The sequence below is a fragment of the Pezoporus wallicus genome, unplaced genomic scaffold (genome assembly GCF_028554395.1).
Source record: "Pezoporus wallicus isolate ANWC-B61680 ecotype Strahan unplaced genomic scaffold, APGP_CSIRO_Pwel_v1 contig_4830, whole genome shotgun sequence".
Taxonomy (NCBI): Eukaryota; Metazoa; Chordata; class Aves; order Psittaciformes; family Psittacidae; genus Pezoporus; species Pezoporus wallicus.
In genome coordinates this window covers 213,794-276,467 of record NW_026639339.1, presented here as the reverse complement: position 1 = coordinate 276,467, position 62,674 = coordinate 213,794, and the positions used below count along the sequence as shown (strand labels likewise).

At 39.9% G+C, this 62,674-nt stretch overlaps 1 protein-coding gene across 6 annotated transcripts; it reads left to right on the top strand.

Annotated features, from left to right (window-relative positions):
- The first annotated feature begins 13,804 nt into the window (after positions 1-13,804).
- LNPEP (leucyl and cystinyl aminopeptidase) lies at positions 13,805-57,164 on the top strand. 6 transcript variants are annotated; one of them, XM_057414270.1, is made up of 20 exons: positions 13,819-13,917; positions 19,114-19,201; positions 25,181-25,281; positions 28,475-29,315; positions 30,165-30,303; positions 33,907-34,038; positions 37,029-37,149; positions 37,736-37,890; positions 38,222-38,335; positions 40,444-40,575; positions 41,976-42,107; positions 45,537-45,697; positions 47,734-47,822; positions 48,951-49,131; positions 49,860-50,016; positions 50,633-50,817; positions 51,443-51,604; positions 52,479-52,619; positions 53,607-53,688; positions 54,666-57,164. In XM_057414270.1, exons 4-20 carry the CDS (start codon positions 28,498-28,500, stop codon positions 54,795-54,797), a joined length of 3,033 nt encoding a protein of 1,010 aa, XP_057270253.1. In that variant the 5' UTR covers positions 13,819-13,917; positions 19,114-19,201; positions 25,181-25,281; positions 28,475-28,497; the 3' UTR covers positions 54,798-57,164. The 6 variants fall into 6 exon arrangements, with proteins under 6 accessions (XP_057270252.1, XP_057270257.1, XP_057270258.1 ...); XM_057414272.1 differs by having other exon boundaries at positions 13,830-13,917; positions 19,117-19,201; XM_057414271.1 differs by lacking the exon at positions 19,114-19,201 and having other exon boundaries at positions 13,813-13,917.
- The last annotated feature ends 5,510 nt before the right edge of the window (positions 57,165-62,674 follow it).

Below are 62,674 nucleotides of genomic sequence, written 5' to 3'. Positions count from 1 at the left end.
AGGTGGAATTCCGCTTCAAATAAATGATGGAGAAGGCCTCACAATTACATCTTTTGAAGACTTTCTTCATTCAAAATTCAAACTCATCCATACAGGCAATAAAAAATTATTTTCCATTTTGAATCATCTTTTTCATCCCTTTAATTCACAATGTTCCAGCTTATGACAGGGTTTTCCAGATCCCTTTTGCTTTATCAAGCCCATGAATGCAGAGACATGAGTAATCTGGGGACTTGCAACACAGGAGTTATTTTCGTACGGTCAAAGCTCTGCACAAGGACATTCCAGTTTCATTAGAAGCCATGGACATGTTCTTAACAGCAAAAGTCCTAACATGGTTTCTGCACAGAAGGATGGCCTGACACTAGAACTGAGATGTAAACCCATTTTGAAGAAGGGATAGGAAATGTTTGCAGTGTTTGGAGAGTGATGTGAAGATGTCAGGAGCTAGTCACATTTGCACTGCTGCTTTTCATCATCTGGGAGATGGATTTCTTATCTTCCTTTTTTTTATATTTAGAATAGGGGAGGGGAGGGAAGAGAAAAGGAACCCTTTATCTGCTTCTGTTTACTGGTCACCAGTGCCCTGTTGCATTTTGGCAAGATCCTATTTAGTTCGCTGTTGACACTGCTGAAGCCAATCATCAGTATTGCCTGTAGCATATTTTATACACCCACCCCCTGTCATGGGTTCTGAGGCCAGAATGGAGTGAATTTTCTTCATGAAGTAAAGACAGATTGGATTTTCACATGACGTTTTTATCTGGTTTTATGGACCATTTTAACCTTCCACTTGGCTGCACATTCTTTCTAAGAAGCTTCATTCTCTCTTTTGAATTATAGAATCATAGAACGGTTTGGGTTGGAAAGGACCTTAAAATCATACAGTTCCAATCCCCTGCCATAGGCAAGGATGCCTCATGCTAAACCGTGTCACCCAAGGCCCTGTCCAACCTGACCTTGAACACTGCCAGGGATGGAGCATTCACCACTTCTTTGGGCAACCTGTTCCAGTGCCTCACCACCCTTACAGTAAAGAACTTTTTCCATATATCTAATCTAAATGTAAGGGAATTCCTTGAGTTTGGTCATTAATATGCAACTTGTTCATGATAAGGGTGTCTGTATGTTTTAGTGACCTCCTGAGAACAGAGCTCTTCCACTATGAACACAGGGTTCAATTATAATTCTTTCCTGGTAGGAAAGCATTCCTACAGCATTGCTATAAGTTTGTGTGGGAAGAAAAGCATGCTCCCTTTACTGGCTTGGGCAACCATTTCCGTTGCCCAAAAGAAAAAGCATTTCTGTTTTTAGACCCTCAGTTTTGTTCTCACACCTCTGACTGGCACATTCATCCTGTCAAACTTCAGGGTTTTATTTCAGATCAGTTTCTCAGCCTGAGCCTGAGAAGTGTCCTCTTTCTTGTCTGGCTAGTACTGGGGTCTTTCAGGGGGTTGCAAGACTCCCAACAGTTTTTTCTAGGAATGGCATGTTCTAGGATCTTTATACAGGGGTGAGTTTTTTCCTTGAAGCAAGCTGAGTTTCAATTTCTTTGGAAATCAAAGGATCTCATTACCCAGAAGTCTAGCAGCTCCCTAATTCCTGTTCTGCCAGTCTTTCCACCAACAACTTGGCTCCAGTGTGGGAGGGGGAAGAAGGGTCCAGGAATACCTCAAACTCAGTACTGTGCCTTGTGGCTTAATGCGGAACTACATTTTGTCATCTGAATTGGCAGCTTGGAGTGACAGAATGATAATAGTTCAGGGAAGCTTCTCTAATATTTCAGACGTTCCCTTAATTTACCTACCATTAGATCTCAGCAATGGTGAGGATAGGAAAGATGGGATACTGGATAACCCCAGGAAAAGCCAAACCTGGATAATATCTATGAATGAAAATAGAAGAATCTGCAAGACAGGCATAGCAGAGAAATGAACTTAATATTTCTATTACGTGTGAAGTATGCCAATCTCAGAGGTTGTTTCAGCTTGAGTCTTCAAGAACCACAGCGCTCTCGGATGTGCACAGGGTGCTTTCCAACCTCAGTCTGTTAATGCAGGGTATATCTGCACCTGCAGAACTCTTAGTCTGTCTCCAAATGATTTTCACACAGCTTTTTAGAGGAAACACGCTTTATCTTTTCTGAGTTTTGAATGGAGTTATGAGTTATGGTTGGTTTGTTTCTGAAATGTTTCTTTACTAACTATAGTTTTGGAGGGGTAGTGGTGAAAGAGAACTTTCTTAAAACTTCTCTGTGAAATTACAGAATAAAGTGTTATGATCCAAGTTGAACATCTGCTTCTGCTTGGCTCTGCATCTCTTGTAGTAGAAGTACCAGGAAAGGCTTTGCAATTTGTTCCAGCTTAGAGAGTGAGTAATAAAGAGATGCTTACCTCTGCTGAGACCAGATGAAGAGCTGGCATTTGATACATGTCTGTTATTGCACACAAGTAATTAATTTGTGTTGACAAAGTAGCCACAGTCCTAATCATACTAATTTAAATAAATAATGAAGTTAAGTAGCAACTACACTGAAATTCAAGACATTTATTTCCACTCATTCTTCTGGTTTTCATGTGTAATAAGTGTTGCAGTACATGCAGTGCATTTCAAATTAAAATAAAAAGGAAAAAGTAGCAGGTAACATAGAGAGGAAAGAACTTTCTGGATTAATAAACACCCAAATGGTGCTGCCATATCTAACTTCAGAGTTATCCTACAAGAAAACAAGTCCAACATTTTCAGTATTGATCAGTTCTTCATATTGAAATATTTACAACAAAACTGGAAAGGAGGAAAATCCTTTTGTTAGTATGGCTTGGGCTAAGCAAAAGATCACAAGCATTCAGCATGTTAAGAATGTCATCACAAAATATAGGAATGTTCTCTTGTTTGATACACTTCCTTTTTGCTGACTTCTGTTGAGTAGTTCAGGAAGAGTGTAGCATTCATAGTGCACTTGTATTCCTCCTATTTGTGCATATTGCATCATATTCAGGTAATGACTACAGATAAGTTTGCCACCCACAGGCTATCATAAAATGGCATTAGTTATGTTAACCACATTACCAGCTGTCAGGAACAGGGGTACCAGTCACACTACTTTATAGTATTCATTATGTATTGCTTTGTAGTTGACTGTGTCAGTGCTTCTCAATCTACCTAGTTTTCCTAGGCCCTCTTGAAGACCTCGAACTTTTGCCTACATGTAAGGTAATCTACACAAATGTAAATCACCATCATACTTTGCCAGCTCAGTGTTCAGACTGTCTTCCAAGTAACAAGTTAATGACCCTTAGCAATCCTAGCATGGATCCCACAGGCTTGCTGCTGTTAGCTTCTCACAGAGGTGAGAATTGGCTGTTTATGACAGCCAGTTATGTTTGGTCTTGCAGTGTCTGTGCCCAGGTCAAGAGAAAGCCACAGGACACTTAACAACTCCTGAGTGGCTATGTGAAATTATTGCAATGTATATTATTGTGAACATGCCTGCATCTTAGGGGTATACAATGATGCTCATGATGGTGGACTTATTTGTCAAGGTGGCTATTTTTATTCCACTGAATAAGCTGCCTGCAGCTTCTCAGACCTCATATTTGTTGCTGCAGCATATGTCTCACTGCCATTGCCTGCAGGACAGCATTGTGACGAACTGTGGGATCCAGTTTTCTGCCACCCTCTGGAGGTGCAACTCTCTGTTTCCACTCCATATCACCCACACCCCCCCCGAGTCATAGGAAGCAGGTGAACCAAACCCTGAAGCAGTATTTCCATTGTATTAGTTAACATGAGGGTGACTGAGTCTTAGTTCCTGTTGGCAGAATTTCCCTGAAGCTGTAGTGACCACTCTCCCATGCAGCAGACCTTTTTGTATGTACAGTGCCCATCCAGATACTCCAGCATTTGTTCAGGGACTTTCTTCTGTGGACTCCCTTGAGTACTTGCTGTGTGTGCATTTGTTTCTTCAAGAGCAGATAGGAAAAGCAAAGATTGATTAGCAAGGGAATGCTGACAGATGTTGGTGAGTGGCACCAAACTTTGCAGTTGCGTGAACATGTTTGTCCAATGAACATGTTTGTTCATTCCCCACCAGCCCCTCTCTGTTGGTGAGAACAAGGTACAGCATAGCCTGTCTCCTCATTGGTTCCTATATTGTTTGGAGAAGGAAGTTATCATCAGTGCATTCCAGGAATCTCCTGGATTTCTTGTGCCCTGCTGTGTTGTACCTCCAACAGATATCAGTGTGGCTGCAGCCCACATGAGGACCAGGGTTTGTGAATGTGAGGCCCCACCTACCTGTCTATAGAGGGTCTTATCTGCTTGGTCTTCTTGGTCAGATGGCCTGTAGCAGATCCCACTGTAATGTCTCCTGTCCCTGCCCTCCCTTTAATCCTGACCCACAAGCTCTCAGTTGGCTCCTCATCCATCCTCAGGCAGAGCTGTATGCACTCCAGTGACATAGAGGGTGACATCCCCTCTTTGTCTCCCCAGCCTGTCTTTCCTGAAGAGCCTGTATCTTTCTATTCCAACACTCCAGTCATAGGCTGCATCCCACCATGTCTCCATGATGCCAATGAGTTCACAGCCCTTCAGGTGTGGCACATCTCTACTCCTCTTGTTTGCTCCCCAAGCTACATGCATTGGCATAGGGGCATTTCAGTTGCACCCAGATTAAACCCAATTTACTGGCTGAAGTGGCTGAAAGTCCTTTGTGCTACTTTTCCTTTTGATCACAGGCAGTTGTTGAATATGCAGTCAGCTACCCCTGGAATTGTTACATGGTGATTCCTAATGATGTATCACCTCAAGCATAATGCTTCTAAAAACATAGTCTACGTTTCAGCCAGATAATCCTGCAAACATTACTTTGTGTGCATCTGGTGGTATGTGTTAAGCATTGTGTAAGATTCCCCCCTAGACATAAAAAGTATTTTGAAGGTTTCAGCTACAGCACTTCTATCAGCCTTTTTTTTAGAATATACTCTATTCTTTTCCTTCAAGACAGTGTCATTCTTCAATGCCCAGCCAAGGTAGCACTGGTGAGAGCTAAATATCTTGTAACTGTGAGTACAAGCAGGCTCACAACCAAAGTCATGTGAATTCCTCAGAAACAGAAGCATAAGACTTCTAGATATTATTCATAATCTTATATTTTATTTTCAGTAGATATGCACTTCCTAAGAATGTTGAAGTGACTATAACACTCTTGGTGTCATGCTATTTGGTCACTGCTGTTACTGATGTTCACTGAAGAAGACTTAGAGGTTAATGTGGAAATTTCAAAGCCGTATACTTCTGTTTCCATTCCCCATTCTCAAGACCTTGGTCAACAGTTTCTGAACTATCCCTTATGTTCTCTGCCTATTCTGTTTACACTAATGAGGTTAGTGTGACTATAGAGAGTAGGATAGAAAGAATGGCAGTTTCAGTATGATGGGGTCTGGTAAGTACCAGACATGTTTGGGGTACTGTGGGAAGCTAGCTACAATGTTGCAAACAGCAGGCTAGTAATTGCATATTCATGGTTGCAGTTGGCTATTCTAGAAAATTAATTTCTTTTCCTTTTTTCTTTTCTTTCTGGAAACTGAGTTGAAAATGTACTGTTGCAGTGAGGTAGCCCACTTCACCAGACCATGACAATTAAAATCACTTTGGAATGCAGAGCTCTATTTCTCCTCTAACTAGCTGACAACTGTCATATGTATTGGAAAGATTTTAGTGGATCATAATGGTGATGATTGTACACTTGGATAGAAATCACCAGCGTGAGAACTGAACATATTATTGAAATTAATGTGCAGGTATGTGTGTTTGCATAGTTTAATTTCTAGGAAAGATAACAATATTTGATTTCTCTAAATCAGTCTATGGGGAAACTAGTCTTCAGTCTAGAAACTATGCAATTAAATCCTTTGCTTTTGTAACTCATTGTAAAAGTGCTCAAGTCCAATAGAGCTGTGTCAGTGTACCCATTCATATCAGCTGTATGTCTGATTAATACGATATATAGTCCCACATGACATCCTTGTCTCTAAATTGGAGAGACATCAATTTGATAGAGGGTAAATAACTGGCTGGATGGCAGCACGCAAAGAGTTGTAGTCAACAGCTCAATGTCCAGCTGGAGACCTGTAATGACTGGTGTTCCTCAGGGATTGGTGTTGGGACTGGTCTTGTTCAACATCTTCGTTGGTGACATGGACAGTGGGATTGAGTGCACCCTCAGCAAGTTTGCCGATGACACCAAGCTGTGTGGTTCGGTTGATATGCTGGAGGGAAGGAATGCCATCCAGAGGGACCTCGACATGCTTGTGAGGTGGGCTGATGCCAGCCTCATGAAGTTTAATCATGACAAGTGTAAGGTCCTACACCTGGGTCAGAGCAATCCCACACAGCTACAGGTTGGGCAGAGAAGAGATTCAGAGCAGCCCTGCGGAGAAGGACTTGGGGGTGTTGGTTGATGAGAAAATGAACATGAGCCAGCTTCAGTGTGCGCTCGCAGCCCAGAAAGCCAATTGTATCCTGGGCTGCATCAAAAGGAGCATGACCAGCAGGTCGAAGGAGGTGATCCTGCCCCTCTACTTTGCTCTCATGAGACCTCACCTGGAGTATTGTGTGCAGTTCTGGTGTCCTCAACATAAAAAGGACATGGAGCTGCTGGAACAAGTCCAGAGGAGGCCCACGAGGATGATCAGGGGACTGGAGCACCTCCCTTATGAAGACAGGCTGAGAAAGTTGGGGCTGTTCAGCCTGGAGAAGAGAAGGCTGCATGGAGACCTCATAGCAGCCTTCCAGTATCTGAAGGGGGCCTATAGGGATGCTGGGGAGGGACTCTTCATGCGGGACTATAGTGATAGGACAAGGAGTAATGGGTTCAAACTTAAACAGGGAAAGTTTAGATTGGATATAAGGAAGAAGTTCTTTAATGTGAGGATGGTGAGGCACTGGAATAGATTGCCCAGGGAGGTTGTGAATGCTCCACCCCTGGCGGTATTCAAGACCAGGTTGGACAGAGGCTTGTGTGACATGGCTTAGTGCGAGGTGTCCCTGCAGAGGACAGGGCAGGAGGGCTGGAACTAGATGATCTTAAAGTCCTTTCCAACCCTAACTATTCTAAGATTCTATGATTCTGTGAAAATTGGGCGTTATCTAAAAAGTTCTTGAAAACTGGTACATTTAAAATATTCCATAAAGGTTTAAAAATAGGCAGAACTGGTTAACTCTGAGCTCTTGGGACTGAACTTTAATGTTTTTTAATTCTCAAATAAGCTATATGTTATTTCTGTATCTTTGAGTCCTGTGACAATATCTTGTTTCACTATATTACTCAAACTTGAAGAAACTACTAACGTGAAAGGTGGCAGGACAAAAAAAAGGAGCATCGGCCTTTTAATAGGAGCATAAGGTATTCAGATTAAATTTCATTATTCTGTACTATGTCTTATATTCACAAACATTTCTTGTGCATTAATGCTGTTTTTGTAACTGGCAATTATCCTGTGCCTTTGGAGCCAGAGGTGCAGTAATGTATTTCTAATCCATACCAACTTTTGCTGTCTGACAGTGGTATCTATCTGGTAAGCCATACCACTTTTTAGCTGTTTGGATTGTCTGACTCTTCTCGCCTATACCATCCAAGAAGTTATCCTAACCAAGTGGCATGCTAATTTTTTTCATCAACATTTTTGTTCATCACCTAGACCTATCTTTTCCAATTGCCACCAGTTGCAAAGTTCACAAACCTGTGTGTATGAACATTTGTTTTAGCTATGCTTATTTACTGTACTATTCTCTGACTGCATTGACTTTCTCTGTAGAAATCTTGTAATATACTGCTAGTCTAATAACAAGAATCACATGAAATAAGTGTTTCTTAAATGTGGTTGTGGAACAATTGCCTGTACAGAGACTTTCCAATGGACAGGATGTACACTATAATTTTAATGCCAGTAACAATTATATAACTAATTTCTCATAATACAAACATAACTAGTATCAAGCAGTAGCACACAAGCCCTATGAAGGCCAATCTATTGGTTAGAATGGATACCTAAAAGCATTAGTTATTGCTTAAAATAGATAATATAAGAGAGATTTTGTTAATATCTGAAATTATTTTAATGTTTTAATTAAAAATAAAGCAGAATAATTATAGTGTTTGATTAAGAACAATTATATGTCTCTTCAACATAGTGTTATCAGGTTATTTGTTACCTGCCTTTCTCAAAGATTTATTTTTAAAGGAACACTGACAACACGGAAAGACTTTCAGTGAAATAAATGAAACAGCAGAAAATTTACCACAGGCAAGTGGAAAGACTCTAGATGCTGCATATATACTTAAATCAGAGCTCAAAGACATTGGCAAGACTTTATACTTTCTTGTTTCACAGTATCACAGTATCACAGTATGCTAGAGATTGGAAGGGACCTCGAAAGATCATCTAGTCCAATCCCCCTGCCGGAGCAGGAACACCTAGATAATGTTACACAGGAATGTTTCCTTGAGATGTTGCAAGTTAGACCATAGTTTAAAAGATTGTCACTGATGTACATCTTGATTACCATATGCTGTGATCTCTACCCTGCTGCATATGCTATCTGACTGGATGTAATGGATGGGAGCCTAGCTGAGAGTTGCTTCCCTCTCATGACCAAGAGACGACAAAGTATGCTTTTTGTCAAAGTGTATTTGGTAAAGGATATATATTTCTGTTCATCATGACTATTTATTGTGCAGCTATTCTATGACCTTCATACCTGGCCGCACCAGGGCTCCTGGCCAACGCTCTAGGCATGGCCAGCAGTGAGATGGTGAGAAGCTGCACGGCCCCACAAGTAAACAGTTAGAGATCTGGCATAAAGCTGTCTGTTTACCTAAGGATATAAAAGCAGGACCCTCTTGTGCCTGAATCTGAAGACTCACCTACGGGTGGACGCACCACGTAGGAGTTTTCCCAATTACCTAGGACTGCTGGCATCGGCTGCAATGGAGCTTCCCAGCTGAAGTGTGGGACTGGTTGGTGATTCGGTGGTAATTAGTGATGTATTTCTTTTTAATCTCTATTTCTTATGCAGTAATGATTTGATGCATTGCGAATTTTCCTCTGTACTTTACATATATTTAGTATATAGAGAGAGATATACACCCGATTGACGTTAGTGTGCTTGTTTGCTTTAGTGTGCTTATTCACATTAGTGTGCTTGCTTAATAAACTGTGCATTTTTTTATATTCTACAGCTAGCATATAGTAATTTTGTGGCATACCTTGCCTGTTAGCATAACACTGGAGGCTACATTTTCATTGCAAGTAAAAGCTCTACAGCCTTCTACATAATTTAAGAATGAGAGAGAACATCACTAAAATATATTATTTTGCTAAACAGTATTATTCTGTTTGCTTACAATTTTCTTTTATAATCCTATTCAGATGATTGCAAAGGTTTTGCACTCATGAAAGCCTTGTGCAAGTGAAATCAAATTTGGTATTGTCAACACCGAATATTTCAGAGAGGTATGTGCAATAACATGCATGTATTCTGTTGCAGTACCCTGACCATTCTACATCCTATGCAGTTTCAGTTAGTGTTAGATAAGAGAACTGACTGCTTCCTGTGCTGAGCTAAGAATAGAAACACTGGAAAGAGAGTGCTAAATCCATATATGTAGAAAGCTGAAGAACTGAACCCTAATGGGGAGATTGCCGTAGACATCTCACCACTGAGAAGAGAATAATCTTCCTTCTCTTCTTTGTCTCACTCTGAGCTGATGTTGCTTAGCTGCATGCTTGTGAGCCCACCTTTTACTGATGTTATCCTTTGCAGATTCTGATAAAACCCATAATTAAAATTATTCACTGTTTTGCTGAGTTAGTTTTCTACCAGATTAGGCAGTAGAAGAGTTGAATCAGCCTGCAGAGGAATATAACTAGCATCAGAGTTGGTACAAAGTTAGTAGTGAAAGTATGAAGGAAATATAGGCCAAGAGGAAGATCTGAACAGAAAAAGGACGTTGCCATTTTGTTAAGTGGCAAGCTGTTAAATCTGCACAAATTATCATACTTAACAGTATTCTAATTTTACCTGAGGAAAAAGCAACTTTTGAATCATTCTCCATAGAATACTGACCACAAAAGCTGACAAGTTTCTTCTCTGCTACCTGGATCCTAATAGTACATGATAATTTCTAATTAGTACATGCCTTAAAACAAAACAAAACACAAAACCAAAACCAAACCACAAAAAAATAGATGCGAGTCTAGAAGGGAGATACAAACATACTAGAAATGTTGCAAGGAAAAGAGAAAAATACATTGATTTAATTTCAGGATGTGGAAGTTTTAAAATAGTTTATTTATTTTTATGAATTAAACAAAAATAGCAAGGCAGGAAGAGCATTTACAGGCAAAGGGTCTATTCTATGGTAAAACATTCTAATCTTCTAACCCTGTCAAGCCTCTCCTTCTTAAAATATGTCTTGAACTTGTGGGGTTTTGTTTGTTGTTTTTTTTTTGTTGTATTTTTTCTTTTTTTTGTCTGTAATGTAGCACTGTCATCCGTCTAGGAGCTCATGTGCCACTGCTGTTTATTTCTACATGGCTACTGAGAATGGGACTGCAATTGGTAGCCTGCCAAATCCTTGTTCTAGGCCACAAAGAATAAAGAATTTGCTGGATTCTAAGAAAATACATAGTAGAACAATTAAAATACATAGTTTTGTCAGCAGTGGAGCTAAATGAGATGTGGTTGTCTTTGCATATCTTAACTCACTGCAAATTCTTGATAGAAACTTTTCTTGTATTGGCATCCTTGAATGCTCCCTCTTGTACGTGCCTCTACATGCACAATTATAAGTGTGCGTGTCCAAGGATTCTTTGTTGTATAGTTCACGGTGGAATTTTTTCTCTTATTGAGGCACTTATGGTACCTATTCTCTCAGATCTATTTTCATCTAATTGGTAGAAAATTTACTGCGTTTAAGATGTTTTCCCTAAGATAAATGCAGTGGTCTTGAAGCTTCTGGAAGAGACACAGGAAGAGGCAAGGTAATGTGTAATTTAACTACGCTCTGATCAAAAAGGCATGTAGATCTAGGAAGTATTGCTGAAAGGTAGGTTTTGTGACAACATAATATACATAGCAATGACTCTTCTGTGGTAGCAGCTGTTTCTCCTAGGTGAGGGTATCTGAACAGGTAAGATACACAGATATGCTGATAACGCTATTTATTTTGTAAACACCATACTGTGTATTCCTTGGGGTAATACTCTGAACGGACAGTGGTTACTAACAGCTGTAGTTCTTGCTTGCAGGGGATAAGGGTGTCACGTTTATGTAGAGTAATGTGTACAGCAATGAAAGAGTTTTAGCTTTACATAACCCCCCCTTGCATTAAGGAGGAAATTAACACAGTAACCAGTAGTATTTGCTACCTCAGTCAAGGAATAAAGCCAACTTCCCCATTCTTTATCTCTGCTCAAGCTTTAGGTGTAAGTATTTGTTAGGGGAATTTTTTCGTCTCCTTTTAAGGCTGTCAGCCAAATGTTTCACCAGTCCCACATCTGATTCTGAGCTAACTGACATGTTTTAGCAAGTCTGATGAAGTAACACACTTGTCTTCAAACTCTGGAGTCTGGGAAACTTCTCAGCTACAAAGCCCTACATCCTATTTTAATGTAGCTTCTTCTTACGTGCAGATCTGACAGAAAAAAATTGGAGACTTCCCACTGTGTCAAAGGCACCCAAGCGTCTACCTGACAGTTGTTACATTTGTGTGGCCAAAACTCTGTTCCCCTCACCAGAAAAATAAACCAGAACAAAGAAGTTCTGAGTCATGTTTACTGCTGTTTAAAAGCTGAAATATCTCAGGCATTTATTAGGGAAAGCAGTTCTTCAAAGATGAGAAAGAGGCACGGCTTCTAGCAAACATTTTCCCCTATGGAAAAGCCTCAGTTTAGATACTCCTGAATGGAGGCTGCCAAAAAAAGATGGAATATAAATCATAGCAGATGGTTTAAGGATATATTTAAGATTTTGTGCAATTAAAGAAACGTTCTATTCTGCATCGTAAAAAGAAAAAAAAAAGCCATTGTGGTAATAATTTACTTAAGACCTGGGAAAAAAAAAAAACAACAAACTTTCTTTGTTCTTAGCAATCACTCCTACTACTGAGCTATAACTAAAACTGGTATTTAATAGTGAAAAGGATTTGTAACTTTTTGACAGAGATTTTTTTCATCATACTGTAGAAATTCTAGGTTTTTAACAACTCCTACAAAGCTGGAGCTTCAATTCTCTTCAAATGTGTTCTAAATGATGTTATACAAAATTACATGGAAACCCTTATTTTCGTACTACTGAGCAGATGCAAACAGGTACTCCTGTGAAATGACCTCTATACCTAACTATATATACTAACTATGAATAGTTCAGATAGTATTCTCTTAAAACTTGATTTTAATAGGGAAATACAGTTATGGAAATTTCCACACGTGTACTAGAGCATAATCTTATTTTAGCCCTTCTTCTTCACAGAGAAGAGTTATGAATTGATAAAAATGAAGAATGGTGAAAGCAAATGATAAGCAGTTTAAAAAGATTAATAGAGCCTGTCTGCGCTCTCTGCATGACACTGTGTAGGATCCCAATACTGCCGAGTCACTTGTATGGTTGTTAATATTTCCTTAAAATATTTAAATATAGGCGAGGCAGGGTCTGTGCTTAGAAGAGAAAGCTCTCAGGACATCCCATGATATTAAAAGAAATGCTTTGCTGACGTAATAATTTAATAATCAAAGTTTTTCTTTTGAGGATGGGTTGTTATGTGCTAAGGAGTGTCTAAAAACATGTTGGTGCATAAACAGTAATTAAAACTGATACAGCTCTACATTAGGGCTAGAACTCAACTCGAAGGGCTTAGTGTGAAACGTAACTACGATCTAGTTCAAGACACAGGGTTGTCAATGTAACTAAGTATTTGAAACACTTAAGACTAAGGTGTGAAAAAATAGCCTTCCCGGTTCATGTAACAGTGAGAAGAAGTACAGGACTGGGAGTAAAGTCCGAGCTCTTGTGGATGCCTGGCCCCCATCTCCTCCGCCCACCCCTAAGAACAGTTAAACGTAAGATTTCTTACTTGGTAAAATAAACACACGACCTTTAGATTATGAATCAACACCCATTTTCTTTTCCAACAATCGGGTTAAAATTTTCCCATATTAAGGGAAAAAAAGGTATTTAATCAGCCACGTGATGACAGAAGTGTAGTGGTAAGGGAGGAGGGAGCAGGTAAGGCAGTAATAAGGCTAAACATAGAAAATTAAGCTTAAATCGTGACGGTGACATGCATCCGAAGCTGGCCGGGTGCCGCGCATTGCCACGGCTGTCAGGCCCCTGCGCAGCCTCTGCGCGGCGTCCCGGAGCCGAGCCCTGCGGCCAGGTCATCCCTCCTCTGCAGCGACGAACACCCCCTACATACCCCCAGGCGAGCAGACGGCAGGACCCGACACCAGAACACCCGCTCTCGCAAGAACCGACCGGAGAACCGCGCACGGCTATCCAGAGCGGCACCCAGAGCGTGGGGCTGGCAGGGGGCGGGTCTGGGCGGAGACTGGGCGGCGCGACTGGGGGGAAGCTGGCGCCGAGGTCGGGGCAGGGGGTTGTTGGCCCTGGCTGGGAAGCTGGGGAGCGGGGAAACATCCGCGGCCGCTGAAGGGGTGGGATCAGGTCAGGCGACAGCAACTGCGGTGTGAGGTGCCGAAGCAGCCGGGGGCAGCTCCCAGCCTGGGAGCATGCTGCGGGAGGAGGAGTGAAGAATCGTGCCCGCGCCGCCGCGTCGTTTTTCCCCTCTCACCAGGAGTTTCGCTCTTGAGGGCGGAGGCCGGACTTCGCGAGGGAACATGCAGCCGTTTCCCTCCGGTGAGTACCGCGGCGGTGCACCCCGAGCTCTGGATGGAGGCCCACGGCCTCCCCGGGCTGGTCCGTCTTACCTTGCCTCCCGCCTCAGGGCCCGGGCGCGGCGGGGCCTCCCAGTGGGAGCTACTTGCCATGGGGAATAGGGAAGGCTTCTCAGTCGTGCTGGTCCCGTGGAAGTCACCTCAGGTCTTGTTTTATTTGGGTGAATTAGGCACACGTGTGTTGTAACTTGGAAGGTGAGAGGAGGCTCCTACTCTTTCTCGGAACTTGTTGCCTGGCCATAGTCTTACGGTGGCAGATAACGGACAACATGAAGCACCAAGTTGCCAGCGGGCAACTTCTGCACCAAGGTGCGTTCTCACTGTGTATTGCTTCGTGGAAAGAAAAAGCCTTGTAAGCACCCGCATGATGCCAAAGCCATGATGTCTCTCGGATGAGAAGGAGGGCCCAAACCCCCTGTTTATGCCATTTTCCTGACCTAAGCACTTTCTACGGTGTTTCCTCGCAGCAAAGGAGAAATGAAATACATGAGGATTTAGGCCGTTTAAAAAAATGTTTCAGGGTGTTCCTGGAAACAGGAACCTTTCAGAACTGTCAAGTGCATTGACAGAATAATAATGCTTAAAGTAACGTTGTGGTTGCAGTTTTCAGATAAGCATACAAGAGTGTTCGTTGACAAGAGTATGTGAGCTTGTGCTTGTGACTGAAAAGCCGTGTGAAATCCATGTTACCACTGCTTCGGTATTAGTAACACATTCTATCGATACAGGACAGAAGAGGAAATTAAGCTCTCAGATCAAACTGAAACTGAAGTATGTTTGGTTAGTCTTAAGACCATAGCCAAATATGGACTTAAGAAAAGACACTCGGTAAAGCGACAGCTTTCCTGTTGAAAATACAGCTCTTTTATTATAGACGGGATTTGGTCTGTTAAATTACAAACATGCTGGGTAGCCATAGCTAAAACACAGGGTAGAGTTTGCTGCATTATATTTTAACTCCTCAGTGACCTGCCAAATCAGAGTACAAAACTGCCAAAATCAGAAAAAAAAACATGCAGTAAAAAATAAACTTTCTGTTTCACTTGGGAAATATATTGTCATTGCCTTGTGTTTCCCTTTTCTCAAATACTCTAAAAATTTGGTATCTGAAGGTCATGATCTGGGTATATTTTGTTGGTTTAACTAGCAAGATGGACCTTTTTTTTCTTTTTTGTTTGGTTGGTTTTTTGAGTTGTTTGTTTCCTTGTTTGTTTTGTTTTGTGGATTTTTTGTTGTGTGGTTTTTATTTTTTTTTCCATATTTATAGTACAGTTTGTACAAGCAGTTGATCTTTTGGTTTACGGTTTATTACAATCACAGGGTTGTAATATGCATTCTTGTATGAGTGATGAAAAGACCCTGACTTTTAATAGTACTGCAGTTTCGGGAAGAATTTTGTTTAAAGTCATCTTGCTAAGTCTGTCCCCTTTGAGAGGAACAATCATCATGTTGCTATCAGTCTAAAAGTCTGTTTGACATAATACTGCATTGTGCAATAAAACATTAAAAAGTTTCTGCACTTTAACCATGCAGCTGGAAGAAGTGGCAGTGTGAGCTTGAGCATATGGCTCAAAGGTACTTTGTGCTACCACTGAGAAGAAGCCATGTTCATGCTCAGAACTTCCTATTTCTTTTTTCCTGTATGTGAAAAGCCTGGAGATGGTGGTAAGATGGTTTGGATGAAAATTTGGAGCTGAAGCTGGTTAATAAATTTCCTCCAGAAAGCTGGCTGTGCTGGGAGGAACACTGAAGAGAATGTGCAAATATATAGCCTAGAAGTTGCTCCTTATTTTGGTGATCTGGAGGTGTGTTTGGTGCTCAGTAGCAGCTGCTAAAATCTGAACTGAAAGGGATGTTTACACTATTGGCTGGTGGTCTGAAGCTGTTATGGGCATCAGATCTTTAAAATAAACTATGCTTTATGGTAACTGAAAGGTTTTGGTTTGTGTTATGCAGTAGTAGTGAGTTCTGCTTGTGGGTGTGTATGTTAATTTCTTGAACAAAGTGCTATGTAAATTCAGAAGAAAAGGTGGTTGTCACAGGAAGCTTACAGTATTATATCTGTAGCTCTCAGAGTTCTTTGGGGCTTTTACTCTTATAAAATAGGGGGAACGGACTGAGTCTTACGATTTTCCAAAGCATTTCAGTTGGATTTGAACTCTTTGATGCCCATTTGTCAAACTGTCAAGAAGATAATTTCTTGTTTTACTTTATGGATGTAGAGCTGTTTCAGAATGGATATAAAAACTTTATAAAACAGTCTTTAAGGCAGCAAATGCACTAAAGTGGATATGAAAGATCACCGTTTTTCTAATTGAGAAGTCAGAGAAATCCTTTCCTAGAAATGCTAGCAGGTGTGCTGAACTGTTACTGTTTGAATAGTTTCTCCAGTGGAAATACTCAGATAACCTAAGTCAAAAGATTTAAGATTAATTTTTTACTTCAGCCCCCAGCCCAGTACTGGAAACTTAGCTCAAGGCCTCTTTGGAGGAGCTCTCTGCTATGCCTGCTATGCCCAGGACCTTAGTTGAAGATAATGTATGAGTTCTGTGGCTCTGAAAGAATAGTTAATTGCAGATCTATTCTTAGGTCTTGGAATCACTGAGTTAATCATGGGTTATCTCAAGTTGGAAGTGACCTGTAAGGATCATTGAGTCCAACTCCCTGCTCCTCTCAGGACTACCTAAAACTAAACTGTATGGCTGAGAATGCTGTTCAGATGCTCCTTGAACTCTGACAGGTTTGGTGCTGGGACCACTTCCCTGGGGAGCCTGTTCCAGTGATGAACTACCCTCTCAGTGAAGAACCTTTTCCTCATTCCCAGTCTGAACTTTCTCTGAAATGTTATAAATCTTGTAAATTAGTAAATGTGTCAGAAATGGTTATTGGTAAGATTTTATTTTTTTATATAAATTTGTCAAATTTACATAACTATTCTTAATCTGAGACTTTTTCAGAAATGTGAATAATCAAACTGTAATTAGAAGTGCATGTAGAACTTCACTGTGTTTGCACATAATTATTTTTCCAAGTTATATGATCTTAAATCCTCTGAATTGGTAACTAAAAACTAATGAGCAGAATTGATTAATTCTGTCTAGTCATTTGCTACCTACACAATTTTACCCCCGCCACAAAAAAAAGACAACAAACCTGACTAAAGGAGATGTATCATGTAATTTGGGACATCTCTCTTTTGACAATATTATGAAATGTTTTGCAGCTTTTTGCTTTTATTTTTAGATTGTATGTGTTTCTGAAAGATTACTTCACCATTTCCTGTTTAATATGTTAAACACGGAACTGTTCCATTTGAGATGAAAGGAAAGGTAGAAGTGAACTATTACTTTCTCAAGACAGGTGATGTGCATAAACAAGTAGCTGCAGAAGAGAAAACTTGTGATGATCTGCTGAAATGTAAATAATATTTACTTTGACATTCTTAAATTATTTTTATCTTTTTTACACAGGAAATAAAAACTTTGAAGTGAATTGCATAACTAAACTGATGAACAAAATAAAAAGGCTTTCATGGGAAGAAGTGTTTTTTTTTTTTTTGTAGAAAGTAGAAATGATTCAAGTTCGGTAATGTAATTTACAAAGAGAAAAATGTCATTTGCAAAATCTACTAATTTCAGCCAGTTCCTGACTATTCAGCAATGTTTTCTGTCTTTGTGTTAGATCTGTTCAGTATATAATTCAGTATATATATATTTTTTCCCTTGGATGACATGGTCTAGTGTGAGGTGTCCCTGCCCATGGCAGGGTGTTTGGAACTATATGATTTTAAAATCCATTCCATTCTGGTATTGGAGATTGCAGAACATGTTCTGTGTGCATAATCTATTGGGAGCAACAGGCATACACCTAACTGTCAATATTGCATACTGTTGTGTCATGGAGCAGAAAGGTTCCTGTTTGTTTTAAACTGTATATTCAGTCTTGGTCAACAGACCGAGTAATCTGTTTTGGTGTGAGACAGTAGGAAAAAAGTCTCAGAACCTCAGTGTTTTCTCTACCTCCCCCATATTTTGCATATCCCAAGCATTTTACTTTAGTCAAATATTACTGACAGAAAAAAATGCTGATTGTATCTGTTTCTATATATGAGTTTTATGTTGTTGGAAGTGCATGTTGCTGGATAGTATTTTTCCACAAAGCTGTGTTGTAGCATCTGTATCTTGTGTTCCTGTGTCAGCTAAGCTAAATGGGAACCTGTTTTATCAACGCATTTGATATGTATTTGCTTTTACTGCACTTCTGTGAACTCGCTGTATAGCAATGGCTGCTCAGAAACGAATTTAGTAATTTGGATGCGCTCTGTGTAGCTGAGAAACAATCTGGGCTCCATTCACATGGGCTAAGATTTACATCCTTGTTTTGCTGGCATTTTACAATGCTAGGTTCTGGATGTACTAGGAACAAATCTGGAACAGAATATTCCAGCATCTGCCATGAAGTTAAAAGCAATTTGATGGTTAGAATAATGAGGGAAGTAGAGAAATGTGAGAACAGAGAAAGAATTGTTAACACATAAATAGAATTACTTGTAACTGCTTATGGTGGGAATGCCGTGTTTGTCCTACATTAGGTACACTGATTAGGCTAGCAGGCTCCAACTCAGCAACTGACTTGTTGGCAGCTCTCTTGATTGGTAAAAATTCAGGCTAGTGCTGTGCTGAGAGATGGTGCCTGGAATAGAAGAGGCTACACTAAATGTTAAAATGCAGGAGGGTCAATATCCTTTACACTTAAAAGTTCTTTGTGATTATTTTCTGCCTCATCCCATTTATACACAAAGCCATGAAAGCTATTCCAGTGACATATCTAAAATAACAATATGTAGATTCTAAACCTTGTCTTTGCCAAACCTGGGTCCTTTTCACAAAAAGAGTAGGCCATATTGTGGTAACTTTTCATCTGTAAAAATTATGATTATGGGATTAAGATCAGTCAAGGCAAAAAACCCTCATGTGGGTTTAGAACTGTTACTATGTGGGGTTGTAGCATTGGCACGGCTACGATCTAAAGAAATGATTCTCTTCTAAGTAAAATTGGTGATTAAAAATATGCTTTGTCTAGAGAGGAGCAAAAGGTTGTGGGTTTTATTTCTGTTATATATTTTTCCCTAATTTTGCTGTTTTCTTTCTTTTTCTAGTAGCAGTATATATGTTCTGAAATGTGTCTACGTTATAATAACAGTGGTGTGAACAAGGATATGTTCATTGCTGGGCAAAGCAACCTAGGTTAGCTGCTTGTATGCACAGCTTGTTATTTGGAGCTCCCTCAGGGTTGGCTCTGGAATGACCCTGGTGGTATTTTTGCAGAAGTATTTCACAGACCCCGCGGGGCACATTCATCTGCTGTATAGATCAGTCTGTCACTCGGTGCAGTCTGCAGCTCTCTCACCTGCTTTTGCAATTATGAGAATGAATGGAAGAAGTGATCCCAGAATGCCTTCTGAAAAGCATCTGGTGTCTGAACTACTTCTAACCCCATGACTGTAATGAAGCTGATTTCAAAGCTGATACATGATACCTGGGTAGGGTTTTCGAGCAATTTAGATCTCAGTATTTCTTCAGCTACCATGCAGGCACACTGCCATGTCTTTCTCTATCAAAGTGGTTTGTCTTACTACATAATGAGGCTGGCAAAAGGGAGATATGTTGTTGTTCTGTTAAAACCATATAAAAGTCGCTGCATTGCAAGTCACAGGCAATAACCTTTAGACATTATTACTTCTGTGAACTGAACTACCAATTATGAAGCAATGAGCATGCAATACTTGCTTGTGACCTACAAATGGTTTGTATAGTATTATCACTTGAGTTGTCAAGTTTGTATTAATTAACAATAGCAATCTGGAAGGCACATAGGGATGGTTTTTTTTTTTAGAAACTGTTCTAGGTGAGAAGGTATGATAATTTGAATTTATTGCTTTAAGAACAACAGCAAAACCCCAAACAAACAAACCAAACCCTGTCAGATTGTATGACTCATAGGCTGTTAGATATTTTGCAAAGTTCTCTACAAATTTTTCCACAGAACAACTGTTGCTGGTAGAGAAGTGTTTTGCAACTTCAGCTGTGATGAGCCTGGTATTTATCAGCCCTGAAATTGGTGGACAGATACAGTGAAGAAGATAGTCAGCAGTCTTGAATATGGATGTTCAATAGCTCAAGAAATTTGAGACACTATTTCCTGTCTTGTCTATTTCCTGCAAGACCAAGGGCCTTTTCATTAGGCTTCTGGGGTTAAACAGCTTCTATATGTTTAATTGCAAAACATACTCTTGATCAGATTGGAAACAGGAAACACAAACCCCATATTCTAACATTAAAGTTCAGAGCCCTCTTTCCCATCCTGTGTTTTTTTTCAACCCCTGCCTGAGAATGGAATGCTGGCTAAATGTTTTTGGGAGTTGTAGAAGGTTTTCTCTCTCAGTAGTGCCCAAAGAGCAAAGTATAATTGAAAACATGCCCCTCCTCTTCCCTTCCCTCCACTTCTCCTGCTTTTCACTGTGGAAAAAATAACGGATTGCAATTTAAAAATATTTGCTAAGATGTGAATGGACGTTTTATAGCCTGGAGAAGAAGGCTCCAGGGGGACCTTATAGCAGCATTCCTGTACTGAAGGGGTCCTACAAGAAACTTGGAGAGGGACTTTTTACAAGGGCATGTAGTGACAGCGCAAGGAGGAATGGCTTTAGGCTGTCAGAGGGTAGGTAAAGATTAGGTATTGGGAAGAAATTCTTTACCATGAGGGTGGTGAGATGCTGGCATAGCTTGCCCAGAGAAGCTGTGGCTGCCCCATCCCTGGTAGTGCTCAAGGCCAGATTAGATGGGACTTTGAGCAGCCTGGTCTAGTGGAAAGTGTCCCTGCCCATGGCAGGTGGTTGGAACTGAATGAGCTACAAGGTCCCTTCCAACCCAAACCATTCTGTGATGCTATGACCATATGCCTGTGTTTGTTATCAAAATCGAGACTAAGCTTGTATTGGTTAGCTTCAGTTATATCTATTGACCTTCAGATAAATATGAAAAACAATTTTTTTTGCCAGTCGAATAAGTAAAATGTTCAGTAAATTCATATAATCATAGAATAGTTAGGGTTGGAAAGGACCGTAAGATCATGTAGTTCCAACCCCCCTGCCATGGGCAGGGACACCTCACACTAAACCATATCACCCAAGGCCTTGTCCAACCTGGTCTTGAACACTGCCACGGATGGAGCATTCACAGCCTCCCTGGGCAACCTATTCCAGTGCCTCACCACCCTAACAGGAAAGAATTTCCTTCTTATAGCCAATCTAAACTTCCCCTGTTTAAGTTTTAACCCATTACCTCTTGTCCTATCACTACAGTCCCTCATGAAGAGTCCCTCCCCAGCATCCCTATAGGCCCCCTTCAGATACTGGAAGGCTGCTATGAGGTCTCCACGCAGCCTTCTCTTCTCCAGGCTGAACAGCCCCAACTTTCTCAGCCTGTCTTCATACGGGAGGTGCTCCAGTCCCCTGATCATCCTCGTGGGCCTTCTCTGGACTTGTTTCAGCAGCTCCATGTCCTTTTTATGTTGAGGACACCAGAACTGCACACAATACTCCAGGTGAGGTCTCACAAGAGCAGAGTAGAGGGGCAGGATCACCTCCTTCGACCTGCTGGTCACGCTCCTTTTGATGCAGCCCAGGATACCGTTGGCTTTCTGGGTTGCAAGCGCACACTGAAGCTGGCTCATGTTCATTTTCTCATTAACCAACACCCCCAAGTCCTTCTCCACAGGGCTGCTCTGAATCTCTTCTTTGCCCAACCTGTAGCTGTGCCTGGGATTGCTCAGACCCAGGTGTAGGACCTTGCACTTTGCAAAGTTAAACTTCATAAGGTTGGCATCAGCCCACCTCACAAGCGTGTCAAGGTCCCTCTGGATGGCATTCCTTCCCTCCAGCGTATCAACCGAACCACACAGCTTGGTGTCATCAGGAAACTTGCTGAGGGCACACTCAATCCCACTGTCCATGTCACCAACGGAGATGTTAAACCAGACCGGTCCCAACACGGATCCCTGAGGGACGCCACTCGTTACTGGTCTCCAGCCAGACATTGAGCCATTGACCACAACTCTTTGTGTGTGGCCATCTAGCCAGTTCTTTATCCACAGAGTGGTCCATCCATCAAATTGATGTCTCTCTAATTTAGAGACAAGGATGTCGTGTGGGACAGTGTCAAACGCTCTGCACAAGTCCAGGTAGATGACATCAACTGCTCTACCCCTGTCTATCAGTTCTGTAGCCCCATCACAGAAGGCCGCCAAATTGGTCAGGCAGGATTCCCCCTTAGTGAAGCCATGCTGGCTGTCACCAAGCACCTTGTTGATTTTCATGTGCCTTAGCATGCCTTCCAGGAGAACCTCCTCCAAGATTTTGCCAGGCACAGAGGTGACACTGACTGGTCTGTAATTCCCGGGTCATCCATTTTCCCCTTCTTGAAAATGGGGGTTATATTTCCCTTTTTTCAGTCATTGGGAACTTCACCTGACTGCCATGGTTTCTCAAATATGATGGCCAGTGGCTTAGCAACTTCATTCACCAGCTCCTTCAGGACCCGTTGATGGATTTCATCAGGACCCAGGGACTTGTGCATGTTCAGGTTTTTAAGATGGTCTTGAACCAGATCTTCTACAGTGGGCCCAGGGTCTTCATTCTCACAGTCCCTGCGTCTCCCTTCCAAGGCTTGGGTGGTTTGGTCAGAGCCTTTGCCAGTGAAGACCGAGGCAAAGAAGTCATTCAGAACCTCAGCCTTCTGCAATCCTGTGTAGCTAGTTCTCCCGAGAGCTTCCTGAGGGGGCCTATGTTCTCCCTAGTCTGTTTTTTATTTGCTATGTACCTGTAGAATCCCTTCCTGTTATCCTTTATATCCCTAGCCAAGTTTAATTCTAACTGGTCCTTAGCTTTCCTAACCTGGTCCCTAGCTTCCCTGACAACATCCCTGTACTCTTCCCAGGCCTCCTGTCCTTGCTTCCACTTTTTATAGACCTCTTTTTCATTTGAATTTTCCTCAGGAGCTCCTTATCCGTCTGAGGAGGTCTCCTGGCCCTCCTGCTGCACTTCCTTCTAGTTGGGATGCAACACTCCTGAGCTTGTAGCAGGTAATCCTTGAATATCAACCAGCATTCTTGGGCCCCCCTGCCCTCTAGGGCTATATCCCATGGAACCTTACTAAGCAGGTTCCTGAAGAAGCCAAAGCCTGCTGTTTTGAAGTCCAGGGCAGTGAGCTTGCTGCATGCTCTTCTCACTGCCCTGAGGATCTCAAATTCGACCATCTCATGATCGCTGCAACCAAGGCTGCCCTGGAGAGTCACATTTCCAACGAGCCCTTCCCTGTTGGTGAGCATGAGGTCAAGCATGGCACCTCTCCTTGTCGGCTCCTCTATTACTTGCAGAAGGAAGTTGTCTTCCACACAATTGAGGAACCTCCTGGATTGCTTGTGCCGGGCCACACTCTTTTTGTTGATAACATGAAAGTAAACATTTAAAGACGGATCAGTGATAGTCTGATTATTTCTGTATAAAGCTAACCAGTAAATGCTGGAAAGTAATTGATCCATGTGGTTCTTCAGCCTGAGGTCCTGCTGAAGAAAATGCGATTGTGCTTTCCTTAAAAATCAGGAAGACACTTTCAGAAAGCCTCTTACAAGCACCCAAGACTAATAAACAGTGATTTACATGAGATTACGCTCTCAGCTCCTGTTTCTTATGGCAACTTAAGGTAAGAGAGGGTCTTAAAATACATAATCATTTATTGTTTTAATTTCCATGATACAGGCTAACTGGCAGAATTCTGCTCCAGTGTGTGTGCAGAAGCTCATTACTGCAGTACTTGATCTCACATTCATGAAACACACAAACAAACAAAAACCACCCCAAATTAAACAAAACAAACAAACACTCTCAAGGAACCCTTTTTGACTCCAGCAAACACTGACACTTTCACTGGGGCATGGTCAAGCTTCTAGCTGCTGTAACTTCAAGCTTAAGCTTTATGCTTTTAGCATCATTTAATTAGTGCCAGTTGGGGAGCAACAGTACTCGGCCTCATGACTTTTTTAATATTTTTTTTTTACTCCTTGTTTTTCCTTGTGTTTAGTAAAGACTTAAATTTTCATGCCTCATGACAGATAATTTTTTGTAGTGCATTTTAGCAGCTCAGATCGGTATTTCCCTAACTTTAGACTTGCATGACCACAAATGCCTCTAGTGCACCTGCAGCCTCTGGCACGGCAGTGGTAGTGCACTGGAATGTGCAGCTTTACAGATTAAAGTTCCCTAGTATTGCAGTTATACCAAGTTTTTCTGTGTCATATTTGGCGTCTGAATTCATGTGCAATGCATATGTGTTCAATTGGAATGTTTGTGTCTTGGCCGTGCTTGGCGTGAAAGATCACACTGAAATGTGATGGTTACAGTCATGTTCCTTGGGCTGATGCTTATTCCTAATGACTTGGTTTTTGTTTAAGAATACCTTATTTTGTCTTTCCCATAGGCTTTTAGCTATATTGTAGCAGCTCATGCATCAAAACTAAGAGGTTGTAAGAGGTCAGTTCACATGACTGATGATTCATACTGTAGTAAGTCCCAGTAAACCAGTATGAAACAAACAATCCAGAGTTAATCTGAGTGTAAAAAAATTATACATGTTTGCCATGGCTCCTCTCCAAAAACTAGCCTGATTTCTATGCTTCTGTGAATGCACATACGTAACTCCAGTAAGCTTTTGATACCTTGTCTATATGCTCTCCAGTGCGGAATGGTAGGCTGATATTGCACTTGATCTTTGGTAGAGTTCTGATCTTACAGATTTTCATCACTACAGAAGAGCCAAGATTTTGATTGCTTCCAATTTTTGCAAATGCTTCAGCAGAAATTGTTTTTAACTGTTGTTTTCATGGAAATGAATGTCTCTTAGGTATTAAAACTGTGAGTTGCCTTGAAACTAACTCTTGCTGTAGCTTTTCTATCCTAGTTTCAGTTGGAGATTATTTTGTATAATTCTTTTCGACTGAAAGAGTGCTTGCATGCAACTTTTAAAAATACTTTGGTAGTTGGCTTTAGAAAAAAGCTTACTAGAGAATAAGCTCTTTGAAAAGCAAACTGTTTTATTAGCAACAGAGCTGGTAAAGCCTACTTTCTGCCAGATTTATACTCTTTATCTTTCTCCTCCTTCCCTCTGCAGTGCCTCCCCTGTCATCTACCTCTTTTGCTGGCCATGCAGCAGCACATGCCATGGCTGGTGCTGGAGCTGTGTTGTCTTCTGCCTTTTGGAGTGGTTGAGATGTGAGTCTTAATACCTGCCTTTTCTACATAGCAGATACTGATTTGGGTGTCTTCCACCAGCAGCTGGTTGGTTTGGGGTGGGATTGCTTTGGGACTTGAAGAAATTTGGTCTGTTTTCAAATTTAATTGAACCTAGACAGCAGATTTGAAAAGCAGCCAGCAGAGCAAATAATCAACAGAATCTCTGTTACAAGTGGTTTAGTGAATTCTTGATAAACTATTATTGGGCAGAGGAAATGTAAAAAAGCTTCCGTTGCACAATACTTTGTCTTTCCATTAATTTTTCTGGTCTGGTTTATCTTTGTGTTCACTTGAAACTTAACTTTCTACCCTCTTTCTTTACTCTGTGAATCTTCCAATCTAACATACAAGTGCACATGCCCCAGAGTAGAGACCATAGTGCTGGACAAGTAAACTGTAACCACAGCCTAAAGGGTGGAACATGAACATTGTTCTGGGAAATGCCACAGGGACAGAAACTTTCAGAAGGTGCTTTTTGCCTGGAGGTTAGAGTAGGTGACTTACTGAAATCAATTCCAGCTCCAGGTATCTTGTGACACTATGATCCTATTCCTACTCAGAGCAGCATGTTTACAGTGAGACAGAGGGTGAGCAGGTAGATCCAAATTCCAGCAATCTACCTGCTTTCATCCATCTCTGTATTGCTTGATCAGATTGACCAGTGCACCTTCCCTCTACTGACTTCTGTGGAGTAGGATTTTTTTTTTTTTATTTTAAGGCCTTTGCAGGGAAATGTTCAAGGCTGACTTCCCCCACCCCCCCACCCCAAGTAACCCAGTAGTTTTTTGTTGGAGATGCAAGGTGCTGATTTACGAAGCTTTTATTTCTTTTGAAGGTATCTGAACAGTCTGTCACTCTAACTTTAGAATAACTGGCAGGCTAGTATAATTAGAGATTTAATACACAGATACTATGCAAAGTGAAAAGCATAGTAGAACATAGGCTAGAATAAAAATTCTTGCTCCATCCTTTTCAGTGTTGTGGCTACAGACACCATCATTTTCGGAGTTTGTGCCCTTGAAACAGGAAGTCTTGGTGCATTTTAAAGTAAATGTTGAGGAGTTTTGTGTATCTGGTTTGAAAACATTCTTGCCATCTTTTCTTTAAGATGTTTTATTTTCACCTATGAGGATTTCAGCCATGTAGAAACCTGACTTTAAAAAAAGGGGGGGAAAATAAAAGGTTACTACTGAACCACAAATCTTTACCCTCACAGTATCTTACATTAGTCTGTTTCAACATCTTAGATCCTATCAAGCAGTGATATATAGTTATATTCCTGAAATTATTAATGTTATTTGTTTCTGAATAATATCCTCAGTTATTGGATGGGACTTTAGCAATATAGATAAAATCACTAATGTATTATGGGAATACTGATATTATATGTTCTGTATAGATTGGCAAAATGTGTATTTTTATCAGAAATCATTAAAAACCAACCTGCTTTTCAGTATGTTTAAATAAAAGAAAAAATTACCATTCTCATTCTGGGAACCTAAAAGGTGGTGGGTAGAGCTGTGATATGATTATTTTTCAATTATAAGTAGAACTTCATGTCTGAAAGAGATTAGTTTCATTCTGAAGCCTTGCAGACAGACAAGGGTTTTGTCTAGTCCCTTAGAAGCTCTGAGAGGGGGCTAACTCAAATGTAATGTCAAGACCCTAAAACACGGGTAGTGGGATTCCTTGGGCTTTTCCATTTAAGTTGTTTTGTTCTCTAGACAACAGTGTGGTGTCCTGACAAAAGCCAGTTAACATCCTTTCTGTGTTGTTTATAGTACTTTGTATTAAATGCAGCATGAAAAAGGTACCTTGCTCTGAAGTTGGCTACTTTTGGATGTCCATGTCCAGCTTTTACTTCCACAAGTGTTTTTAATTTTTTCCACTTTTCAGTAGGTTAGTTGAAAGATAACCTTTTACATAAACAGTTATAGACACGACCAGAAGTTTGATTAAAATATAACTTCATGTGGAGTATTAAAGCATTTGGTACTTTTAAAATTTTGTATGAATTTCAGTTCTTCTTTTATGTTCAGTTATGTTATCTATCAAGGACGATTTTTGTGGAGACAAAATCTGATTAGTACTGGTTTAACTTTTTACCTGAATGGATTTTTTCAAGGGTTGTATGAGAAGGTATCTATTGGAATAATTTTTATACTGCCATTTTTATTTGAGGAATACGTTTAATCTTTGGGTATATGTGAAAATGAAGATTAAAAATGTCAAATGGATATTTTGTGTAGCTGCCAGCACATTGATAGATTTTCTCCTTCATTAAAGAACTCATTAACTATTATATTCAGAAACTCCTCTAAAACTGTATTGGCTGCCTATGTTTTATCCTGCAATTGAAAGAATATTCCATCTTGACTAATTTAGTTGAATACAAATACAGTTTACTGGGGTAGGAATAATGTAGCCAAGACACTGACATCAATGAATGAGGGTGATAAGGGGCTGGAGCACCTCCCATATGAAGACAGGCTGAGAAAGTTGGGGCTGTTCAGCCTGGAGAAGAGAAGGCTGCGTGGAGACCTCATAGCAGCCTTCCAGTATCTGAAGGGGGCCTATAGGGATGGTGGGGAGGGACTACTCATCAGGGACTGTAGTGATAGGACAAGGGGTAATAAGTTTAAGCTTAAACAGGGGAAGTTAGGTTAGGTATAAGAAAGAAATTATTTACTGCGAGCGTGGTGAGGTGCTGGCATAGGTTGCCCCGAGGAGCCATGGCTGCACCATCCCCAGCAATGTTCAAGGCCAGGCTGAATGGGACTTTGAGTAACCTGGTCTAGTGGAAGGTGCCCTGTCTGGAGGACGTGGACAGGGGGGTTGGAGCTATATGATCTTAAGGTCCCTTCCCACCCAAACCATTCTGTGATTCTAAATGGGAGTGCTATGTAGTGGTATAGCTGATCCCTGGTTATGGTGCAAGACATGATTGAGTATGCGCAACAGAAGCATCTTTTGAATGATACTGAATGAGAAATTATGGTAGGCAGAAAAGCACAGGAAAGTTTTTTAGAAACAAACCTGAGAGAAAATTGATGACCTCTTGATTGCATGTTCTGTAAAAGTATTTCCCATTCTGTAATTCAGTAAACTGTATCTGAGGTATTATAACCACGACTTTTGTTTATCATGTAACATATGGTCTTTTCTTTTTCAGATCAAATTCAGTTACCCAGGAATATGATTGAAAACAGCATGTTTGAAGAAGAGCCTGACGTTGTTGACTTGGCAAAAGAGCCTTGTTTACATCCCCTAGAGCCTGATGAAGTGGAATATGAGCCGAGGAGCTCACGGCTCTTGGTGCGTGGCCTTGGAGAGCATGAAATGGATGATGATGAAGAGGATTATGAGTCATCAGCAAAATTGCTGGGGATGTCCTTCATGAACAGAAGCTCTAGTCTCCGGAACAACATGTCTGTCTATAGACAAAGTTCAAATGGATCATGTTCACTGCCCTCTACAAGGACCATGGTGGTTTGCACAGTTATTCTTGTGATTGCAGTTGCATTAATAATGGTGATTTATCTTCTTCCAAAATGTACCTTTACCAAAGAAGGCTGCCATAAAAGAAACCATACGATTGAACTAATATACCCCCTGGCAACCAATGGGAAACTATTTCCATGGGCAAAAATTAGACTTCCTTCTGATGTTGTACCACTGCATTATGATCTTGTCTTGCAACCAAACCTAACTACTCTGAAATTTTCAGGCTCTGTAAAGATAGTGGTTAACATCATCCATGTAACTTGGAAGATTGTACTTCACAGTTCAGGACTTAATATCACCAAGGCAACTATTACTTCAGCAGGAGGGCATCAAGAAAAGCTAGCTGAATTCCTGGAATATCCACTGCATGACCAGATTGCAGTTATGGCTCCTGAGGCTCTTCTCGTAGGACAAAATTATACTGTCAATTTAGCATATTCATCTAAGTTATCAGATACCTATTACGGCTTTTACAAAATTTCTTACAAGGATGAGAATTTGAAGCAAAGGTATGCCCACAAATGCATCTTCTCTTCTATCACTCTAGATTGTGCTTTAATAATAATAGAAATAGCTTTTTCTATTGGATGTTTTGTACAACTAATTCCTATTGAGCAAAATCCATCTTTAATCTCCCGATTAATCAACCTGAAAAAGTGTCTTTAATAGACGAGTTCATTAAGTCAGGGCAGCCTCTCTGTCAGTTAAATGTAGCACAGTATAGTGGTTGTAGGTAGTTATAATATGGCTTTTTGTTTGTTTTAGTTTCTCCCTGGAAATTTTTCCCAAATCTCCCCAGTCCCTGAGTCTCAAGGGACTGAGGGAACAAAGTCTCACCACTGTGGGAGAAGATCAGGTGTGAGACTATTTGAGGAACCTGAACATACAGAAAATCATGGGACCCAAAGAGATGCATCCTACAGTCCTAAGGGACTGGTAGATGTAACTGCCAAGCAGCTCTCAATTGTCATGTCAATCATGAAGTCCTCAGTGACTGGAGAAAAGAGAAACACCACACCCACTTTTAAAAAGGGTAAATCAGTGTTTTTTTACCAGCAAGGTTAATGAAATTGCCACACACCACTGCCCACTTTGAATGGGTCTTAACACTGGTCATGTACTTAAAGAGTGTTCATGCTTTTGGCACACACTTGTCCATGCACATTTGCTAGAAACAAAGCAGTGCAATAAATGAAAGATAGAAAAAGCAGTCTGGGTCAGTCCAGGACCAGCTGACAGAAAGCTAACTCCCGTAACAAACTTACGAGTTTTGCAGGGAAATGACTGTTCTATCATAAATAAACTGACATTATTCTTTTAATAATTCTTAATTTGCTTTTTTCTGCTCTTCCCATTAGGTGGTTTGCAGCAACTCAGTTTGAACCTGTGGCAGCAAGGTCTGCTTTTCCATGCTTTGATGAACCAGCATTTAAAGCTACTTTTTTAATCAAGATCAAGAGAGATGAGAAACTTTCCACTATGTCAAATATGCCAAAGGTACCTGCTTTTGTAGAGAAATTTTAGTAGAGCAGCTACCTAGGTAATCTGTTTAAGTGCTTTGCATTGTGTTTTGTTGCATTAATGCTCAGAATATTGACTTGAGCAGATAAGCTATAAAGTCTGTGACTTTTTAATAAAACAACTATCTCTTCCTCAAAGATTTGAACTAAGTAACTTTGTAGAGAAAACTGCTCAATGTACTGCACAATGTAGGATGTTGCTGTAGGGTTGTTATTGTAGGATGTTGACTGGCTATAGCAGGGATTCCTGTTCCATTTAAATGAATCATTATTTTGCAGGAATTTTGTTGTTGGCTACAACAGTCTCAACAGACCTTAAGATTTACTTTTGAGTTTTCTATGTTTGCTGATGCTGCAAATATGCAGAATACTGGAATATCTTTACCAATACTTTGTGTAACTAGCAACAGTCTCCGTGAAAGGCATGCCTGACCTTGAAGGATGTGCATTTGAGCCTAAAATGAGGAGAAGTAAGGTGTGAATACAGAGCCAACGCCAGAATATGGATGAGGGATCTGAAATTTCTTCAGCTAGATCTTTTCGTGCAAAATTTTGTAAGAGCATATCTGAATTTTATGGTGATGCTTTATGATGTTAAACCTTTAGACAAACATTTATGGAAGCCTAATTCATTTAGACAGACCAGCAAGACTAATTTCTTACCTAGTCTGTGTCTGAACTAGGTTATCTTTCATCAAAACATTATTACCATTTACCACCAACCGGAAACTCATTGGAGGGTGTTTCCTGTGGTTGATAGTTGCTAGTGCTTTGGTAGCAGTTACCTGCCTACTGTCACTTAGTATGTCTGCTCATGTCCATTGTGGTACTAGACTTCTCCAGCAGAATAAGCGATAAAGAGTAAGATACCTCGTGGTAGCAAGCATGTGTGTCTACTTCCTTTTTTTCTTTTTCCTACCATATGTGGTTGTGCAGCACCTCCAAGGTGCCTTCCTCAGTAGGTGCTTTGTTGAATCATTTAACCTAGACCCTGCATCACTTTCCCTACTTCTTCCTATGATTTCATTCAGATTTCATGTCTTTTGTGAGAGATGTTAATTCAACTTTGCATGTACAGAAAGAAGTCAGTTGGGAAAATGCTGTGCCTGTGTTTGTGGTGTTGGGCAAGACTGTGACATTTCAGATTGTGTCTTTCTGCAAACTATGCAAGTGGGTCACGATGCAGTGAACACTGAGTGTTCACTCAGAGACGAGCAGACTTTTCAGTCTTCCTGAGAGAGTCTGCAGAGAAGCTGAAGCTCTGTGTTGCCAAGAATTGTAACTTGAGTCCAGCCAACATGCCTGAAAGGAAAACTGGGCATTTTTTGTTTAGTGAGTTTTTTTTTGTTGCCAGAGAATCTTCTTCTAATTAGACTGGAAATAGCTCTCGCACCTCAAGAAATGTGAATTAAATTTGAAAAAAACAGGCTGTTATAACATCTGCATGTCTGACAAAGATTTGAGAAAGCTTCTGGATGTGGAACAAAGATAGTATTAGAAAAAGACATTAAAAGCAATGAAGTTGTGTGTTTAGTGCTGAGGATCAAATGTGAATTCTTGTGTCAAAAGAGCAGGTCAGGTTTATCAAGAAAATATAGAATTTATCAAGAAGATATAGAAACATGTAGAGTAAATGAATTGATGATTTTGCTAATGGGCAACATCCCCAAGATAATTACTTATTTGTGCTTATACTGCAAACAATATTATTTTCATTTTGTCCTTCAAATTTATGCCCTGATAATTTGATACTGTATAATTCCATTTTTGTTGTACAAGGTCCAAGCATGCAGTCCCTTAATGGCTTCAAAAGTAGTTCCCTTGTTTTTGTAAGTTCTCCAGATAACTTACACAAGTGAATGACAATAAAAACTTTCTTTTTTTTTTAAGTGTATAAATGAAGAAATTAGACAAGAGTTTCCGTGAAATAGTAAGCTACATCAACACAACACTTTCTCTTGTGTCCATGGCAGTTTGTTTAAATTGTACCCATTTTTATATGTAAATCTTCTTTTAAGTGGCATGGTTTTATGATTTATTTCTTTAGAGTTTTTTGATCTCACAAGAGCTTTAGCACATGCTGAATTCTTACGTTTTAACCTGGATTAGGTATTCTCTTACATACTGTGGGCTCCCTATGCAATTATGTACAGGCTAATGAGTTGATTCTTGTGTGAATAAAGAAAGAAATTGTGTTTTATAGAAGTATATTGTGTTGATGAGATCATTTCTGGGATAGGTTATTTTTCTGAAAATAAACACTTAAATAAATTCCTGTTAGGAAAAATGGTACAGATACTTCTGTAATAACTGCAGTTCTTGGTAACAAGTTGTGCTGAATGGAGAGACTTTTTAATTTAGCCATGAGATGGTTAAATGTGAACTTCATTGTCTATAAATACCTATGTGAGCAAGAGATCTTTGAGTCAGGCCTTCTCAACTAGCATGCATATTACTAGGATATCAATATATAGTGGCTGACACACATTAAGGCTAGAAATAAACTGCGTATGCTTGGGCTTGTGTTTTTTTCTGTTGTGGTTTTGTTAGTAGGGTTTTTTTGTTTGTTGTACTTATTTTTTTTAATGAGGAAAACTGATTTTTGAACCCGTTTATCTGCAGCCACAGTGTATTTTTCTTAAATAGGGTATCACCTCTTTATGAAGATTAAGCTGTAGTAAATGCAGAAATGTTGAGTTGCTGAAGGAATACAGTGATGGCATTCTGTTATAGGCAGTGGTCAGGCTAGATAATTGTACCATCATGTCTTCAGGCTTAAAAATCTATTCCTGTTTAAGGTTGATAGCTAAATTTTCTGTGGCAGTTAAGTGTTAAATCATTGTTTGGTTTGAAATGACCCTGTCTAAAACTAAGTTTATTTTTGTTTTTTAAATATTTGTGGTTTCTGGAAGCAAGTTTATTAAGTTTAGGAAGCCATATGAATTACCATGTCTCTCTCCAGACCTTTACTATTCTGCACTACATTGGTTTTGAACTTTTCCCTTTATTCTTTATGTAATTTATGCTTGTGAAGGACTATACAGAAAAGTAAGGCATATAGTGTGCCTTTCCAGGGCTAATATTAAAGAAAAACTTCTGAACTAAATGTAATTTAAGATGCACGATGGTATCTTACTTCAGAAGACTGAGCAGATAGTTACATTTGGCAGTGTGTTTTTAAGCTGGGCAAGTTTTTGCTTTAAATTAACAGAAACCTTAGGTTTTCTTCACTTCTTAAAATGCAGTCTCTTTCATAAAGGTGTATGTGAGTGTTTTTTTGTTCTGCTATTTTAAAATAGTGAGTATGTCTGGTTACCTAGTTTAGAAGAAGCTTCTGGGAAAAGACAAATGTGGTACTGCATGAGTTAAACTATTTTTAGTAGGCCATGCTGAACTGTGTCTCCTATCTAGCCTAAAGCCCTCTTGAATTAATGCTAATCTTTCATAGATTTTGGTTTATACAGGAGGTCAAAGTCTGAACTAAATTATATATATCTTTTTAATTTATTTATTGAACATTTTTTCCTTGCATGCCTTAATGTTTTTTGTCTGTATTAATAAGTTTTCCTTTCACCTGCAGAAAGCCACTACTCCTGTGACAAATGGAATTGTTCAAGATGAGTTTTTTGTGAGTTTGAAGATGAGCACCTACCTAGTAGCCTTTGTTGTTGCAGACTTGAAAAACATCAGTAGGGAAACTAATGAGAGTCTGGTATGTTTGTTGAATTTTAAGTTCTCCCTCACCCGTCTCAAGTCAACCAGCCAATCGAAACAAAACATAAAAAAATCTGTAACCCACAAGCAAGCTTTGTCTGTTTTGGATTAATTTTCTTGCTTTTATTATATTCATAATAGTATAGGGGGAAAAGCCATATGCTATAGGTTGTGCTGACTTCAGTGCTTATACCAGGTTGAGAAGACTGTTCCAGCAAAGGACTCAGGATCAGTCTCGTAAACAGTGGAAATTTACAAAATCTAAAATTCTTAAAAGCTGCCAGAGATGAAAGTTTTAAATTTTTAGTTTTAATGCTTCATCTGTGAGGGAGTAATGTCATGAAAACCAGGAGTTGTTCAGGTGATGTACAGAAACATTACAGTTACCAGGGAAGCGTACATACTATTTTCAAGCTGCAAATATGTTCTATGCCTGCAAAGATAATCTACTAAAAGAGCCCCAGACAAGCCCATGCCCTGCAGTAAAGCAAACAGACGAAGTTTATATCTGCATTTAGTCACCTGAATACAATTATTTCACTGTGAGACTTTTGGTTTTGGAAGGTTGAAAAAAATCAAACAGTTGGTCCTCTTTGATCTTTGTCCTTCATGGGGATATAGCCTGCATGGTCAGTGAGCAGTTCATATGATGTGTGCAATTACAGTAACTAAAGAAACTAAAGAAAAAGCATTTTGGTATTAGGAGGTGCTCCTTTATCTTTTAGGAGGTCCAGGATTTTCATGTGAGCAATGACTCTCCAACAGGAACTGGCCCTTCCTCATGAAAAGTCAGAAGTGCCAGTACCTGCCTAGAGGGGGGCAGAGGGAATAAATACTGCTAGTAACACTGAGGAGAAGCAGCCCTCTGTTTAATCTAGTATACACAAGTAAAGGTACTGGTCAGTAAGCTTTGAATCTGACTTGGACAAGTATTTCTAATTATAGCTGAATAGGGCAGACTGTTTGGTCAGGTTAGACCACTCCTTTTTTTTTTTTTTTTTTTATTCCCCCTCTAATCCCCACCTTGTGGCTACCATTGAGGTGAGTATTTGAACTGTAGTCTGGTAAAACCATGTAGCCAGTTCTTTAGCAGGCATAAAACTGATGAGTATACTAAATGTTTCATGTTTGCAGAGCTCGAACAACTACCTATGGAGGTGTGCTTTGCTTTGTTCATAAAACTGAGAGCAATTTGCATGGATTGTCAGTACTTCTGAGGTATTTTATGGCAGACGCATGTAGGACAGGAGAAAAGGACTGTGTGATGTGTTCTAACTAAGGAAAAAGGTTCTTAACTGTGCTTCTCCTTCCATTTTGACCACCAAGCAAGATTTGGCTAAGCTAAGGAAGTCCAGCAGACCTTTAGAAGGCATCAAACACAAGGGTTTTAGCAGTATCTAAGAGTACTCGACAGCTTAAAGGAAGAAAGCGTAAGAATGGTTACACCAAATAAGGCCAAAGTCTAGCTAGTGGGTTGTTCTGTTGCCAACAGCATCTAGTAGGTTGAGGAAAATTGTAAGAAGGAAGCATATAATGACATTTTCTCAGAATGCTTCCAGCTCTTTGTGGCTGGGAGATTCAAAGATTTTGGCTAACCAATTCACACAGAGTAAGCTTATTGTCTTAAATGTTATAAAATAGCTTAGAGTTGAAGTCTAAGAACTCAGAAGATCCTTAGCAGCTAAGAATACGTTTCCAGGAGCATTAGATTTTGTCCTTACTGGTTCAAACTCAAAAATAAAAGATCACCCTATCTATCTATTTGAAATGTCATTTGTTTACTGATTTGTAGTATGGTAAAAGGAAGGGTTTTTTTAAGAGAATGGAAAAATTAGTCTCAACGTATTTTTTTGTTTGTGTATGAAAGGGCATCCTAAACCTGGATCAGCCTGTAACTTAATCGAATTTATGTTATTGATATAGCCACTTCAGTGTGACTAGAGGGAGTCTGTAACCTCTCAATTTTTATGAATGCTTCTTACATCAGGTCTAATGTGGCTCTGCTTTAGGTAGGAAAATGGATTAACTTTTGCCAGTTACTATTTCTTGGGAGAATTTCTTGCAGATGATACTAGTGTTAACATACTGATAGACTAAACTTACAGACTAATTGAAGCATGCAGGAGGTGTCATTTAACTCATGACGGAGTGAAAAAGGAACTGGATCAACTTCTGTTTATGTAGACCCTTAACAAATACTTTCCTTAAGGGTGTCAGCATCGAATTGTTCTCACATACACATTGGTCACCTGGATAGTCTGTCTGTATTTTGACTGGCTTTAGCAAAAAAAATTAACTCTTCACTGACAGCTTCATAACTAGTATTTGTAACTGACGTGTACTCCCAAAACTGTCTGTCCTCGGTTCAGCAGTAGCAGTCATTTTTCTCCTTGTTAGTAGCTGGTGCAGTGCTGCCTGTTGACTTTCAGCCTGGGAACAGTGCTGATAACACTGATGTTTTTGGTTGTTGCTCAGTAATGTTTACTCTGACCAAGGACTTTCTGAGTCTCATGCTCTGCCAGGGAGGAGGGGAAGCCGGGAGGAAGCAGAGACAGGATACCTGACCCAGACTAACCAAAGGGGTATTCCATACCACAGCACATCAGTAAACCAGAAGAGCGAGATCGCTGCTCTAGTCAGACTGGGTATCAGTTGGCGGGTGGTGAGCGGTTGTATTCTCTTCCCTTGTTATTTCCCTTATCATTATTATTATTGGTGGTAGCAGCAGTGGTTTGTGTTATACCTTATTTACTGAACTGTTCTTATCTCAACCTGTGGGAGTTACATTCTTTCGATTCTCCTCCCCATCCCTCCGGGAGTGGGAGGAAGAAGACTGGAGAGTGAGCGAGCGGCTGCATGGTTCTGGATTACCGGCTGATCTTAAACCGTAACACTGTCCTATCTGTTTCAGGAATTTCTGCAAGCTTCTCTTTTACTCTAAAGCTCTTGTAGCTATATGTTTCAAAATCTTTTTTCTGTTTGGACTAGGTATCTGTCTATGCCATACCACAGCATCTAAACCAAGTTGAATATGCCCTAAACACATCAGTGAAACTTCTGGAATTTTATCAAAACTACTTTTTAATAAACTACCCTCTTGAAAAATTAGGTAAGTCCTTGTCATGTGAAAATTGCAAAATAAGATTTCCCCAAAATTAAAAAAAAACACAAAACAAAAAACCAACGTTGTAAGTACGACCATTAAGTCATTCCCAAGCTGGAATTTTTTTATATGCTTTTGACACTGGATTGCTTATAGTTATACATAACATCAAAGCAGTCCATGTAAATTTAACATGATATGCCTTAGTAGGGAGATAGAGAATTCTCAATCTGTGAATCATGTTCACCAGTGCAGAATCTGCACCCTGATTTCTCTGCATGTATTAGTTTGACTGGAAAGAAAGATAATGAAATGTAGTCCTCTGAACCACTGCTTTCAGTAAGGCAGCCTCATTTCCTCATTAGTTGTTAATGCAAGGTCTAAAGGCAAGATCTAAACTACTTGTTTAAGAGTAGCGCTAGAGAAACATAGCTGTATGTCTGTGGGGCTTCTGTGCTGATATGAGCACATGTCCACACCACAGGATTTTAATAATGAGGTTTTCAGGAATTATTGAATAGAACAGGTAGATTTGAAATACATAATGGCTCTAACTAGCAGTTTTCAAATGCTTTTCTCAAATCTTTTCCAGATTTGGTAGCAATTCCTGATCTTCAGTCTGGTGCGATGGAAAACTGGGGCTTGATCACCTTCCGAGAATCAGCACTCCTGTTTGACAGTCATACTTCTTCAGCAAGGGATAAAAAGTCAGTAACTGCAGTGATAGCACATGAGCTTGCCCATCAGGTACTAGTCTGGGGAGGTCATTGTTTAAATGTGGTGCGTTGTTTTGTTTGTTTTTTTTTTTTGTAATTTTGTCCTTAAACTCAGCCCTGTCCTCACTGTGATGGGGTTGTACATTGTGTCTGTTAGAAATACTTGTGGTTGTATTTTTTCCAATACAGCAGATGGGGTGCAACTCTGCCTGAAGTACGTAGGAGTTGTTCATGCAAAGTTGTTACTGTGGTTTTGACTGAACTTGATTTTGCTGCAAGACAAAGCGATGGATGCACAAGGTGTTACTGTACTAATCTGATTTTATTTATGAAAAAAGAATAACATTTTTTGTCTTTTATAGTGGTTTGGCAATCTGGTAACTATGGAATGGTGGAATGATCTCTGGCTGAATGAGGGATTTGCCACTTTCATGGAGTACTTTGCCATGGAAGAGATTTTTCCAGAATTACATTCAGTAAGTACTTTCTGTAACTACATTTACCATACCTTTGGTATGATCCATGTTTTAATGCTGCCTGTAAAGGACAGATATATACGAACCTATACTGAAATTCCCTTTGGGCACCACTGAGGTTATACTTTATCTCCTCTGCTTTGGCAATTTGATTATATTGGAAGTGGTTTGGGAGGTGGACTTTGGGTATGCTGGTTTTGTGTTTGTGTTTTTTGTTTTGTTTTGGTAGCAGTCTATATGTAGCTTTTGTGGTTTGTGTAGGTTAAAGTGTTTTGTGTAGGACAGCAGGTATTAAAACATGTAGGTGTCTATATATCGCATTATAACTTTTCTTTACACAGAAAGTCCAGGCATATAATCAACCAAGTATTTTTTCTAATAAACTACTAGGAAAGTAGTAGCCTTTGTTTCCTAGTAGACGTAAGAAGCAACAGAGCTTCAGGTTACTAAGTATTACTATGGTAATTTCTGTCTTTCCATTGCGGTACTTGCTTCTGTCTGAATCAGTTTGGGATTCACTAATCAGGGGATCTCGTATAAAAGTATCATATGGTCCCACCTAATGAATTCTGACAGCATTGAGTTACACAAGTAACACAAAGCACTGCTCCCACTGGCACTTGTGTTTGCAATGTGGCTGAAGGAAAGTACTCGGGTAGTAAGTGACCCAGCTTTTGAAACCCTGGAAAACTTGAAGGATTCAAGTTTGATCTTTTGCTCTCTAAGGAAGGGATACCAGCTACTGCTGTAAAGCATCTCTGTCACTGAATGAAGACAGAGAAACCAAGATTAGTGGAAATAAAGGGAGGGAGCAGTGGGGAGACTAATTTTGCATCCTAGGTAAGGGTATCTCCTAGGAGAGGAAGGCTCTGGAACCAGCTTTGAGGAGTGTTTGTGATTTGCAGTTTTAATCATGGGATTAAAAACCTGACATGTACTATGTTCTGCTTGCTGGATTGTTTTCTTCTCACCCTTCTGACTGTGACTTTTAGTTCTTAATTCATCTTTGTTGCTGCATTAAGAAAATTGGGCTGCTAATTTGGTTTGGTAGAATTCTATTTTGGAACTGAGTGTTTAAAAAATTTTTCAGTTTGGGCTAGCTTGGTTGTTGAGTTTGATGCCCACTGAAAGTATGCTTGTGGGGTGCTTCTTGTGTGCCTATATGGTGACAGGAGGTGAGAAAACTAGACTAATGTTTTAACAAGAGCACATCTAACACTTGCATACTTTGTTTTGAAAGATGCCTGACAAAGTGCCTTCACCAACCTCTGATTTCGCCAGTTGGTGATGCCAAAGATGCCTTTTGGTAAAAATAACAGAAAACCCGAATCACTCAGAACTTCTGCATTCAAGAAGAATAGCTTTAATATTTTAAACTTTTAAGTGTATCTTTATTGTGTTGTATAGAACTCTCTACTGTGTAGAGGTAACTGTATAGAGAATTGTTTGCTCAAGTTTCAGTGAAATTAAATGGACAAATACCAGTGCAATCAGCTTCTTTTGAGTGTTTGGAGTTGCTGTGTTCTGTTAACAATGTATTCAATTGAAATATCTTAATCCTAGAAGAAAAGAAGGAAGAGACTTTGTTACTAGGATCATTAGAAGAGATGTTCTTTACATTCTCACAAATAACACTGTAGTGAGTAATTTCACCAGACTTCATGCTTCAGTATTAAAGCATACCAAAGAAGTTATGATTTTGTATTCCCTGTTTCCTGTAAATGAATTGAAAACATTGGTGAGCCAAATCTGAAAGTGGACACCTACTTAGTAGGTAAATTTATTTTCACTAATGCCAATGATGCATTTACCTGAAAGAGGAGTTTAAGGGTTTGGATTATGATGCAAACTCAAGAGTGAGATTCTACTGCTGAAATGATTTTATAAATAGATTTATACCATTCTTTATTTTAAATAGATTTTAAATGATTGATAATGATTTTATAAATAGATTTTATAAATGCTACCCTAACAAATGTTTTGCTACCTCCATTGGCAGGAAGGTGAGCAATGTCATGTTAAGCCAATGGGAGAGCAATGCAGAGACAACTTTTACTGTTCTGCTCTATGTTCAAGCTTCTCAGACACTTGTAATTTTTCCTTTTTAGGATGAAGATTTCCTTAATTTGATTTTCAAGGCTATGATGAAGGATTCCTTGAATTCTTCACATCCAGTCTCCTCTGCTGTTCAGTCTTCAGAGCAAATTGAAGAAATGTTTGATGCACTTTCATATATCAAGGTAGCTTTAAAAATATTTTGAAATATTTCGGAAATGATATATTCAGTATTGAAAACATGAGTAAGTAAGCATATACTGACAATTGTTTGGGGGTAATTTACACTTAACACAAACAATGCAGGATCTCTCAGTAGTGTTTCTGAGCATCTATGTAGCTTTTTAATTAAGATTATGTGAGTGTGTTTTTGCTCTTAATATACTTTTGCTTCATGCATGCTTCAGCGGAAAGTAGAATACTCATGAAGATGTGAGAGGGTTACCCAGCAAGTGAAACAAAAGATCCAGTTAGATATATTTTCTATTTTGATGGCAAACTGTAAGAAGTGCTTATGAAAAGAGTAAAAACAAGGCTCTTACTTAAGCAATTGCTTCTTTTTTTACTCTCCCTGCCTTTAAAAATCTGTATTTTGGAGACTTTCTGAGCTGTAGGCTTGCATCTGGAGTGCAAAATTACTTCACTGCATATCTGATTGTCTGCAACTTGATTATTTCTAATGTCTAGTGAGGGTTGTGAGCTCCACAGTGCCTCACCTGAAAATGCATGAGAGAGCAAATATCTGTATTTGCCCAATTTTTACTTGCATTATCTCAGGTTTTACATACCGTGTCACATAATTTTGGTAGCATTAGAAGAAAGCCTTTTATATTGTTTAGATTAGCTTTTTTCCCTCCAGCTATCTGTCTATGCTTGCAATTTCATCTAATAAGAAACCATGGGGGCAGCTAGTACTTACTAGAAAATAATCAAATATTACATCTACCTCAGTGCAGTGCTGTTCCCACAGCTGTTTTGGTTTGTCTTCGCCAGTTTCTTTTTGCAAGTCTTAACTGGTCAACATGATTTGACTGGCATCCTTGAGTAGTCTGAGACTCAGTTGAGAAACCTGGTCTACTCAGGGCTGTTGGGTCCACCTGTCCATCTTTGGTCACTATCAAAATGAACTTGTCCTTCTGCAGTCATCTGTAGATCTACTAAGTAGATTTCCTCTCTTCCCTGTATTTTTAGCTTTTTGATATAACTGCAAATCATATGACTGTTAAATACTATCTCACAAGTGCAGTTCTGTACCATACAGAAGAATATTTCTGATGAAATATGGCAGCCAGCAGGGACCAGTACGAGGGCAATATTTTTGAGATGATACTAACTAGAAAAATTTTCAAGCTGTATTAGCATTTTTTGTAAGTATATTTGGACTTTATGAAATACTAAAAAAAATTTTTTTACAAGGCATATGAGTGTTAATGTAATTATTCAAATGATATCATTTGGGATAAAATCTGCCACCTACGAAGTTATTCTTGTACTGTGAAAAAGCAAATTCTATACCTTTAATTTACCAATTCTTTTCCTTTTCTTTCTTTTTTTCTTTTTCTTTTTTTTTTTTCCCTCCCTGAAGGGTGCTTCACTTCTTTTAATGCTGAAGCACTATCTCACTAAGGATGTTTTCCAAGCTGGAATTGAGGTATACTTGCATAATCACAAGTATGGATGTGCCCAGAGTGATGGCTTGTGGGACAGCATGAATGAGGTATCCATCTTTGATATGCTCTTCTTGTTTGTTGTAAATTTGATTTCTTTGTTTGTGAAAGAAATAAGATAATAGATTGTAGGTAAATACTCTGAAGTTCTTGCTCATCATAGTCAAAAGTTCTTTCATACAGATATGGATATTCCTGTAGCTTCTAGGACCCCATTGAGTGTCATCCCAAAAAAAAGCACTGGAAGTGGGAATGCACTACCATGCATATCCACATGTATGTATACATCACTATGTACCTATCCTTTCTTGAGTTGCATTGTCAGTGTATTAAGGCCAGAATAAAAATATCTCAAAAGCAAGGCAAAACTTTACTTTCCAATAATCCAACCTCTGTAGAGGTCTTGGGATACACTCTACTAGTCTAATTTCATTTCAGTGATAGGTTCTGTTTCAAGAAGCAGACCTGGGATTGTAGGAAAACAGACTGTGGGGGGGGGCAGTTTAGTTCAGCAGCTCTCAAATGGTAAGGCAGGCATTAAAGTGGGTGTGAGGGCAGAGACTAAGGGCACAAGAAAGCAATGGCACAGGCAGGAGGGAGTGAGTTTGCAAGCCTCTGGGAGCCAGGGAGAGTAGGGGCAAGAGGGTGCATATGGAGGAGGAGGGAGAGACAGCAGAAGGGAGAAGGGGAGGAAGAGGGGTGGAATGGGAGAAGTGCAATGGAGAGAGCACTGGGGTGGGGGGTGAAAGGGAAAATGTGTCTCAGTGAGAGTGCAAGAAAGGAACTGATCCCAACAAGAAATAGCTGATGAGTATCACCAAGGGAATGTCAAGGTAGTTGTTTAAGAGAAGGAAACAGATTTCCCTGTGAGCGTGTGTACTGCATAGTGTGTATTAAAGTCTCAGAAATACATGTGAGGTTTCCCTGCAGAAGCTGAGTCCTAAGCAGAATACTAACTTAATATTTAGTTTTGGTTCTTCACATCTACCTTGTGATATCCGAAATTCTGCAGAATGGGAACCTCTATTATTTATTGCCATATGTCACAAGTGGCTGTGTGTGTTCAGTTATACACAGTCACTAGTTTGTCAGTGAGTGAGGGATTATCAGTGATATCAGACTATGACTCTCTTACGACAGAGAAGTCTTCTAGTTTGTATAGTGATATTTTTTTAAATAGACTTTTCTTTTCTCAACTTCTGCAAAATGGAGCCTTCTGACCATGCAGCTTCAGTCCTGTATACATAGAAAACATACCTCAGGGAGATGGTATTATCCATACAGAGTGGCTGAAGAGACCACACACATGCCTTACATTAATTAAATGTGAGGGCTTAACTGCTACTGGCTGCAGTGTTTAACTGTTACTAGAGCATGAGAAAAGTGTCATTTTCAAAACCTTAGATTACTTGCTTAGTCTGTCTCCCTGGCTCAGAAAGAAGGGTTTTTTTATCAGAACTCTACTCTTTGCCCATGGGCCAAGGTCAGCTTTTCTGCAAACTCAGCAGACCTCTTTCTCCAGTCTTTTGGAACCTCAGTCATCTTTTAAGAGTCAAAAATAATAGCTACTAACTGTGGGATTGCTTCACCCACCTGTAATAGTATTATTAAGTGAATTGCATCCAACCAATTTAGTAACATCTAACATCAGAACTCGGTGTGTATTTCTTGTTTTAATGACAAACAACCATTTGTATTTAGTGCAGATTTAATAGTTGCCAAATTCCTGCTGATACCAAGTATTCAACAGCATTAGCTGCCAGAAGTTGCCCTTCTGTGTGGACAAGCCCACTAACTGGGGACTTTAGATGTTTTCTGATGCTCCTTACAATGTTTACCTTTTCTCCTATGTCCATTTCTGGCTGCACCTCATTTTGTGCCTGAGCCTTTGGTTTGTTTTGTGGAGTTTTCTTGCAGTGGTAATGCTGTTGATTTTGTATTTTCATGTAGCCTACGCTTTTGTATATTCCCTTTTTGGATTAGAATTATTTCAGTAGAGCAAGCTTCAATTTTACTCATGCCTCTATACAGATTAAAATAAATCTTTCTGCCAGTCTTTAGGTGGCTCACAGTGTTACACTGGAAGACTAAGATGAGAAACAGGCAAGTTGACAAAATGCAAATGTTAGACTTCATTAGTTTCCTGCTCTCTTAACATTTCTCCTGGGTTTGAATTTTTTTGTTGGTGTTTGTTTGTTTGGTTTTGGCTGGCTGGCATTGATCTTATAGATATCCTGGTGTTTTCAAAGTGTAACAGGAAAGAAAGAAAAGATAGTGGCAAAAGGAAGTGATCAGGGCTTCCTGGCGAATTTATTGAAGGATTGCATAAAGTACCATTGTGAGTATCACAATGACAGTTTGTGATAACAAGATGAAGAAAAGGCCAGGCTGGATGTGTTTGTGGGTAACCCGATCTAGTTGAAGATATCCCTGCTTATTGAAGGGTGGGTTGACCTCTGAAGGTCCTTCCAACCCAAGCTATTCTATGAAAAGGATTTAGTGAACAGTGGTTTTCTGGGAATAGGTGAAAAGTAAAAAAAAATACGTAGGCTGCAAATTCTTTAAAATTTTGATAGAGAATTGTTTCCTTTGAATTGAAACAGCTGTGCAAAGTGCATGGTCATTCTCTACATAAATAGTGTGGTGTTTTCCCAAGAGGTTAAACTGTACATGTTGCTGTTGGCTTGAACAGAGAACAGTTGACAGTAAGATGCTGCTGAGGTAAACCAGAGAAAGACACAGTATAGGTTGGTAAAAGTTAAATGTGAATTGAATAATGATATCTTAATTTTCTTATGTTCCTGATAGCTCAACCTAAAACATATTTTTGTAAGTTAGAGGACATACTGCTTTTCAGGTTGGATGATCATCTTGGCTAATAAAGAAGCAGTGATACGTAGACATTATAAAGTACGTGCCCTTCAGTGGGGATGTTTTAGTACAAACAGTTCCTGACAGATTAGAAGAGGTTGAAGGTTAAGCTATGTAAAGGCTGGTCAGTGGAAGGAAAAAAAAAGAGATAAAGGGTATGTTTTTGTTGTACAAACAACTTTGCTTTAATTCAATTTGTAATGTTCATTTCAGAATTAAAAGAAGATCTTGAATCCAAAACACCCATATAATATCAGAATACCAATATGGAAACAGAAAAGGGTAGGAGGGAACTTGGGAGCTTACCATAACTTCCTTTTCTGTAACGTTTTCTTCTTCACTCTCATGACACACTGGTTCAGCATACCTAATGTTTCCAATTTGTCTTTCCACTGATCGGCTAGGATTCCCTCAACTTAAGAATATAAAACCCAGCTGCTGCCCTAAATCATTGGTTACAAAAGTTGCAAGCTTAGTGTCAAAGTGCTTGCTTACAGATACAGAATCATAGAATCATACGCTACTATGTACTTGGGAAGTTAAGGAGGAAGGTTTAGGAATGCTCTCCATTTGCTATTTTCTTGTTATTTTATGATTGTTTTGTACAGATTACCAATGGAACACTAGATGTAAAAAAGTTGATGAAAACTTGGATTGTGCAGAAAGGATTTCCTTTAGTCACTGTTGTCCGAAAGGGAAAGATTATTTCTGTAAAACAAGAGAAATATTTGTACCTCGTGGAACCAGAAAACTGGACATCAGATGCAAGGTTATTGCCTTCTTAATACTTTTTATCTATTAAAAATCTACCTACAGATATCTTTCCTTTATCTTGTACATATTTATCACTTATATTCATAGGTTCTAGTATTTTTTTTGAAGGCAGGTAGTAATAGAAAATGTGGCACACATTCACACATCTAGTATTTTAATACTATAAGGCAGATTTCACAGGTAAAGCTTTCTTTTAATTTCAGAAAGTTTTTATTTGGATAATAGGAAGCTGAAGAAAGGCAGGCTGCAGAAGTTACAGATGCATGTCTTACTTAAGAGCCTTTACTCCTTCCTGCCAAAATTCAGTGTATATCTTGAGCTATGTTAGTGGAAAGTTGAGAAGCTAGAGTTAAAGCTTTCTTCACTTAAAATTGTTAAGATGGCAGTAATGCATGACAGCACATGGCTAAATATATGAGAGACAATATCCATGGTACCAAAGCCTAAAAGGAAGTACATATGCAAATAGTGAGAAAGCAAAATTGTGGCTGTTGCTTATTATAGAATGAATTCATGCAAATACATCTTACATTATGAACCTTACTGGACTAACCAAAATATGAACATTTGAATCCTTTTGAGATTCTGGTGTTTTTATTCAGTTGTTTGAAGTCTTAACAGGAACTGAGTTCTTTCCATTGTCTTAAAGAGTCAGGCCATGGAAGGATTTGTCTTTTGAAATACTGGATGTCACATGGTTTTGTTTTATTTTTGTTGTATGGAGGAAGGAAAATAATGTGTGATTGAAAGGTAAAAGAAGAAGGAAAAGATCATTAGGCTTAATTGTTCTTTTGTTTCTAGTCGATGTCAATTTGGGGAATGCATAAAAAGCTTTTGAAGAAGAGTGCTCTGTGTGAGCCACTACACAGAAGGGGTACTTGTCAAAATTGGAATATGTGCATATTCCATGGGTACAAACTGGAACACAAGAGGTTCCACTTAAACTTGAGAAGAAACTTCTTCTCAGTGAGGGTGACAGAACACTGGAACAGGCTGCCCAGGGAGGTTGTGGAGTCTCCTTCCCTGGAGACGTTCAAAACCCGCCTGGACACATTCCTGTGTAACACTATCTAGGTGTTCCTGCTCCCAGCAGGGGGATTGGACTAGGTGATCTTTCGAGGTCCCTTCCAATCTCTAGCATACTGTGATACTGTGATACTGTGATATTGCATATATGCAACTTATTTCATCTCCCTCAAAGTTGTGTTTTCTCTAAACAGTTAAGTCCTTATCATCATTATGAGCAACTGTAGCACTTACTCTTCTAGCTTGCCATTCACTTGAGACACTCTTTGTGGTATGCAGTCACTTTTGGTTTCTGTTGCCATGATTTGGAATATGAGTCTTCTACGTGACTCAACATAAATTATTTTAAAAAATAATTAATTTAAAATTTCAGGAAGACAGAACATTTGACTGAGGTGAAAATAATACTGCTAATACAGCCAGAGATTTCCTGTACATATGACAATAGCATAAGGGTAATGGCTTGAAGCTAAAGGAGGGTAGGTTCAGACCAGATATAGAGGAGAAATCTTTTACAAGGAGGGTGATGAAACAATGGCACGTATTGTCCCTCAGAGGTTGTGGATACTGCATCCCTGAAAACATTCACAGTCAGGTTGGATAGGGCTCTGAGCAACCTGATCTAGTTGTGTATTGCAGTAGGGGTGGACTAGGTGACCTTTAAGGTCCCTTCCAACTCCAACCATTCTGTGATTCTGTGGAACTTTCACACTTCTCAACATTGTAGGAATAAATAATTACTGTACATTTATTATTTTATCATATTCTGATTACATGAATGAGATTTAAGCTATTTTACACAGCATGCTGTGGTTCTAATACCATTAATCATAGAATAGTTAGGGTTGGAAAGGACCGTAAAATCACCTAGTTCCAAACCCCCTGCCATGAAATAATAATTTTAATATATTGAAATGCTTAATTAAAAAAAACAAACAAAAACACCCTTCAAGACAAGAATAATATATGTGTAATATGTAAGTAAACATTTGCTTTTCTTTGCAGTTATCTGTGGCATATTCCTCTCACCTATATAACTAGTAGCTGCAACTTTACCCATTGTACTAATGCATATTTATTGGACCAGAAGTCAGGTATGTCTCCAAGCTTTGGTAGCAAGTTACGTAAGTATTAGAGATTACTGATGTTTCTGAGCGCACAGTTCAGTAAGATGTGAAGATGAAGCCGTATGTAGTACAAAATAATTGCAGAGATCTGGAGTCAGCCACTACTGGTGGTGTCATCATTAGAAAGTTGGTTCCCTATAGCATTATATGTACAAGTAAATGGCAGCAAGTAGAGCAGAAGCACAAGTTTGGAATTTGTAAAAACCTATACTTTTTTCCTCCAAATGGACGTATAAAATCTCTGAAACTGTGTGTCCCTCAGAGAGCAGGTAATGCAAGAGCTGCTCTGCCAGTGTGCTGAAATGTGAGGAAGTCACTTTCCACTGAAATATTACTTATTTGCTGTAATAGTACAAGAAAATACTGCATCTGGATCAGATTGTTTTTGAGGGATGATGTAGAACTTTTCACACAAACTGTTTCACACAAAGCTGTTTAATTGGATGTGGTTTTGATCTTACCAGAACTAATACCAAAGTAGCCTGATTTCATAATTTTTGTTTCACCTTAAATGGTTCTGTTGGTGGTCTCATTTTCATCATATTAGTACCTCACTCACTGCAGAAAGTTGGATGTGGTGGATATAAGAGTAGGAGATTTTACAAAAGTGTTTTAGGTAGAATATTTACTAAATTTCAAACGCATTGTAGGTGCTATGGAAATTGACCTTTTTGGCATTAGTTCAACTGAAATGAAGAACTTTTTTCCCAAAGCCTGTCTTCTTACATATAGTTGACTTTGAAACTAGAGTTGGCCTTGCATCTGATTCATGACCTCTCTTTGTATATATCTGAAAGTGCGCAGAGTAAAGATGGGGTTTGAAAGGAGGACAGAAAGAGAAAAATTAACTGCATAGATGAATCTTGGTGCAGATTGTAATACTATTCATTCAGTCAGGTGTAGGAAGGAGGAAGAAGTATAGCCTGGAATTTTGGAGCCTTCTCGAACCTTTGTACTGACTATTCCTTCTTCATAGTAGGGGGAACTAGTGGGTGGGAAAGAATTTATTTATTCTCTGAAACCAGTCTACTTCATAGATTTGGATTTGAACAAACAGTTGCTAAGTGTTTGTTTCTGCTGCTGATTGTCTATTAGCTATCATTGAACTTCCAGAAGAGGTGGAATGGATAAAATTCAATGTGGACATGAATGGCTATTACATAGTACACTATGGTGAAGACTGGAAAACACTTATTGATCTTTTGAAAAAAAACCATACTGCTTTGAGTCCTAAAGACAGAGCCAATTTAATCAACAATATCTTCAACCTTGCAGGGTAAGACTTTTATATTGGAAAACACAGTTGATCTGTGTTTAAAGATTTTTCCAAGTCAAAGAAGATCAGACTTAGATTGTAGAAAGACTGCTTCAGGGGAGTCTTAATTCAGTCTTTATTAGCCAATTGAAACTGTTCACTCTTCACTAATACATTTCTTTCTAATTATTTCACAGATGTTTCTATATTGGTGTTTCATGTTATCTCCCTGTTCTTTATAGCAGCATCCATTTATTTGCATCACAAAAAGCCATGATAGCTGCCATTTCAGAAAGCTGGTTTTCTTTAGTGTCTGATAATCTGCCTAGCAGACTGTTTTCCTGTACTCTTGTCAACGAGTGCTTCACATTAGACAAGTAAGCTATTTGCCTGTCAAACTTTTACTGGCTCCCTCTCTCCTCTTACACCACTGTCATCAGAGCAGGTGAGACACAGCATTCTGTATGGCCTCTTTGACAGCTGCTTCCTGTATCAGAATACCCTTGTTTATGATAAACATTTTTAGACATCATTTTGTTAATTAAAGGCAAATTTGGCCATTGTTCCTTTGTTCAGATCTTACTAATGCTGTCATATAAAAATCACTAAATCTAAAGTGTTTCTTTTGTTAATCTTTCTGTTCGCCTGTCCCTCTGTTAGTGTAATGGGAGAGCATCACTTCTGATCTCGTTTCAGGGAGGGCTTTTGTTTTGGAAGCCATTTTAATGTTTGTGTTTATTGACCTATAGTCTAGGAAAAGAGTCTCTGGAAAAGGCCTTTGAGCTGATTGATTACCTTAACAAAGAGAGCAGCACTGCGCCACTCACTCAAGCTTTGTTTCAGCTGAGTCTTATATACAACCTTTTAGAGAAAAAGGGTGAACAACAACTGGCATCACGCCTCATGGTATGTCTTAGTTTTCTGTAAATTAGATCTGAAATAATTACCTATAATGTTCTTCATAGTTACATTATCTTTTTAAGTGTTGACAGTTGAGCATATTTAGTAATCTCACTAAATTGGATGGGGATTTTTGGTAGTTGCCAGTCTTGCCTGCTTTCCTTAGGGCTTTTGTTAAGGGTAATTAGTGAGTGCTTAGGGAAAATTACAAGACCCAAAAACCTCTTACTATGTTATTTTTCCTTATTTAGCATTTATTCAAAGATTTTAGCGATATACTGTGATAAACAGACCAAGCTATGGTTTGCAGTGCAGTGTCTATGAGGTGATATTTAAGGTGAAGTGTTCTACCTGAGATGTAGTAGCTGGTGGGTACCTAGCTGTGTTTTTGGCAAGGTAGAAAACAACAAACACGAACAGTGTTCAGCCTATAGGTAAAGGCTGGTTGGTTAGTTTATGCTAAACTAAGGTGTATTAACTGTCACCTGGCAGGCTTAAAGGCTTTTTTTTTTTTTTTTTGAACTAATTTTGTGTGTATATATAGAGATAATCTTGTAATATGTATATCTAGGAAATCCTCTTGAGAAGAATTAGCTATTGCTAATAATTTTTCATCCTTTAGCACAGAATAGAGCGCCTGCTTGGAGATAAAATTGATCAACAGAGTTGGACAGATGATGGGGCCTTGTCTCAACGAGAGCTCCGGTCAATGCTGCTAGCTTTTGCCTGCACCCATGATATAAGAAACTGTAGAACAACTGCCACTGAAATGTTTGAGAAGTGGGTGAACTCTAATGGAACAATCAGGTACCACAAAAACTGTGTTTCCAATTCTTTTATCTACCTGTTTCCTGTTACCTTACCATTTTTTTCTGGGTGGGTGGGTAAACAAACAAAACAATAATAAATAAAAAAAAAAGTAAAAGAAACTCCAACCACACCACCAACTAAGCATGGATGATAAGCATTTCATTCTTTTACTGTTCTTTATGTAGAAGTTGCTATTTCAAGATGAGAGGGAGTACTGTGCTAGAATTTGACTTCATCTGCAGTCTCACTAATTGCTTCCATGTGCATTTCCTGCACGCTCAAGAATTGCTAAATAGCAACATCAGAGCATACCTTTTAATCCTGCAGAATTTGTTCTGCTCCGGATTCATGTGCATTTTGAGCTGCAGAAAATTACTCAGATTTTTGTACAATTTACTGTGCTTTCACATGACTAAAATGATTTGTTTTTTTCCCAGTAACTTAAGGTATTAGACTGTCATGAGTTTAGTCCAGCAAACTTAGTCGCTCAAGAGAGAGGCATCTCTTTTTATTTTGTGACTTTTCTTCCTTTTTTTCTCAGATGAACATTTTTATGCCCCCCTTTTGTTTCTTTGCTTGTTTTTTTTGTTTGTTTTGTTGTATTTCTTTTTTTCCCCTGTAGCTTGCCTAGTGATGTTATGAAAGCCGTATTTACAGCTGGAGCCAAATCTAGTGATGGCTGGGACTTCCTCCTGAAGATGTACTACTCTTCAGTTTCTGAAGCAGAGAAAAGTAAAATGATTGAAGCCTTGGCCAGCACAGATGATGTCAGAAAGCTAATCTGGTATGAAGGAGCAAAAAAAGTTGCTGTGTAAACTAAAAGTGTTAAAAATCTTCTATGAAAAAATGTATTGCCTTTTTTGTATTGTTGAAAACATTTCTGATTGCTAATGAAAATCTATCCACATATTTTGTACAGCCTTAAATAAATGAAGTGAGAAGTATCAGGTTCTTCAAGGTTATGTAACAGAGTAGCTTAAAAGGACAGATTCTGAATATTTATAAAGAGAAAACAGTTGAACTTCAAGGCTTTGTGCTACTGGTAAGAGAAAATTGCAGATTTTGTGGTGAAGGTAACAAAATTGCAGGTTGCTTTATGGCATCATAAAAGATTGGTGTATCTTTATAACAAAGATAATAACTAGTTTGGGTTTGTTTTTTTTTTTGTGTGTGTGTGTGTTTGTTTTTGCTGGTTGGGGTTTGTTGGTGGTTGCTTTTGGTTTTTAAGTTTGGTTGTTTTCCTTTTCTTTCTTTCCTTGGGTGAAATTTTGACCTTACAGTATGCTCCAACACCACTCTGTAGACCAGATCTCAGTTCTCCATGGAGGACACCAGGGCTGTCCTGCTAGGTGATTCGTGCTACAGCTTTCCTCTGTGTTTTCTTTTATGCATTGTTAGAATTGACTTCATCTTTTCCAAGAACAATGAAAATCCATTTACTTGGCTTAGAGCTAATATCTCTCTGGTAATTGGAAACTAATGTGAAGTAAGTGCAGTGGTTATTAAATGGAGCATCGGTGTGTTCTAGATGCCAGAAGTTCTTTGTTATTTGGTCTATTATATAATCTTTTCCATGTAATTTAGGAGTCTCAGGAGAATCATGTGAAGATTTGAACAGATGTTTTTACCTGTCCCTTTTCATATGCTTTGTCTTTTAGGTTAATGCAGAACAGCCTTGAAGGAGAAGTCATCAGGACACAGGAGCTTTCACACATCATAGCAACTGTTAGCCAGAGTTTACCTGGATATTTGTTGGCTTGGGACTTTGTCAAAGAGAACTGGGAAAAGCTTACACAAAAGTAAGGCTTTTGATGTAGCTGAAACTTCACACTCACAATGGCAGAAGCACCTGTTTTTTTCTTTCAAGCACAATAATAAATAGTTGATTTCATACAAGATGATTTGTAATAAAATTTTAACCCCTGTTTAAAAATCTTATTTTACAAAAATTACATGGAACATAAACTTTGAAGTATCACCAGTAGCTGATGGGACTTTGTAGACTTGTAGAGCTTCATAGTAATTCTGAAAAATCTTGATTTGGATTTCTGTTAAAAGGGTACTGTATTTAAGATGATTACCACAGATGCAGGATATTTATGTGGATCAAACGCATTCAAAATCTGACCCAGGGAATTCATTCAGATTTATATTTTTTTTTCCTTTTTACAGCAAGTACCAATCCAAATAACCAATAAATATTGCTTGCTTTAGAAATACATGTTTTCCTTAACTGGCCTTTAAAAGCATGCAGCAGGACAGAGGGCTTGCATATCTTCAAAAAGCCAACAATTCATGGAAAACTGTATTTCTAAATCCTCATATTGATTTGGAACAGTTTCACATTGCTAAAAACGCTTCTTACACATGAAAATTTCTGCTCTAGCAAGCTGTTATTAACCAATATTACAAAATTACTTTGCTTGAAATGAAACCTGGTTGCAAATTCAATTACTGTATAGTTTTAAATACATGCCACAAATAAAGGTCTTTGTATTCAGTGTGTGGTGTCCTCAGTTCTCTACTGTTTAAACTGTGATATAAGTTTGAAAATTTTCCATGTCTTTTGCTCTGAAGTTCAGTTTTTAGAGGGATTAGGGTACTAGGAGTCTTGGAGTTCTAAGACTTGTTTGTATGTCTTAATGAATTAGATCTGTAAACTTGAATTCAAGTGCTTTTAATGATTTCCAGCTGTTGAAAAGGTAGAAATAAGAATGTGTACATGTATACTGAACTTGCATCTTGAAGTGGCCCTCAGTTAAAAATAACTTTTTTTTTTATTTCAGGTTTCACCTAGGCTCATACACTATCCAGAATATCATTAGTTGGTCGACTTCTCAGTTTGCAACAAAGGCACACTTGATGGAGGTTGGTGGCTTAATGTACCAGAAAGGGATCTTTCCTTAGTTCTAATGCTGTTTTCATTTACTTGAGGGAAGAAGAAAACACATGTGATTTCTGTCCTTGAGGTCCTTTTGCTAGGATGTACATCTCTTGCTTTCCCTACTTCACACGTGGCAAATATGGCAAATACATACAAATACTTCACAACATGGCAAATATATACATGAACGTATTGAAGATCACATACTCGGTATGTGGCACAGTTGCATATAGAACTGAATCCAATTACCTGTTTAAACTGTTTCGTTTTCCTCTTAACTGGAATAACACTGTCTCCCAAAATAATTATTTAGTCTAAACAGATTTTTGGTCTAGATTTTGTGTAGAAGCTATGGAATCTTTGCAATGTGATGCAGTGCCACAAAACCTGAATTTGCTGTAACACTCCCACAGACCTATTGTAGAGGTTGAGTATCAGTTAAAAGCCAGTTGATAGCCGTAAGAAATTAGAAATCTAACAAGGTCCTAACAAGTTAATTTATCAAGCTTATGGCTTAGTTTAATATTATCATTCAGGTAATTTTGTAGAGATAATTGTTCAGAGTTTGATCTACAGTATTATAATTGTTAGCATTGATAATTATGAGTGGGTGTGAGGTTCATTCCAAGGCACCGAAGGAGGGTTGCTTGCAAGGAGTTCTTTGTCATAGAACAAGACTCCTTTTCCAGAATTTCTGAGTGCTCTGTGATTATTATTATAAGTGAATGTCTGTTTATTTGTGAAATACCTTATTGAAACCTAACTAATTACTGTTGCAGTTCCCATGAAAAATGCTTTCCTTGCATTTTGGGAACTCCTTTGAGAGGTTTGCTTACTGCATAGATACAAGTGATTCTCAGGGATTCCTGCAACATAAGTGTAGCCTTTGTTTCTGAATCTGTGTGGGCAGTGTTGATGGTAAGGAAAATGTTCTTTTTCTTTCTTTTCTCTTGCTATGCAGGTGAAGTCATTTTTTGAGTCAAAATCAGAGCAGAGTTCTCAACTGCATTCTGTAAAAGAGGCAATTGAAACAATTCAGTTCAACATCCAGTGGATGGAGAGGAACTTAGCAATGCTACAAGAACTACTATAGTATATGATGCTGTGGTGTGTCAGCCCTTTCGAACCTCTGTGGGCAGTTGCTGTATTTCTTTTGCAAAAGCCAGGGTTAAACCAGGCATCACTGCAACATTGCACTATTAAAGAGTCTAGATAGCTCAGGACATGCCTCAGATCTTTATTTTCCTTGGAACATTAATGAGCAAGATGTATTTATTCTGAAACTGTTTCCATCTATAGACCAAATACCTGCACAAATGGTTTAATATAATTTTATATTTGAAACATATGCTCTTTCATTTGGAGCTGTGTTGTGCTTCCTTAGCAGTGGATTAATATTGACAATTAGAAAGAGTGAGCTACCATGAACTGTTATTTCTTTGCAGACTGCTTCTTGAGCAGTAGATTTTTATAATGTAAAACTGTAGGTGGTTTCCATGTTTGTACATAGAAGCTGTTATGAAACAAAATCATACTTCAGATGCATAAGTAATAGTGGATCTTAAAAAGCACACCAGTTTGAGGTGAAATTAAATAAGGTTCTGATTTAAGTTTGTATTTTTTATTTTCACAGTAGTCTTTAGGAAATGATAATATCTCATGCTGGTAGTATACACTTTGATGTATGAACTGGCTGGGTAGTAGTGTGGAAAAGAAAAAACAGATAGCAAAACCAACTGTTAGAGAGATGGGATTTCCAGAAATGCTGATGTGACTTTGGAACTTTTACTCTGAATTTATTAGACATTTTTGAGAATCTCATCATTAATCATTGAACTTTAACTGATTTTGCTGTACTGATCTCTGAACAACTGCACAAAAGTGCATTTCTCCAGGTTGGTTCACCTGTTAGAAAGACTACTGTTTTGTGCCCTTTTGTCTACTGATTTTTAGTTTCAGCATTTGTTGCAGAGGGTCCACAATTAATAGCTATGTCAGCCAGTTTGTTTTGTGTAAACTTTTGTTTTTTTCCTTGCCTAATAACTCGCATATCACAGTATACTTTGTGAACTTTGCTAACTCTTTCTGACATCACCTTTAGGAAATCTTCTCATTTAGATTTTAGTGATTTGTTCTGCTGTTGTGAAAAACCCTGTGAGACAAATCTCCAAAGTCTTCTAAAGAAAATGATCCAAAACATGAATGTGCTACATTAAAAAGGTGAAATACCTACTGTGCAATATGCATCTGTGTCAAAATCAGTGAAAAAGGCATTTTTGAGGTATAGCATATACATATACAACACATGCAAGTGTAAACATACCTTTTTATCTGGAGATTTGTTCTTACTTATTTCATTACTAATACACCTTTTATGGATTCATGCAAGCAGATTCAGGACTGTTGTCATCATTGTCCAGTTATGTGGTCAGTTATAAACTAGAATGAAAGCACTAACAATTAGAAGTTGTACTATTTTAATTAAGCTAATTTCAGCTACACTGAATTCTGAAGAATATAATAGTTTGAATTAAAGTTAAATTAATGGACTTAAAAATTTGTCACAGGGAAACTTAAATTGAATGCTTTAATTAATGAAACCACAGCATTGTTTGTTAATTTGGTTAGCAAAAATTGTAAGCAATGATAGCTTAGGCATTAACATACTTCTCCCATTTTTTCCTGAATATCTGTGAAAACACCTGGAAAAGAGATTCCTATTTTTTCAGCTCACATTAGAATTACAGATCTTTTAACTTTGAAATTATCTGAAAGAATGTTAGATCTTAATAGTGTGTAGACACTTGTTTGCTCAAAAGGCCCAGAAATGAGTAATTTTTACATGCACTGAAGAAGGAACTGGCAGTATGAACGCTGAAAATAAATGGTACTTCCTTGTAAGTTATGGAATTAGAATTGTGATTAAGTATGTTCTGGGAATTTTTGTACTGCCATGTGTTACAGCTTCATTTTCTTGTTTATTTAAAATCTTTGGAATCTCTACACAATCACGAGTTCCATCTTTGCATATTTGTGTATAAATATGTCATCTCTCTTTCTAATCATGTCTTCATTTTAAATGGGAAGTCAGTGGTAAACTTTAATTTTTCTCTCCTGTCCCCTCACAAGTATTTTACCTCATCCCTAACTGCATTACTGAGGCATACAAAATTTAAAATGGAAACTGTGGAAGATCCCATCTTCTATCCTGATTTGTTGTGGGGATTTAAAAAATTTACTATTTTGCTCAAATGCTTTAATGACAATTATGAAAGCTGAGTTTTGGACAACAATCTTTACCAAGAAACTCTGGAAAGTTGGGGAAGTTGTGGAGGCATTGTTGAATAATGTTTCAGTTTACTGTTTGTTGCATATGCATACTTCTGGTATGTCAGATACAGAGATTTTAACAAGTCTTTTTTGGCATGGAATCTCTGACCCTATTAAAAACTGTGCTGGAGTCCTTCTTCCATGAGAAATATTTAATTACACTCCTCCCTTTCCCAGTAAATTAGGAACCAATAAAGACTGGAATGTCTTAAGATCTGGTGCGGGGCAGCCAGCCTTTGCTGATGAGGCTCCGTTTTATACATGGTTTTAGCATAGAGTGAGGGTCAGGAAAAAGGTTAGGATTCAATGCAAGACAAATCATATAGCCCCAGTGCTACAAAAGCTGCAAAAAGGCTGCCAAGGAAGGTGAGGGCTGCAAAAAGCTTTGTTTTGGGTGCTTTTTCTTGGGAGCCATAGCTGGCAGCATTCCTGTTGGACCTGGAGTCTGGCTGGGATTAGGTGAAGCTTAGACATAGGTGCAGGACAAAGCAGAGCCTCTTGTGTGTGTCTGGAATCTAGGCTATAGTTGTGGGGCTGGGATGGGGCTGCAGGGGAAGATGAGGGCTGTTGAAAGCTTTTAGTTAGGCCTTGTCTGCATGGGAAGCATTGCCGACAGCTGTCATAGTTTTCTTCCATTCTTGCTAGAATGAGGGTATAAGTGAGGTGGTAGAACGTGCTCAGAGCTGCAGGGGGTTGTGGGATGCAAAGGGGGTGTCACATGAAGGTGAGGGTTGCAAACAGCTTTAGATTTGGACCACAGCTGTCTGGGAGACATGATTGCTGGCTGTGTGTTATGGACCTGGTCTCAGGCTTAAGCAGAAGGCGTAGGTAAGATTCAGAATCACATATCCTGTATATCCCTGGCTGCAAAACCTCAGAGGAGAATCTCAAGTCTTTCCAGGTGCTTTCTGCCAGAGGCTCCAGGTCGGGCTGTTGTCCCTGGCTGAAGTGTAAAGCATTATTCTTCTTCCAGGTCACTTGATAGCAAGGGTTTAAAATCAGACTATAACCTGGAATTTGCATTACCCAAAATCCCATGACACTTAAGAAAGCTTGTGCTTATTTTTGTTAGTTGGTGGAGACCTAACTGATATTTTCGGTCTCATCCACTGGAATATGGATGACACCCATCTTACTATTTTATTCCTAAAAACTGGAGTTCCTATGAAGGTCATTTGACTTTTGTTTTATGGCAAAAACCAATTTCAAAAGAATCTGGATTATTATTCTGCCTTTCTTGAACACTTCCTCTGCTGTGTGGCCCACACACTGATGTCATCAATATACTGCAGGTATTCAGGAGTTTTGGCTTGTTCCGATGCAGTCAAAATCCAGCCCAAATCCAGCAAATTTTGTTTTTGTTTTGTTTGTTTGTTTTTAATTCCCATCTTTGCATGAGCAGGGAGAGTTTTTTCAATCTTTACACTTACGAAATACAATTTCCCTCCTTCCATCCAAAACCATGTTAAATAAGTGGTAAATCTGGGAAGCACTGCCTCTCATGCCTGCGGGGCTGAATGCTGCAGAAAGCCTAGCTGCGTGAGATGGAGCACAGGTGCAAGGGGCACTGTCACCCTGGGAGCCTCTGAAGGGGAAGGTGGAACATCCCAGAGCCTTGTGGAGGCAACTAGTGAGCTGCTGCTGGCAACTAGGAACCCTGGAGGGCAACCCAGAACCTTTGTGGGCAACTGGGAACAACTGCAACCCCTTCTGTGTGTAACTGGGAGTCTCTAAGGGCTACTGGGGACCCCTGAGTGCAACCCAGAACCCTGCTGGAGGCAGCTATGTGCTTATGGAATGTGCCTAATGATAGTGCTTTGTCCTGCACATCCCTGCCTGCTCCTCACCAATCGCAAGCAGGGCCTCCTCCCCACCTCAACCAGTTTGGAACTGGGATGTCAAGGACCCTAGGCTGGGCTGGGCATTGGGCTGTGCGCGTGTGCCACTGGGGCCAGCACTGCTTCAGGTTTCACTGTGTGCCTTACACCTGGATCAGACCCACTGTGCAACAGATGATGAGGTGGGGACTTCTCCTGTCCTGGGATTATCCCAACTTTATTGTATTATTGGTCATGAGGATTCAGGAATTAACTAGAAATAAACCCTCAGGTGGATCTAAAGAATGGATTTTAGGGCAGGTCTGCAGGGAACTCCCATTGTGGGATGTTGGAGATTGGGTGCTATCCTGGACTCTGTGCCCTGGGCAGGGTGCTGTTTCTGTGTGTGTTTCATCCCTCTGGGAAGCTTGTTACTGACGTTCCCACCTCCCAGGTAGGTGCAGAGATCAGCAGTGTGAAGGAGATGACCCTGCATTTTGGGAAGGAGGCTTGTCTGGGCAGAAGCACTCCTTAGGATCAGTTGTGGGCTCAGTCCGCTGACTACAGCAAGCCAGCCTTCGCCAGGGGCTTGCTGGGGGAGCTTCTGCACTGGACCAGGTTAGCCAGCCGCTTCAGGCAGTGGGAGACTCCTGCATTATGTATGTATTTTCCATCCTTTTCCCTTGGTTTCTCACTCGAGAGCAGCACCCCTGTCATTGCAGCAAGAAGCTTTCTTGGCAAGAAGTGCAGTCAGCCTTTTTCTACTGACAGCAGGCTGGATAACCTTGTGTCTTTTCCATGGTGTTGGCCGGAGAGGAAGGAGAAGCAGCAGGCAAAGGGAACCAGAACCGTTCAATGCTTCTTCAGGTTGTAAAACCAAGAAAAAAGATGCGTGATGATGATTCCTGTTCAGCACTCTCGCTAAATGCCACCAGGCTTAGAGTTACTTACTCAGTGTAGCGGCACTTACTATCCCTGTTCATGGAGAACCGACTGGGAATTGACTTGAAAGAGTATTTGCAAATCAACATTCCGTGGCTGATTCTAGACCAGGTTTTAGAACTCGGGTGTGGAGGCCACGGAACACATCACCAGAGGCAATGGGAGACAGCAACTGCCCCACAGAACACAAGCTACTCTGGCATGGTTTCTTCCTTTTTTTTTTTTTTTTTTTCTTCTTCTTCCAGGCTCTTTAGACTTTTGATCCTGGATGTGAAGCAGCAGGCCCTGTGGTTCCAGAGCAACTTTTGACATGGTCTGAGCCTGCAGTGCCTGGCATCCTTTCTCTTCCTCTACTGTGCCTGCATGTCCCTAGGTGGGGGCCTGGAACTTGTGCCCCTGCACATCCATGCACGTTGCAGAGGGGGCCATTGCAGTCTTTGGGCCAGCCTCTTCCTCCAATTCAGGTTTGGCCAGGCACTGAGACCATCTGGCTTGTCCAGCTGCCCACCATGGTTGCAACCGCCAATGCAGGACCCTCTCAGGAGGAAACCCTTCTCTTCCCCAGGGGCCTCAGAGATGGGGTCCTGCAGCTTCTTTCTTTCATTTGCCCTTCCTGGACAGGATCTTCAGCTGGCCTTGCTGGCTCTGAACTCTGCAGGCAAAGGGGATGGTTATTTTGGCATACTCCTTGCTCAGCCCTGCCCCCAGCTCCTGCCCCAGCCAGCCTGAGGAGGGATGCAGGAAATATGGCTCAGTTACCCCCCACCTCTGCATCCTCCTGGCTAATGAGGATCAGCCGCCCCAACAGTATCTGTGCAAGGCAGATCTCTAACCCCAGTCCAAAATGGGGTGTAAGATTCCTAGGCACCAAAACTGCCCAGGCTCATCTCCCCCACTGCCCTCCTCCGAGCCTGAAGTGGGGACTCATCATCATCAGACTCAAGCAGAAAGAGACCTGCTAGAGGTCAAAGTGGCTCAGCTCCAGCTTGCTCTGCTGCAGCTCTGGCTGGGCCTTCAGCACCAGGAAGGAAGTGCACCTATAGGGGGAAAAAATCCAGTTCTCCAAACCCCTCCCACCAGCCCTGCTCCCTTCCCAGGGCAGGGTGGGAGGGACGCCAGTGGGCAGCAAGGACCAATCTCACATTTGACTTGGCAAGATGAATTAATAGGATCCCACGCCCCAAAGCAGATGCTTACTCCAGACCAAGCTGAGAAGGTACCAAACCCTCTTGCCAGGGCTAGTCCTCCACCAAAGAGACACAGACTGCAATGTTGCTTGTACCCACAGGCCAGCTCTTCCCTAACCGCGCATCCCCTAAGCTCAGAGCCAGGATGTTCCCCTCCTCCACGGCAAACTAACCACTGCATGGCTTGCAGTTTCACGGCTAGCTTGATGGCCTCCATGCAGAAGAGCTGCTCCTTCCTGGGGCTTCCTCTGCACGTGTCACCAGGCTGGCAGCTCAGGCAGGCTGGGGTGGGCAGGGAAAGCTGTGGGATCCCTACAGCTACCAGCCCCCCACACTCCCAGCCCCACTACCCAGTGCTCACAACCACTCACAACCGCCCACCACACTCCCTAGCACACCGCAGTGCCTAGCTCCACCCCCTGGCACCTTCGGGGGCCACAGACCCACCCCACCAGGGTCCGCAGCCACCTCAGTCTCTCTCCTCGGGGTCCCCGGCACCCCTCCCTCACCCGGCTCCGAGCCGTCGACGGGTTCAGGCCCCGCCGCGCCCCCCGGCCCAGCCTCCGCCGCAGCCAATCAGCGTGCGGCTCCCTCGCGCGGGGCATACCGGGACCTGTAGTCCGGCCTCCAGCGCACGCGCACGGGGAGGCTGCAAAAAGCGTCGAGGGAGTCAAGCGTATGTGTTCTCTCAAACCAATGTAGGCCTTCCCCGGTGTTGGTAAGGCCTGACAAATAGGTAAACGGCTGTGACAGAAAACAGCTCAAGGAGCCTCTCAGGGTCATAAATTAGCCCAAACAAGATCATGTAGTTAATTGGAAACACTAAACACATTCCAGTGTCCTTAACTAATGGATTTCCATAGAAGGGTAAACTGAGTGGGGGTATTTCTCCCCAAACGAGCACTCCAGCCCCCAGAGAAAACTCCTCCACAGCCTTATCTGCCCAAGTTACCATATGCAATGAGTAACAGGAATTGGGTGGGCATTTCACAGAATTATGATGAATGTGTATGTAATGAAGATACGTGAGCTGTGAACTGTCTCTTCAATGTGTGTGACAGGCAGATCGATTCCCCCCCATGCACCCGGTGCCATAATAAAGTCATGTCAGTTACAAACCCATCATTCTGGCTGGAGAGTTTATTTCCTGGATTTCGGTGATACTATGATGGATATAAGGAGCCTGTCCTTCCTCATAAGGAAATAAATGTAAAGAAGCCAGTCACCCTGATACGCGGATAGACTCCACAGCTCGTTAGAGTGGTAAAGTAGGTATGCTTTATTCAGTGCTGAGGCCCATGGGGATTGCTTCTCCAAAAGCATGTGCGCCCTTGCTTTGCCACTCAGTTCGTTCATATTACAGATAATGATTACCTAAACATGAGATTGCTTCACGCCTAATACATATGCAAAACCTATTCCCATCTAGTATTATAATTAGTTTTCTGGCATTCGTTCCATTGGTGCGCCTGTGCAGTGCCTCCTGGTGGTGGTCGTTAGGGGGTCGTGAGGATGAAGGCTTGTAGTTCCTCTTCATCACTGCAAGTAACCTCTTGCTTTCACGCAGACTCAGTAGGGTTTCGGCTCCTACCCAAACCTCAGGTTTGGTACAAGCCGGTTTTATGTATCTTAAAGCAGAAACTTGTCAAGTTTGTAAATTTTGTTACTCTGGCTATCTTTTGTTCATTTTCTTT

What these genes read in the sequence shown, in the direction of transcription:
- LNPEP (XM_057414269.1), top strand. An exon ending in AATATCTTCAACCTTGCAGG is followed by an intron (nt 49,132 to 49,859) that starts GTAAGACTTTTA and finishes ATTGACCTATAG; the next exon opens with TCTAGGAAAAGAGTCTCTGG. An exon ending in TGGGAAAAGCTTACACAAAA is followed by an intron (nt 52,620 to 53,606) that starts GTAAGGCTTTTG and finishes TTTTTATTTCAG; the next exon opens with GTTTCACCTAGGCTCATACA.